The sequence below is a fragment of the Pagrus major genome, chromosome 22 (genome assembly GCF_040436345.1).
Source record: "Pagrus major chromosome 22, Pma_NU_1.0".
Taxonomy (NCBI): Eukaryota; Metazoa; Chordata; class Actinopteri; order Spariformes; family Sparidae; genus Pagrus; species Pagrus major.
The window spans coordinates 22961807-23032371 of NC_133236.1; the positions used below are offsets into that span (position 1 = coordinate 22961807).

Below are 70565 nucleotides of genomic sequence, written 5' to 3' on the forward strand. Positions count from 1 at the left end.
CCGAATCATCACGGCAAGGTATGAATGCTGATTAGGGTATTAGAAGGAGGAGAGCTCGTCTGTAAAAATAAATCAAATGAGCTGTTAGTTAATGTGGGGGCCCCTCTTATACGGAGTGCTGATGTCTGGGACCAGCGGCTACAGAGTCAAAGAAAGTGTTAAATAATCACCTTGTTTTGGGAAAAGTCATTATGTAGCAATGTTGCTTTCAAACATCCTTGTCGTCTTGCAAGAACTGTGTCTTAACCAGCTGGGTTTCACCTCAAAAAACGGTCCTGAAATGGCCACGCTGAGCTTGAATTTATGCGGTGATGTTGTTTCTTAAAAACAAAATGATGCAATGGCCATAATTATCATGATTTCTGAACCCGTGTATGGTTTTCTTATGGTTTATGGCATTTTCCTGCCATCCAAAAGAGATTAAAACAACGTTATTTCCAATGGACTTTGGTACTTTTCATAAAGGAGTGAACATCCCTTCACTGGATCGAGAGACAGTGAAATAAGATATAAATGAGAATGTCATTTGCATGTTGTACCTGTTACATGTTAATATAGTCTGATAAGGATTTAACGGATTTAAAGGTGCACTATGTAGTTTTAGGAAAATTGTAATCAGAAGAGAATGATCGTCATTGACTAATTTTTAAAAAAATAAATAAACAAAGTGATGAACTAATGAACTAAATAAACAAACTCTCTTTGTTTTCATGACTGAATAAACCAAATAAACAAACTGACCTTAAAGGACAACAAAATTGAACAGTGAACAGCAGTGAAATTAAGAAATGAATGTGAAAACAGCTGTCTGGTGTCGAACTCACTGTACACAGTGAGGGTCAAACATCTAAGTGAAGTCACAAAGAAAAAAAAAATCTGAGTGGAGGGAAACTTTAAAGGTGCACTATGTAGTTTTTGTAGAAAAAAGTCAAACTCAGAAAGTTAATATTTACAATATAAATACAAACTCAGAAATAGTTATTTGATATGTTTCCATATAAACAAGCTGTTCTCAGAGGAAAATAAGGTCCCCAGAACACTGTTTGAAGCTAGAAAGGTGGCAGGGTCCGCCACATATAAGTCAAACAGTAAACTATACAGTGCACTTTTAACATTAAGTTGTATTATACATCATATTAATATATAATTCTCAGGCAAGTCCCATTGTCCATTGCACCGTGAAGAATGATGTTTTATTCAGGAATCCAGAGGCAGAAGAAGAAAAACAAGACCACAGAGCAGCAAAACACAACCTGGTCCTCATCCAGCCTCCTCGAAACATCCCGGGATGCTGCTCATATGTTTAAAAGTTTTATATCTTCCTGCGGCACGACCATGAACTCCCTGACAAACTGTTACCGCCATACCTCTCATGTGTCAGCCTCAATCATCCCCTCACAGCAGACGGACAACTGTACATGTACAGTTAGAGGTCAACTGAGGACGCCAGAGAAAAGTGGCTGTATTTGTACATCATGGGATTATATATATATTTTTAAATATGTAAGGACCTGTGGACATGTGCATCTGTTGTCAGCCTGAGCGTCTGACAGCGTAGTGCATTAATAGCTGTGACTGAGGAGAAGGGACACTGCGGCTCGACGTGCGTATTGAGTTTCTCCTCTGCTGCTGTTGACTCATTACACTGGACGCTGCCTCGCAACAGCACAACCAGCTGCTGCTGCTTAGCGCCATCATGTGGTTAAACAGGAAACTGCACGAAACACCAAGTACTTTACATTATTTTCATGTTAATTGTTATTTTGTATCTATTATAAGTAAGAGAAAGGGCTGTTAAAGGGATCATTTGTCCTAAAATTCTCATTTGTTGCCTTTTTGTCTAATCAAAACTTTTGAACCAGATCAAATCTCAAAAATAACTTTTATATATTAATATAGCTGTGCTAATGCAATGCTTATAGAAAAAACAAATATTAAATACACGATAACACTGGAGTAACATTAGAGGTTTAAGACACTTAACAGCAAACATATAAAAGCTAAGATATGTACAGTGACATTGTCAGAGGATTTCCTCGTCCAAATTTACAGACGGACTCTCATTATAAGATGGCTGATTTTGCTAATGAGGTAATAAAGATAAGTAATGTATTAATCTGACAGTATTTGGAGTGGCTGTCACATTATACGAGGGCTCTGATGAACTTGGGCACAGTCACAGGGACAAATATACAGTAATTCGACTCCCGGCCTCATAAAATCACATTCTTCTCTATAAAATGTGTTATTATTATTATTATTGTATTAAAAATGACATATATAGAAAATAAAGATAGAAATATATCATGATAAATATGAGCATCATACCTCACCTCATATTATTGAATAATATTTGAAATAGATACTAATTGAACTATATAGTAATTGCACAGCTGGATAACTGCACAAAGCTGAAACAACAGTTAAGTAATTGCACAGGAAAACATTTTTATATTGCACAAAATGATTGCTCTATCATGTACAGTTAAATTATGGCACTGTTAAGTCAGTAAGTCAATGAACTCACATTATGGTGTCCGGGATGGCTTCACATCTTATTATAACACCATAAAAATTACAGTTTAATGTTTCCTCCTTTATAAATGTCCCTGAATGCTGCAACATGCTGTCATGAAATGTAAAATCTACAGTGTCGTTTCATCTCCGTCAGACTCCCATTAAACTAAATGGAGCCACATTTCAAAAAGGCAGTTTAATTAGTGAGGGTAACACGTATGTTTGCATGTATTCTTGTAAGAAAGGACACGCAAACACAAACGGTGCAGATCAGAGGGGTGATACGGCTTCTACCGTGCCTCTTCAGGTGGACTGCAACCTGACACCTGGCTGTTACCATGGCACTGCTGGAGAAAAAAAGCAAAGGTTGATGGGAGATCTGGAGCGTCAGAGGAGCACACATGCAGTTTGGTTCTTTAGCTCTGATGCTTTGTTTCTCCTTCACGCTCTCTAGGGAACGTTAGCCTCAGGACAGGGTAACAAGACATGGAGGATCTAACCCTTTTCCTCGAGTGTCTCCTCAGCTGAGCGCTGCTGGAGAGAGCAAGACGGCAAGTAAAAGTATCAGGTGTAAAATATTGATGGGGCGACAGGTGTGATCCTAAACGCCCCGGCAGGTCTTTGCCCTTCTGATCGATGCATCGCACAGCGAGGGGCTGCCAGCTCCCCCGCCACAGGCCGAACCACGGACCTCAGCACTGGTGAGTCTCTGGGTGGACGTGCTTCTCTCACTGTTCATTTTTCCCATCACTCCTTACTCATTTTTTAAGAATGTCTAAGAGTAGCTCTCTTCCTGGAACAGGCTGGAAAGGAGCATGAAATAGTGGCATTAGGTTGCATCAGTATACTGTATAATCTACCAATAAACTACTCATGTTGAAGACTTCAGAGGTCTGTAGAGATATAAATGGATAAAGGTGGAGTGTGGTGCTATCTGCAGGCTAGAAACTAGGCCATGAGCACAAGTGTGTCTCCAGTTACCTTGTTATCTCTTCTACAGTGCATGTGTGATCGTCTTTCTTTATCACAGACTTGACTTGTGATGCACTCCTGTCAACTGTAAACCCAACAAAGGTCTGGAAAAATACAGTGAGCAGGAGGTTTTGACAGAAACCAAGGAGACATTTAGATGAGCAGTTTGGTGAAATGAAGCTTTGAACTAAGCCATTTTAATTATATGACAATATATTATATATAATATGTGACGTCTGACAAAACCACATGTAACAATTCCCTCCAGATTCACCGGGCCTCACTCCTCCCGGAGGAGGAGGTGGAGGTGGAGGTGAGCGGGCAGAGGGAGGTCAGGGAGGCCAGCCGGTCGTCCGGGAGCTGTGGTTCATCGCGGTGATGACAGGCATCGCTCTGCTGCTGCTGGCCGTCATCCTAGCTGTCGTGCTTCATAAGGTAAGAGTCAGTTATTCTGTGTTTGACAGTTGTGCAGTATAATGTGACATCGCTTTTGGGACCTGGGCAGAACTGTCAACTTGTATCGACCAGCTCTTCGCGTAAAGAAATTTCAATTAAGTCTGTTCTGTCAATGATCTGCCGCACCAGGCCCTGAACAAACTCCCGTTCACCAGAGAGAGACCCCCGCTGGTGGCCCTGCCCATGCAGAAGAGGAGCCCCATGGCTATTTATCCAGCCAGCAACTCTGTTCTGGTGAGGAGACACAAACTTTATCAATGATGCCTCATCACGTTCAGACATGACATTGATTGTATATTTATTCTTTTATGATTTGTTTAAAATGGTTTTCTATGGGGAATTAGTGAAAATTGATGAAACATAGTGACTTAAAACTGCCATAACTCGTGGAAACTTCCTCTGATTGCAACCAAATCTAGCACAATACCGACTGAGACCACGGTTAAGACGGTCAAATTTTCAGAAATCAGATATCAGAAATTGATCCCTAAGAATGAAATTGGATTTTAGTTCTTACATTCTTTTTGCCACTATTGGACCCGATTGTAAAAAGAAAAACATTGCTTAGTTAGCACAAATCACCGAGAGCTGCAAGAGCTTTCACTAATCACACTGCATTTTCTTCTGGAAATGCACAGTATGCATTTTTCTGTTTTTTATTTCCTATTGTGGGATAATTAAAGTCATCTATATGCAGTCCGAACCGCATAACTGTGGATTTATATATGTGCTTCATTCCTGAGTGCCAATTGGGAGCGCTGAGTGCAGAAAACAATGTTTGCAAGCCCAATCATAATAATTTGTAGAGAAATTATTATGAAGTGAAAAAAATAATAATTTAAAAATCGAGCAAACAAAAAAGGCCTCAAAATACAATTCATGTCCAGGCACAATAATAATGCCATAAATAGCAGTTGGCCGACGCTCATTAAAGGCAGATAAAGTAATAATCAATAAGCCCTCGTGAATACTGTCCAACCTCACCCTCTCTCCTTCCCAGTTTGACACTGTACCCGACACAACAGGCTTCTCCAACAGTGTGACACTGAAGGGCTTCACCATGAAGATGGAGGTAAAAAACCACTGTCTCATTAACACATGCAGAAATTATAGCTGCACATCTGCACGGCGTACACATCCATCTCTCTCCCCTCCCTACAGGAAGTGCTGGAGGCTAAATGTGAGACCGAAGACGAGGTCCCACCTCAGGGCGAGCTGGGCATCCTCAGCGTGAACTCCCTGAGGCGCAGCGTCAGCCAGGTGATGGACGGGAAGTCCCTGACCGGAGAAGACGAAGAAGCGTGGGACCCGAACATTTCAGGCCATGACAGTGGGATGGTGAGAGACCCCAAAAACGTATGCTGAACCTGTTCAGACCACTCTTGCTGTTATCTTCTAGCATCTTAAAACAGATTGTTTTTTTTTGTGTCTAACGTCGAACAGAAGCGTTCCACACATTTTCTACGTGACATTAACACACTTTGACGTTTACGCAGATGCAGAAAGACCGATTCAAACGAGCCCAAACACTTCAAAGTGTCTTGAAATCCGGACTCCTGTAGCCTCCATTTAACAAGCTCTGTTCTTCTCCCGCGCAGTTTATGGACGATGAGGAATTCGTCGACACCATCAAAGGTTTCAGCACCGTGAGGAAGGAGCACACCATGTTCACCGACACCAACCTGTGACCCGAGGATGACCTTTGAACCCCGCAGGACACTGGACCTGGATGTTTTAACATTTTTGACAAGCAAAGCTCGCGTAAAACCAGCTCTGCTCGGTCTTAAATCCTGACCAGTTAAAGCGTGGCTGTGGTTGTAAAGTCTCGTCTTCTTCTTTAACGATGGACAATGAAGGAAGAGGAGTGAAAAACGTGACAAGATCACTGGAATAACCGCAGCAGCGAGGAGAGGAAAAGCGGGAACGTCACAGTCCTGACATCTGACTGGTTTTGAGTGGGAAGGATGAAGGACGAACATTAAAACGTCTCATTATTGAATACAGACTCAGAAAACAAGAAACCAAAGATACTGTATGTTGATCCAGCAGAACAGAGAAATCTATAAGAGCCTTTTTTCTATATTTTTCCCTCTTGAGAAAGTGGTTTTATCTGGTAATTTTGTAAGAGGCATACTTATTTTATAGTCATTTTAATCAGGTCTCCATGACCGGAAACTTTTGGTGGATGCAGCTTGCAAGTGCCATTAAGTTAGTAACCTTTTCTTGTTTTCTATTAATACTTAATACTGTATCTTAAGACATTTTGCCAGAAGCTGAATGATGAAGATCGCAAATGACAGTGAGCAAATGTAGTCAGGTCAGATGATGGTATTCAACCAGATATCTGGATAATCTGTATATATTTGTAGAACTGTTTCATCACTTATTAATTCATTTGTGCTGCAACATATTGGGCTTATAAATGCATTATTACATGTATGACTCATAAAAATTGTGGAATCTGGATTGGTGATGTCCGATTCGGTGACTTAATCGTGTGGGTAAGTAAAATAGTATAAATGGGAACTGGAGCTGGTTGGTTGCTACTTTACTTGCTCATAGTTTCCTTTAATTACAGCAAATGATTCCCACAACCAGCTTCAGGCCTCATCCTCCTCAATGCATACATTTGATCTCAACATTAAAGCAAACAGTCCTGTGAATTATTCAAATATTTGTGAGTAGATATCAGGACAGTTTCTTAACAATGTATAAAAAGGAGATAAATCCACCAAAGCAATTACCTAAATAAAATCTTTTAGGTTCTCTTCAGGTTTGTGTGACTTTGTTGTAAGAGGTTAAAAAGAGGGAGCTTTTAATTGTCTGATTTTCTTTTTTAAGTTAACTATTTTTTAAAGGAAATGAATGTACCTGTGTTAATGTCAAAACCATGTATCTCCAAATTTGGTGATTTTAAATAAACCACGATAATCAGATGTTATTTGAAATGGTCACAATGCTAAAACTTTTTTCTTATGAAAAGTTTTATATTTTGGAGATACACAGGACAGCGACAATGTTTCCTTTTGATGTGCATGGTTAGTTTGAGGGCACAGACAGGATCTAATAAAACTGTTATAAAATAATGACACACACATACTTGTACATCCATACTTGTGAGGACCCTGACATAACGCATTCCCTCGCCATTCCCTTGAAAACAAGTCTTAAACTTCAAACAGTCCTTTGAAGTAGTGAGGACCGCCCCAAATTTCACCACTTTCCAAAATGTCCCCACTTTCTGAGATGTCCTCACTCTGCCGGTTAAAACCTTGGTCCTCACTTTGTAGAAAGTCAGGTACAAACACAAAAACACACAGCGAGCCAAAACCACTTAAAGGTCATCACATATTAATTTATTTGAAATGAGTTGCAATGCAATGTGGGCACAAAACACTTGTACCGTTACAGTCAATAATATGGTTACAAAACGAACATTTACATAATAAATTAATATACTGCAGTACCACAATGAGACCGTAAACATAAAACCCCAAACTGGGGAATTATATTGCATTAAAAACAAAAAGGAGTTGGTTTAATGTACAAAAAATTTCAGGCATTTACAAAGGCAGCCTCTTTTTCTGTTGCTTCTTTTGTCGTACATACTGTATATAAATATAAATCTCTAAATTGTAGTTACACTGATATGTCTGCGGCGATGGCCTGAGACAAGATCCTCGACTAACTTCCGTGCTGGCTGCCATTTCATTATAAGACAAAAAATAGATTGACGCAGTTGTTGTCATTTTTCATTGAAGCTTTTGATTGAGGGATGTTTTCTGAAAATGGCTCAAGTGTTTCACTTCCACAAGCCTTCTCATGTATAACTTTGCCCTTTTTCAACAATATTTTAACAGTTTGAAGTAATAACTTTGCTTTGAGTTTTTCGGCATTCAATTGCAACGTGCACTCGTCCCTTTAGTGTGATATTTCCATAAACGGAACAATTTAATCGTTATTAAAAATGCTTTTTGCAGAAGCAAAGTGCACGTAGCACAAGCTAGGTTGTGAATGTTTTCAGAGCTGGGAGCAGTAGAAACAAGTTACATATAAATAGTTAAATATAGCGATACAAGCTGTTGTCTTCGTTTATAAAAGAATAAATCGATCCCTCAAATTTGAGCAACCATTTGTGCAATCTACCCCGACATTCTTTGAACTTTATCACACCCCCTTTTCATCTTCCCATGCCCTTTCCTTCTGCAACATGCATGAGAAACATGCTAGAAAAAAATTTAACCAGTAAATCCATTTTTTAAGTCTCACCTTCTCTTAACGTACATATTGTCAATTGATTTTTCAAACGAATCAATGTTTGCCGCTAGATGTTACAACTGCGTCTACACTATGAACTGCTACACCAAGCAGATGCTACTGCAGCCGGTGCCATTGAACTGCTGGCTACAACTACTACTATTACTACTAAGCAGAGTCCAGGACTTTTAGCTTTAAAATGTGTTTCAACATATCGTCACATAATCAACATCTGTAATGCTAACCTGACTTGACTTCCTAAACCTACTCATCCAGGTATTCAGAGAAATTTGTGAAAAGATAAAAGTGCAGCAAATTGAAGTCTAGCTGATAAAACGTCGCCAGAAACGTGCAAAGACTCAGGAATGTCAGTACCTTTTTTCAGAACAAGATTTTCAAACTACTAACACTGATGATCGTACCTGAGAGCTAGACTAGACCTGATCTGACAGTGTGTGGTGCACCTGTAGTAGCTGGTGATCTGAACGTCAGTGTACCAACCTGCTGATGACGTGGTGGACATGCAGCGTTAGATTGGTGGCACATGGTTTTTTTTAAAGGGGCGCTCCAGTGATTTAGTATTGCGATAACATAGAGTCGGGAGACTTGCAAGAGACGTGTTAAAAAAAAAAAGAATGGTCAAAACCGATGAGGTGGAGGCTGAGATATTCTGACTTTTAGTCCAAAAACACTGGCTCCTACATTTCCCACAATGCATCGACAGTGTCTCTCAGTTTAACCCATCCCGCCTTGTAAACACGCTTTTGAACTCCTTGAAAGCAACTTGAGTTTATTACACAGGCTTTCTCTTACAAGTTTGTCAAAGCTGAGATGACCCAGGTGACATCACTATGACATCATCAGGGTTACTTTCTTTGACAAAGCTCCTCCAGAGCTGCAGAAGACATTATACAACTGTTTTTAACAGGCCGAGCAGTGCTCCATCTGATCAGTGGAGTGCCCCTTTAATGTTGTTCATATTCTCGTGCTCATGATGACCAATAAGGTAAACGGATGGAACAGGACGCATGACAACAGTTCTTCACGTTGACGTGCTTTTGGCACCACTAGCTTAAGATCCTAAGATTCATCTAACGCTAATCTAGTGAGACGTACTCTTAAGTACATCCGCCACATATTCCACTACCACATGACCAGATCACTGACAGACGAAAGTGCTACCACAGAATTCACACAACAGTTAAAGGGTTAACAGATAGCAGAAATCTAACTACACAGTTATCGAACCTAACCTTAACGACACCATGTAATGACACGACCAGCTTAGTCATTTTCTACTAATGCAAAAATGTCATACAAGGTATTTGCAGACTCGTGTAATGACGACTTGTGGGGAAGTGATTAAGTTGCCGGGGGTGGCGGTCACTACTCGAGGGGCTCAGAGGTCTATGGACAGCATTTACAAAATTATGTTGCAAAATGGTAAAAGTAGCTACTGGCAAAACTGCAATCTCACTAAAAACAACCCTCTTATCCAAAAATATGCTTTACATGTTTTGTTCATCCAGCTTTTACTTTCTCAAGACTTTTTCCCTTTTTCAAAAAGTAAGAAGTTCCCCAAAAAACTGTGCAATTTCTCTTAAATCGTATACAAAATATTTCATTTTCACATTCAACTAACAGCTTATATGTAGCATAAACCTAAAACCAACATGCAAAGACAGGTGTGCCTACTATTTGGGATTTTTAAATTAAAGGGTTTGCTCTTTAAACATTAGCAGAGTTTTCAACCCCAAGACATAAACAACTAATTAACAAATGCCATTATCGTCACGTTTCCACCCAAAGTACCAGGAACTACTTTTAAAGGACCTATGCGTCATTTTTGTGCGTGACTATACAACAACGATGATGCCATTGAAAGTGACAGCAAGGCGTCATTATTTCCATTTCTCTCTCTCGACGCCATGTTGATATAGCGATGCACAATAAACAAAAAACAAACTGGTTTGCGGCTACAGATTTTCAAAAATGTCGGAAATGAAATGTTGTAAGTATTCGACAAACCAGAAATGTCAGGCAGTGCAAGTCCCACCAGCAAAGTCCCTGTACTTTTAGAAAGTGGTAACCCCAAGTAGGGACTTTCTGGGGGGTAAAATAATGTCCCTGGCAATTTAATTTAGTCCATGGAAACACAATGAGTCTCTCCAAATGTTCCTAGTCCCTGGGAAAAGTCCCTGCGGTGGAAACGTGGCTTATGACAAAGGTCTCCACACAGGAAGAAGAGGGTTAATGCTTGATATCACAACCAGCCTGGCTCTTTGAGATTCACAGATTCTGCCAGGATTTGTTTCCCCCTGTCAGGCATGAGCTACACAGATGCAAATGCATTTGAATTCACAAAGCAGACTTCATCCGTGGACAGCCCATGGAATCAAAGTACACCCTTTCACCCTTTCTCCATTACAGAGCCGCTGGCTAATCGGGAAGTGAGGTGTTTAGACTAATACTGATTACTGGCATCCATAGGCAAGTCATCATGCAGTCAGGATAAACAGGGTTGTAGCACTCAGGCATTAAAAGGTTAAAACATTACAAATGAAAAGAACTATACAGACTGAAGAGTTATATCTAGGTTAAAATCTTAGGAGAGATAACAGTGGCGGAGTTTAAAAAATGCCACAAGGAAAAAAAAAAAAGTCTATGTGTTGAAAAATATGGAGGAAGGAAGATTTTGATCTTCTGGATTACCAGAACCTTCTTGTGATGGTGCCATGGGCGGTTCTGGAAACAGGAGGCTCGCCTTTGGCTTTACGTGGGGCAAAGAACTGTGGAGACAAGAGCAGAGCAGAGCAGCTGATGATCAATGCCGCTGTCACGTGAAGGAGAACTGTGAACTATGGAAGAGCGACTACCACAGGGAAGAAAATGTGGGGAGAGAACAGAGAAAAAAAGCAGACACGTGAACAGCTGCTACTACAAGCTCGCAGTACAGAGAGGATCATGTGCATGAGTGTGTTTGTGTGTTTGAGGGGAGGTGTAGTGCAGCCACAAGCACCGCACAGCACGATAGGCACTACAGCGAGAGAGCGAGTGAGGGAAGGCTGCTGCTTTGGGGAGGAAGAAAGTGACACTACGAAGATGTACTGGGAGAGAAAGAGAAAGAGAAAGGGGCGATTGACAGAGCTCAGAAGGCTGAAGGTGGAGAAGAATCTGTGTTAACGTGTCAGTGCCTCACAAACCTCAGTTTCCACTGCTCTCATACCAGAGCTACCCAAAGGACAATGCAGCACAGACGAAAGACAAGGAAGGTACAGGTCAACAGTGAAGGCTGGCAAGAAAAGCATTTATTCATGTTTGTGTTGAGCGCTACTCTTTTTTCTTCTCTACGGTCAGCTTCCCCTTATAAAAATGGAAAAATGAACTTTGCACTTCCTCTTTCAAGCAACAGGGGGCAGGGTGTCTGAATGTCAGGTGGAACGGACACAAACAGCAGTCACCTGGCTGTGACACATGTCTCTAAATACAAGTAACTTTTGGGACACCATATTGTTATTGAAAATGAATATTCCACTAATATTTTACATTTACATGCAGCTGTGTACACTCAGATGGGCGTGCCTCAATATGTTGTTCATCACATTAAAATATGGAGAAGTGAAACAGCTTCTTGTGTCAACAATGTCCAGTTTTCCACCAGTGGCGGACAAAAAAATCCTCCCTCTTTCATTCCTTTCACCATCTTCCTGAAAAAGTTGGCGTTGCGATATTTTTGCGCAACAACCTGTTGGTATATAAATCTTAATGTTTAAAAGTAGGTGTGTTCCTCCTTCTGACCAGAAATGTGGGCTTTATGTTTGGATCTCTACCCCAGCCTTGCAAACTGTTTGTGTGTGTTTACCTTTGAGAATGTAGTCTGTTAACAGGGCAGGCACCTTCTCGCTGTCGTCCCTCATGGCGTGGAGGACTAGCAGGGAGAGAGCAGCACATCACAGTTTGAGAACAGAACGTGCAACGAGGCAAAAAGAAAGAATATTGTTACATAAACCAAAAAGCACTCACTCTTTGTGAGGATCTGGAGGTCTTCGACCGATGGGGTGCCAGACTTCTTTTCATAAGGAATCACTGTGGTCAGGTACTGAAAGACAGAAGACCATGTAAGACACAATGCACGAACAGTGTTACACATGGAGGTGTTTATTATAGCCATATATATTTTTTCATTGGACAGTCTAATCTTAAAACTTAAAGCACTTCAGTGTGCGAGGGTGATAAAATATGATGTTGACATATGAATTTATTATAAGCTAATATTGACTTATGTAACTGGTAGCTGGTTTCGACCTTTCAACCTTTGTTATCACATCGGAATTGTTACTATAAATGCAACTATATAAAAATAAAGTTTACAGAATTCTTTTATATCAACAGAAATGAATGTATGTTGCCATTTTATTTATTTTACCAGCTGTTCATATTAACGTTTGATCATGTTTATCTAATACTTTACTTTCACACTTGGAGACAACAGACAAATATGACAATGAAATGCTTTCATTTCAAATGTTAAGTTTACATGAGACAACAGACACCAGATTATGTTGAAAAATTAAGCATTTTTCAAGAAGTATATTCCTAACCTTGAAAACATACGGGTTAAAACTAAGCACTTTCCAAACTTTCACAAGAGCGTTCTCTTGGTATAAAACAAAGGAATAACAAGATGACATCACAGTAAAAGCTGCAAAAGAAGTGATCAAATAAAATTTAAAAAATGGCAAGTGGAGGACAGAAATTAAGTCATTCAAAAAATGACTTAAGTAAAGAAAAAGAGACCATTTAAATCAAAGAGAAAAATACAAAAATGACCAAACAAATGACACCAAACGCCAGCTAGCTGTTGAGAAAGAAATAAACATGCGGGTGGTAAAAATTTTAAAAAAAAAAAAGAAAGAAGGAAGACAGACAAATATCTGTGAAGAAAAAGGAAGTGAGTTGAAAGAAAGAGCAGGGGCACCTGTTTGTCCCCTCCTGTGGTGCCAAAATGTTGACGGAGGCCATTTTGTATGACATTGGAGAGTCCCTCCAGAGTGAGGAGCTACAAGGAGGAAAAAAGAGGAAGGAGGAAAAAAGACAGCATAGAGAGATGAGGAGGTTTCTACATTAAGAGAAAAGAGGAGAAAGGTTTAGCAGAAAAAACCCTTGATGCTGGCAGAAAAGCAGCTCCCCCGTGCAAACTACCTGTCAAGTCACGCATCATGCATTTCTGATTATATTTCAAACAAGAGCGTGGCTGTGTAAGCGTGCGTCTATCACTGATCCGTCATTATAATCATGCACACAGGGTGCATGTCTTTGTTCTGCTTCCCACACCACATGACTCACAGTGCCTGGTATGTGCGTGCTGTTTGTCCTCTGGCCGTTGGGCCCGGTTGTCGTCGTACTCCTGATTTTCTTCTTCTTCCTCAGCAGCTCGCGGTGCTCCTTCTGTCTGTTCTGCACGTCGATCAACAGCGAGATGAAGCTGTTCTTCACCTGTTGTTTTTAGATGCACAAAAATCCTTAATTTGTGTTGCTTTATAAGGGTGAAACTGCAATTTACTTAATTATTTATATATGCGCTGCTCTTAGAGAAGTCTATTTTATCTACTGCTAAAAATACACCGTGACTGTGAAGAAAATTACACCGTAGAAATAAAGCTGCTCGCGATTCACCGACCTCTGTCTGGCCTATAGAACGCTGTGAGCGCTGCAGTCTGTTCTCACTACACGACAGACGTTCAAAAGGTTGTCTTGGAATAACATTTCTTACATTTAAAAGCTTCTTTACGACTAAGCATCACTGCTGAATCGTCTGACTGATTAATGCTGTTAATAATTTGTTCATTTTACCTCCTTTTCATAGTCCAGTTCATCTCGCAGGGCGAGAGCCTGGATCAGCTCTTCGCTGTAGCGGCGAATGGCCGTCTCCACTTCCTCCAGAGTCTCGGTCAGCTCAGACACAGACAGCTGACGCAGCCCTGAAGATAATGTGTAGAAATATTTAGAAGAAGTAAAGTGACATATAGGATATACATGTACTTGTGTGTAAGGGGTTGTGTGGACATAAGGTGGATTTGATGAGTGTTATACATTAGAGGATAGTCATAAGACAGTTATTCATGTTGATTTTGGGAGTCAAATTATTTGAATGGAACAGAAAAATATTATAATGATGAATATTAGGGTTTGGTTAAAAAACATCATGGTGCATTCAGGTACGCCTGGTAAATGCTGAAATCTACATCGCTTTGTGCAACAAAGTGTGTCGGTGCCAACAGCGACTTCATGGTGCACCTTGTTAACAGATGTGTTTATTCAAATGCCCACAAAGTTTGTTTAAAATGGGAAAGTTTCTATGTTTTTCATTCCTTCCATACATGGGCCTACATCTGTCAGGACTTTCTGGTCCTTTGACTACAGCATTTTTAATAATTAGATGCTAAAATGACACCCCATTAATTCTTTCCATCAGCATATTTTAATCACAGATCTCTTTTATAATTCTTCTGTTCTGTGTATTTTTAGCTCGCTCTCCAACTGTGTTGTTTATTTTTCTTTCTTTTCCTTTTCTGTGAAGCACTTTGTAACCCTTTATAATCATGATTATAATTCTTATTGTATTGTGCATTCACCTAAATGTTAGAATCAGAGTCAATCTTGTGTTATAAAGTGCACACAAGCTCGTCTGTAACGTGCCTTAAACATAAAAGCTGTATACGATTATGATGCAGATTCAGGAGACATTACATTGATCTGCATCCTGAGGTATAAATCCAAGATCAAAAGGTGGAAGTGGTGTAAATACTGTGACAGACATGTGCAGTCCAATATGTAAAACACACTAGGTTCTGCAGATCTATGCAGATCTAAATCTATATCCTTAAAGTGAACTGGCTGCTCAGTCTGCCAGTAGAAATTGTGTCCAATCTAAATATATGCTGTTGATTATATAACATGTAGGAACAACGTAATTGCTGCCTGTTTGCATTTGTCACACATTATATAAGAATGCAGCTGCAGTGCAGTGTGTGTAGCTGCTTCTTCATGTGCCAGACTGTGCGACCTCTCACACTTCATTGACTGATTTAAATAACCATCAAATGTCACCAGAGTGTGAAAACACACTGCTGTCTCACTTGGGGGTGAACACAATAACTTTAAAAGCTTTCTGTTATTCATTGTCTCTTTGTGGATACTCACGGTCCTCGTAGCTGGTGTTGGAACCGGAGCGTTTCAGAGCGTGAAGGTCCTGGGAGAGCATGGACAGGTCAGACTGCGAGGGGCTCTCATCGTCCTCTGGGTCTGGAGACTCCTGCATCATCTCCTCAATCTCCTCGATCACCTGAGCAACATAAACAGACACACACACACGTTCAAACGCTGTTTTCTGTATAAAGAGGAAGGTGGTTTGTCATCCGGCTGCTTTTATTGCAGCTGACACATGGCTATTTACAGCTTCAAACTGTCTTTTTGTGGTGTCTGCTCAGATACTGGCTCCCCTGCCTGACTCCCATGTTAATGGAAAGATCAAAGTCTCTGTTGTCTTGTTTGACAATGAAGCTGTTTTCCCAGGTAGCTATTTTAGCTCTATTTAGATCAGTCTGTTTGTAGTCCACCCCTCTGAAAACTATTTTAGATCATCACAAGATTTAGAAAAACTTCTCAGGGAGAAATATCCTGCCTAGAACCAGACTTTTGAGGCATTATGTGAGATACAGAAAACATTACAGAAACAGGATGGACTTTAGAGCGATTACTTGGCTAAGCTTAAGCTACAAGAAGAGAGAAAAAGAAGCAACATTTTCTTTGGTGCAGCCATGAATTTGCATATTATGTAAGTGTGATGCAGATGTGAAAGGCCCAAAACACAAGACAAACACAGGAAACAGCTTCCAGTAAGATAGCCACCTTCTCTGTGTATACGAGTATGACAGGCTGATACTGATGACACTTTGATTATGTGCATGCAATCGGCAATTGACCAAAATGAGTTAGAAAATATCGGTATATTGTACACTGGCAAACATCCAGTTTGAAAAGTTACCTGTTCAGCCGTGAAGAGCGGCTCGTCGTTGATGCAGGAGTTGATGATGGAGTGCATGTCCATCTGCTCCCTCAGCTCCTCGTCATCCGACAGATCCAGAGACTGGTTGTCCAACTTCTGTCAGGCGGGGGAAGGAGGGGACAGATTTGGGAGAGACGGAGAGACAACTTGGATGAGCCAACAAACAGGTGGTTAAGGAGATTTAGGGCAGCAGAGCAAAGTGCTCACATCGGACTCTTCTCCTGCAAGGTGTCAGTCACTTTGTGCCTGAAATATTACACGAGACAAGTACTGTGTGGGTGTGTGTGGTACCTCAAGCTCAGTGAGGTTGAGGGTGGGCAGGTGTAGGCTCCGAGTGTGCGATGTCTTCCAGTCCACAGCCATCACGTTGCCATAGTTATCAGTCAGAGCGTTCCACACCCTGGAGGAAAGAAATGGAGAATAAGGTGATATCATGAGAATAGTGTTATGATTAAAGAACGGGAGACAAGTGAAGAGTTTTCAACCCACAGTAGATCAGACAAACCCTGTTTCCTTCTTCTTTTTACTGTGACACAGCATGGCCTGGCAGGGTTTCAGTAAGTCCTGCTGTCTAACCACCCGCTCGCCACTTCAGTGTTCCTGCTGCTGCACTCGACGATCTTAACGGCTCTTTAATCGCGCGTCATTTGTCCCCAGTTAACATTCCCTGGTGAGAAACACTGACGTATTTGCTGTAGTTCAGCCTTGGACAGCAAATCTCCGCCAACTTTTTTAGCAGCCCATATGGGATTAATTCAAGAAGTGTGTTGGTAGCTCGTGGGGGCCTTTTCAAAATTTGCTAGAAACAGTGTCATCGTTACACCAACACACTGTTGAATGTTTATATTACTCTGCAGCATGAAGAAGCTGGCAGGGGACATATTCCAGCTGAGCAGATGGCAGCGCCCAGTCTGTTAAACAAACAAGTTTACTGTGTAATCCATGTTGCTTAAAAACTTGCTGGTTACCAGAGTGAGGGGATCGTTGCAAAATATGTGCAGGCAATTACACATCAACAAAAAACACTCGACTTAATTAGGGTTTGTTCGAGACTAAAGCTGCAACAATGAGTTGATCAAAAAAAATCTTAAATCTAAGAATTTGCTGCTTTTCTTTATGATAGTAAGTAAAGCCTTCACCTTGAAACATCACCTTGGGAAATCATGATGAGCATTTCTCATTTATAAACTAAATGATTAACCAATTCTCTAATTTTAAACCTATCTGAGACTTAATTAAAAGGTTAAATGCAGTTGTATAAAAGCTAGGTAAAGCTGCCCCTTCATGTTGTCCCCACTGGAAATGACACTAACAACCGGAGGCAGCATCATGCATGTTTTCAAACACTGACAGAAAATCGAGTCTGTGACGAATCTAAAATTCGAGCACACGTGCCAGTCACTGTGTTTTTATTTCTGGTCCTGACTGCTGCGAGCAGAATGAGGATGGATGCTGTGAACCCATGTGTCACAGTGACTCTGCATCGTCATACCCTCGCTCTCTCTAACACACACTCATGGAGACAAATGTTTATGTAACTCGAATGTTTCCCCCTGAAGTGCCCATGCACAGCTTGGGGAACGGGGGGCTGAGGGGTTGTTCTAAATAGGGCAAAGGCTGGCAGGAAATATCTTTTGGGCCTCCAGCAAAGACACTGTCTCGGACACGTGAGCGCCGGCCAGAACACACCATTAGCTCCGCTTTCACTGAGAGAATTTACATTTTAAACAACGAGGCCAGTCGAGATTTCAAGGGACCAATTGTCTTGTTTCTGTTTCGACACAGTGCCAATTTGTCTGCATTACTTGTCTGAATATATTTATGGGGATGTTGTTTATCTTGCTCGCATAATGCACGACTTGGCAACACGTTCTGTCGTCTCCGTTCTCACTCTCGTCCCAAAACCGCACACATACACACATTTCCTCCTTGTCATCCCTGTTGTTCGTCTCAGCCTCGGTCTTGCTGGAGAACTTGTTAAGCGCCTGGGCACGTCCTGCAAAGTGCAGTCATCCAGAAAAGACTCTTGCTGAGCCTGGCGCTGCTCTTTGGGCTTCACCGGGCTGCTGTCCAATTATTCTGTTCCCTCCATCCTCTGTTTCTTTACCTACAACAACCATAGACGCTTCTTTCCCTGTCTGACTAGCCCTCCTACATCCCCCTAAACATTTAGAGCACCATTAACAGCCAGACGAGCTCTCCACTGCTGTATTTATGACTTTTAGTGTGCATGTGTTTGTGTAGCAAAGTTGCTGTTAAGTTAAAAACAAGTTAAAACCCAATGTTCAAGCTCCAGGGTCTTTTCGAGTCCAGTCACAAGTCCTCAGTTCTCATGTTCAAGTGCCTGCTGATGTCTGTGACGTAACCTATTAAAAATGTATCCAATGTTAATTAGCTTTAATGTCAGTTAGCTAGCATGCTATTAATTCACTCGCTAGTTCAAATAATCGTAAAGCTGAACTGAGTAGACAATTGCCAGAAAAATGAATTAGCAACAATTTTGATGAAGGATTGGTTGGTGAAATGATTTCTCCAGCACTATTACCTGACATGCACCAGTTTAAGAAGTGAAAACTTGCTGCTTTATTTGTCAAACGTGACAATAAACTGTAGGGCTGCAACCAACGATTATTTGCGTTCACATTTATGCAAATAAACTGAATTACTTTTTGGTTTGGGGTGTTGCTTGTACAAAAACAAGCAATTTAAAGCCTTGGGCCCCATTTTTCACAATTTGTTTTGACATTTTAGGAATTTAAGACTTAATCCATCAATCAAGAAAACATTCAGCGGTTTAGCCTGTCAGTGCTGCAACTGATGACTATTTTTTACTGTAGATGAAACTGCTGATTATTGTGTCAAATCAAGTTTTATCCATTAGTCATTTGGTCTATGAATAGTTATAAAATGGACACAGAGTCCAAGATGGTGTCTTTAGATGTCTGGTTTTATCCGGCTGACGGTCCAAACCCCACTGATAATCAGATTAAAGTGATAGAAAGCAAGGAAAAGATGTATACACAGAGAAAAACAGCAAATGATCACATTTGCAAAGCTGAAATCAGAAAGTGTTTTGGCATTTTATCAAGATAAATGAAAATTCTTGCAGATTAATTTTCTGATGATCAACTACGAAGCTGCTCTGTAGCTTATAATAACAAAAATTGAACACATTTTCATTGTCTATGTGCATATACAGTATCGGTCTATATTGTTAACAGCTTACATGATCATGTGATAATATAGGGCAACACTGTCAGGTCCAAGTTTCAAGTAAAGCAACACCTTTGTGTGGACATATGCATGCATGACTCACGACATCCCTTTTGGTAAAGCAGAGGAAGCTTCATGACATTATGTGATTAGATCTAACAGTGTCACACTGTTGCAACGCTACATGCAGAAGAAGATGGTAAGTGGAGGGTGATTAATGCAGCCTACACAGCTCCGTAGTTACAGTGACATCTGTGCCTGGTGTGGGATTGATGTGACTAGCTGCTGGGAAGTAATAGCATGCTGTCATGTGAATGTGTAGCTGTGGCATCTGAGGGTCTATGAGATAAAAACAACACGCTGAGCACCTCCGACTGAGAAAACAAGGGCTCATGTAAAGATGGTAAGAAGAGATGCTGACAGTGTAACCTTTAGTAAAATAAAGATTACATGTATGATATGTGGCATGTTGTGTCTGGTTGCAGTCAAAGGAAACAGCTGGGGTCCTATAAGTCAAGTCAAAAATGTACTGTAGATACAAAATACAGAGCAGGTGTGCAAGGGTCAACAGCCAATCACTTCATCTCATTGACAGTTTGTGGATCAGTGGATTAAAAGCTAAAGTCAACCAATCCAGCATGAATTAAAGTATTGGTAACGTGGCATGACCCCTCCCCTCTGTCCACACACACACACACACACACACATGAATACAGGCGAGTGATGTTGCCTTCAAGGACCAAACATTTGTAACACTGCAACATACTATAGCTGCCTTCTGTAGTTCCGAGTGTCGACTTAAATTCGTGTCAGCCCATTAATGAAACAGGTCTAACACATTTTGTTACAATAAAAAACAGATAAAGTGTTTATCGGAGGCGAACAGGCAGTCATTTGCCGTCTAAACTTTGAACGACACTGATTGCGGCTAAGCTAAAGATTCCCCCACATCAACGTTAGGGGCTAGCATGTCGAGGCTAACGCCGCTAGCTAGCTAAGAGATTAAAAGTTAGCGCTGATAAAACAAACCCGCATTTAAAATTCACACTCACTCGTCGTCTTTCAAGTAACTGTCCTCTGTGATGGGTTTAATGGGGGCTATGTTCTCCGTCGCGGTGTTGTAGTTTCGGAAGCACACTGTCAGCTTCTCGTCGAAGTCGTGGACGAGGTCCTCCATCGATTTGAAGCTGCAGATCTCCCCGGAGAAACTGTTGTCCAGGTCTGAGAAATCGTCTAGGCCCGACGACGAATCGCCCACGTTTGAGTTGAGCTGGTCCAGCTGCTCGGCCGTCGCCGCGGACGGCTTGAATTCGTTAAAGTCCTGCCAGTCCTCGTCGAAGTGGGCTAACGGCGCCGCCATGACTGCCGTGGGAGCTCGGTTGACAGCCAGTCGGACCCCCTCGATGGTGCTCTGTTTTCGGCTTCTGGACACTGAACGAGACGGCGAGGCGGAGAGAGAGAGAGGTCGAGGGAGGGTGGGCGGGGCCACGTGACGTCAGTCCAGACGCCCCTCCCCCTTCAGATGGAGCAAAACAAACCCATGTCAGCTGTGTTTCCATCATGGAGATGATTGTTTATGTGTTGTTTATGTTAGCCTCGTCACTGTCAGCCAGAGGAGCTGGCTGACTGGATATCTGTAAGGTTATTAAGAAAAAGAGCCCATACAGCCTGCATCTCTGCTGCAATAAAGGCTGCTTACATTTCATATTGTAGGTTTCCTTAATTATAGTGTCCTTATAGGGGAAATTCAGACTCAGAATTGTAATATTTATAATATTAATGAGCTACAAACTCAGAAATATTTATTTTTTCCACAAGTGAATAAACAAGCTGTTCTCAGAGGAAATTAAGGTCCCCAGAACACCGTTTGAAGCTTTAAAGGTGGCAGGGTCCGCCACATATAAACAAAGCCAATGAAATTGTGTCATCCTTTAAGGTCAGTTTGTTTGTTTAGTTTATTCAGTCATGAAAATGAAGAGATTTGTTTATTTAGTTTTTTAGGCATAAAAAATCAGTCAATGGAGATTCTTTCTTTTAAATGCAATTTTTAATATTTTTTAATGTTACTTAGATAAAGATAAAGAATAAAAGATAATACCAAAAAACAAAATATATAAAAGATAAAATTATGAATGGCTTCACGTCAACATTGATTATAATGAAAGAAGTGTTCATAAAATAAATTGATTTTAATAAATATAATAAATTGTTGAGAAAACATAATAGAATAAATAATAACCCCTATGTATGTTAACTAGGATTCTATCCCATATTGTTATCTCCAAATTTTATTGAATCCTGTTACTATTCCCTTCATTTTATTCTTATATTTTATTTGCATTCATTTTAATGTTTGTCAAAATGTTTTTTTCTTTTTATGTAGGTTTGGAAATGTACCACCAGGTGGCGCAATGGGTCCTATGTTGCTGATTAATGAAGTCCTACTTTGGTCAAATTGAACATTATGAAATAAAAAATTGTGTAAATGCATACACACAAAACAGTGAAGTAATCCATTAACTGATTTAATCATTATTAAACGTTATTAAATTATGTCTTTTCCCCAAGTTTTAATAACCCCAATGGCCTCTTTTCATCACAAATCATTACCTCAGGTTTTCTGCAAAGCAACCAAGTTAAAAAAAAAAATGTACTGTTGTATTATTATTTCACAATTCCACGAGCACTCACGTGGATCTCCTTCCGAACGTAGCATGTTTTGTAGTGTGTAGAAATGTATGGTCAACAACAAGACTTACTCAAAATAACGTCACTTTATTGGCAATTGTTCTTATTATTCCTAATGGCATTGAAGATAGCCTCTTACCAAATGGTCTGGCTCCAGACATTGCTTTCAAGAAATAAATGACTGAATACAAAGTAGAATTTTGACACAAGTTCAGCCCAGTGTTGTCCACCACTCTACACATGCTTTGCCAAAAGCAGTGCTTCAGGGCCGACCTGGATCCCCTTTCTTTGTTTAACTCCAGGATGAGGGATGAGCTTTTCTGGGCATCTCAAAACTTTATTCATGGGGACTTCACAATCTCTTGCCCCGTCAAACTTCCATGGGCCTTTAGTTTTGTTTGTAGTTTTCAAAACCCTGAATGCTTTATTGAAAATATGCATACATAACACTTTTCCTACACAACAATACAAAACAGTACAATCACTTTTGTAAATAACACATTGAACGCAAAGCCACACATCACCCCTTCCCGCCCTAGCCCAAGGAACTTAAAGATGCTACAGTAAGCCCTTAGTCTTCCCCACCCAGCCCCCTACCCACCACCACCACCATCTCTGAGAGAGAAATAAGACATAGTTAAATCAGAAACAACTCCCTTGGTAAACTCAAGACAAAAGAAGAGTAGACACTAGGTTGCATACAGACATAGCATTTGCCACCAGCAGGTAAATGATGGGCATTACTGAAACTCTTGTTTGGGCTCTTAGTGAGAATGATTTCCCTCAAGTCTTCTGAAATAATGTCGGGTGTGGGAGGGGAGTCCATTCTGCAGTCCGGGAGTCGAGACAGTTTTCCAGAGTGTGAATATTAGACCGTGACGTACGTAAACCTACAGGAAACACCTGTGTGCCTCAAACGATTTTGGCTTCGATAAGGGTCAGATCGATCGACGATGGCACACCAAAAAGAAAAGAGATTTCGTTCAATGACAGACATGCGATAAAGTAGGTTTTCACATGAAGGAAACTCTTTAAAGGCGAGGGGTGGACAGTTCAAAACCTGATTTGATTGTAGGTAACACACTTCCTAAAAACTCCTCCCACTCCAATTGGCATGGGTGTTACTGTGCATATTAGTTTTTTTGTAATCGTAGTGGTAGATAAAATGCAACTGAATAGAAAGAACAAAATATATCAAAAGAAAGATAACAGGGGTTATTGAAGAATACAACAAAAAGGAGGACTCCAAATGTCTGGTTATATTTTAATATGATCATACAAGGGATAGAGGTCAACCAAAAAATGATATAATGTGAACAAAAAATTTTAAGTAACAAAAAAGTTCAATAAAAACAGACAGAAAAGCACTGATTTTAAACACGTTTTACTGTATAGCAGTCTGTAGCAAATAGTCATTACATACCCTGAAAAAGGGAGGAAGAAAGCTTTGAATGGTGCACTGACCACTGAAGCACTCGGCTGGAGAGCAAAAGGGGGGGTTGTTTAATGCTCAACTCTCTTAGCTCCGAGAGCTTTACCCTCGAGACGAGGCTGCTGTGCCTTATATGCACGAGGTTCAGTTTTTATAACGTCTACAAAGATAATCAGTCACTGCTTTTGGGTGCATAGAGGCATAGTGAGGGAGAGTCGACTCCTTTAGCAATCTCCGGTTTAAGTTTTTGAGCCTTTGCCAATACGACCTTTTGAGCCATTGGAAACGGCAAAGCGTGGCGACCATAAGCCTGTGATGACATTATGGATTTATGCCATTTCAGTAGGCGCGAGAGCAGAAAGACCACTCAAAGTGCAGTGGGGGGAGGGGAGCGGGGGGTTGTGTGCAACTGTATGAACAGGAAGGCAGTTTGTGTGTTGAGAGTGGTTCTGGTTATCGGTGCCTCTTCTCTGTAACTACTCTTCCAATAATTACAATCATTAACTTCTCGTATGAAATGACCCTTTGCTAATAACACGACACTTTACAGTTTCTTCAAACTAATCACTCAAATTTGCTCTTTCTAGATATCCCGTCTTTTTTTTTCCTCGCAAAGATGACTCGTTGCCGGTAACTCAGTGCTGTTTGAATGCCACGTGGTTCAGGAGAAACAAATTCAAATGTAAAAATTAAAGCCCCAGATTAAAGAAAAGTTTTTTTTTCTTTTTTTTTTTACAAAATGGCTCTCAAGTATTCTTTGTTCCACAGATAGAGGTCCCTATGGGGCTTTGGATAACTTAGAATTGGTTTAAAATCCTCTTTACAATTTTTACTATGGGATTAGGAGCGTACGGGAGGAGGGAGGGGAGGGGGGGTGGATCTTCTGCTGGTGTGAATTGAGCACACATACAAAAAAAACACGCACCAATTAAACCTGCATCCACAAATGTCAACTCTCACTAATGTGTGCATGCATAATCTCTCTCACTCACTCTCTCAAACACACGCTCGCGCACACACATACACACACACACGCACGCACACACACAGAGGAGGGAAAGCAGTCACCGGTGTGCAATCGAAGTTACACTTTCACATCTGAAAGCATGTCTTCTGAAAAAGATCAAACCGACAACATCTCAGCCACCCGCCCACCCTCACTGTTGATATGTGACCTGTGAATCCCTCTGTCTGTCTCCTCTTAGGCAGATGTAATGTAGTTGTGCGGTAGCTAGCTCAACGGAGGGGGTGGGGGGAGGGAGGGGCTGTCAGTTGGAAACATTACAGCGACTGTCCTTGTTAGAAGTTAAATTAAGGAATAAAAAGTCTGTTTTCCTAATGTCGACAAACAGAAAGTGGAATCTTCACACTAAAGCTTTCCACGGGCACTACTTGAGCTAAGATTCACCTCTTAAATGAGAATTACGCTATGACTATCATAAAAAAATCCCAACATTTAGCATAGCCTTTTTGTTGTGTGTCTCTGTGTGTGTGTTTGTGTGTGTGTGTGTGTGTGTTCTTTGCCAGCTGGTCAGTCAGTGTTTTTCGTGGTGGGTTTCTCGGCCTTTGTCCAACAGATCGAAGAATGCGAAGAATATAGCAAGAGAGTGGGGGGAGAGGAAAAACATACAGAAGAGTTGCTATATCCCCCCTATGCACCATCCTCCCCCAACAACACCCCCACCCGTGTCCATGGAGACATTATACAGGTAATGTGAGAGACAAACAGGCAGACAGGTGTAGTCCAATGAGTAGACGGCTGGTCTGCGTGGCGTTTGTCTCCGAGCTCAAGGTGGAGGCGGGTTTCCTGGGAAACTCTGTGAGGACCTAGCATGGCCGGTGACCATGCAGCAAGATGGGGGGAAGAGGGGTCAGTTGGAGGAGGAGAACAGCCGTTACAGCTCACCAGTGGATGGCGGTTGTATCCCGCTGGCCGTTTGACTGGTTTCCCTCCGGGTCAGGATCAGGTTTTTGGATGAGGACCTGAATTTTTCAGTGTCTGTCATCAACTCCACCATTTTGTCTAGGCCAGTCTCAGGAGACAAATTTTTCTCACGTTTGTTTTCTGTATTTGTCTTGGCGGGTTTTGTTTATTATTCTTGACTTGCTTTAGGTTGCCGTTAGGTTTTTATTCGCCCGTTCAGATTTTTGTTTTATTGTGGGATTCTTGGATTGTTGTTAAAGAGCGATGTCATCTGGTCCGTAAGTGACCATCAACTGTCCATGTTACTGCAGTTCTCTGGGGAGGAAACAAGAAAAGAAATCAGGTAAATACAGAGATGTCACGGCTTGTAATTCAAGAACATTCAACACAGTAATGCAGCAACCATTTTAAAAACTACATTTGAGATAAATATGAGCTGTCAGCTGTTGATTATTACCATTGAGTCCATCCGCCTCTTGCGTGTCGAGGAAGGGTGCAGGACCCCAGACGCGCACTGTGCCGTCATCTGAGGCGGAAGCCATGAGTCCTGGGATGGCCGGGTTCCAGCTCACACAGTTAACGGTGCGTGTGTGGCCTGTTAGCTCAGCAATGGGGAGTTCGCCGCGCCGGTGCCAGATGTACACTTTGTGGTCTGTGGAGAAAAGGCGACAAAGGCGACAAAACAGGCGGAGGTAAAGATATGCAGTACATGGGAGGAAATTAGACAACACTTTGATGATTGTTTTACTTATGTGACTGTACCTTCGCTGCCACTGGCAATGAAGTCTTCGTTGTGTCCTCCAAAGCAGGAGTGGATGGTGTAGAAGCCCTGGGTCACACCTTGGTACTTCCTCACCAGCACCCGGTCTTGGAGGTCCCAGAGGTGTACTCCCTGGAAAAGGTTGTAGAAGAACGGACTGTAACTCCTGAAATGTGCTGCACGGTGTTTCTAAAAGCAGAGTGGCAATCTGCTTTAGAAACAAATATATTGATAATGGTGGAGTTGGTGAAAAAAACTTACCTGAGTTGCTACATTTAACAAAGCTAATCTTCCATTCTTTGAAACAGTAAAAGACATGATGGGATGGTCCTCCTGAACTCTGTAAATGTAAACAAGTGAGGGGCAGTCAGACACCGCACTGATTAATGCAAATACAGTTGATATGGAAATACTGGGTAACTTGTGGACATTGTATACTTACAATTCAACAGAATGCAAAAGTTTGGACGAACCTTGACTCATTTGTTGTGCTACAAAATTATCTATGAAATTACAGATATAGCAGAGAGCTGAGGAAGAGCTCAGTGATTGTTAGTGCTCTTTGTGATATACTGCCATGAAGCTTAACATACCCTATCAACAAAGCTACATACCGCAGAAACAATTACACATTACTGAAGCAATAAAAAGATTTTGAAACTGTTATTTTAAGGTAAAACAGTTAACAATCTTTCTTTTAGATCATTTTGATGTGCAACAATCCTCTGTTAATTAGACATCTGCTGGAAATCGCATGAGGTCATCAAACTCTGATGATTAAGTTGATTCTCCCAAACAAATCCTACAAAGCCAAGAGGAGAGTCAGGGAGATGTCACTCAAGCACCAGTGCTGAGATGGGCTCTAATCAGTTAGATTAAGTGAAACCACCTGTGCTTTAGACACTAACCAGGTGTCCATCTAAATGTAGTGAAAATGTATCAGTATTTTCATAAAATCATCAGAGGAAAATGCAAATGTATGTGCTTTCTGTCCACTGTTAGTACAGTATTAAGTATATAATATCGGGACTTTGTTCATCAAGATCAACAGCAGATGGCGTTATAGCCCCAGTCAGATGCCATTATACCATTGACGGAGATGAAGAGGGAGCAATGAGATGATGTCATTACGAGAGCTCCAGTCAAACCTTGAATGGTAGGAAAAAATTTTAGGAAAAGTGACACAAATATGGGTTTTATGTTACTTTCATGTATTAATCTGAAAATTGCAGTCTTATTTTGGCTGCTGCCATTTTCTGACTCATTAATATTTCCACCCCTGCCAAGCATAGACACTTAATTGCAATACTTCTACTCAGGTTTTGTGCACAAACCTGCATAAAATGGTTCAATGGAAACCCAGCTAATGACTGGGTAGTGGCTTTAATTCTCCAACTCATTAGGCTCTCATTCATGAGCCATATGTGCTGTATTTCCAACTAATAGTTGAACCTTAATCTAGACACAACAACAGTACAGGGACTAGAAGCTGACACGTACATGTTTCTGTCCGTAAGGTCCTCGAAGTTGTACCCCCGGATACGTTGGTGGGTGTCCGAGGCCAGCACTGCTCTGCCATCACCCAGGCACCACAGGCACTGCACCCTCACGCCCTCCCAGGAGTCCAATAGGTTGCCGTCCAGGTCCTGACAACACACACAGCAGACCTCTCATCTCCCATTCCTGACAGGCATGGCAACCTTGTCTAACAAGAGGGTTTATAAGAGGATCTTTCTTTCTGCTCAGGCACGAATGAAGAAGAAGCAGAATTTGAAGTACATGTAAGATCAAACTGCTTTTCTTACTCTCAACATGATATTCTTCGACACCTAACTCTGAGCCTTTTCTGCAGTTTTACAGCTTTTTAAAATATGTCAAATAAATCCATACTGAACATGAACAACAACGCAAAGTTTATGTGTAACATAGATACTAAAAAGTAGATACACGTCTTCACCATCTTTCCGACAAAATGTGATAAAAAGACACATCCTTATGGGTTCACCGAGTTCGTGGCTGGAAAATCAATACGTGGAAAGATCCGATTACCTTGAGGCTGCCTGTTTAATGTCCGCGCAACACTTAACAGCTGCTATACATATACCATGACTCATATACAGCGTCTTCCCTTTTTTTTTTTAAACCCCTCTCCACTGCAAGCCTCCTGCACCTTCAAAGACATTCAGCACTGACCGAAAATAGATGAAGAACACAGAGATGATACATGATTTCTGAGAGGAAAATGGATCTTAAATATTGGAGGCATTTAGTCTTACAAACACATACGGTTAGTTGAAAATAAGGTGGGAAAAATGACTTACACATTGATAAAACTGTCCCCTTTGTCCTCCTGTAACAAAGCGTTTGCCGTCGGGGTTCCAGGCCACACTGGTCAGACTGTCCTCATGGGACTGGGACATTTTGGTCCGCAGCTCCCCCGTCTGGTCACCGAAGGGATTGTCAAAGACAGTAGAAAAACAGAGGAGGAGAGAAAAATAGGGGGGGAAGGGAGACAGCGAGAAGAAACATTAAGTAAGAGTGGGGGGAGGGGTGAGTTGAAAGAAATGAAGAGGTGGGGAAGGGAAGGGATGGGATGGGAAGGGAGGAGAGGTCATTGAGTACACACAGCCTACAGAGTATCTATGGGAGGCTTCGAGCCAGTCCTCTTTTCTGCTTGTTTACTGTAATTTCAATGAGACATCTCAAGGTTTTTGACATCACTCATCTATGCTTTTGTACACATTTTCACAATCTTGTTCTCATTCAAAACGGGGCTGGCACATCATAGATTAAGATGTTTCACCTGTATAGGATCATGTAAAGATAAAAACAAACAGGTTCGTATAAATGTTACCTGAACATTCCAGAGCCACAGTTCAGAGCAGTCGTCAGGTCCACAGGCGATCAGGTAGGTGTCATCGGGACTCCAGGCTAAGTAGGAGACGCCATATGCATGACCCTCCAGGGTTCGCAGCAGCTTCAACTGGTGGCTCTCCTACACAAAGACAGGATAAAGAGGATTATGATAAAATTAATTTAGACACATGAAGGTTTAGGCCTCCGTTGGCAGGTACTAGGATTACAAGGTTTCAGACTGAAGTCAACCAAAGTGCACGTAGGTTGGCAAGAAATTACATGACATTAAAAATTCAGACACATTCCAGAATTCACTTCAAAGGTGTAACTGAGTACGGTGTGTGTGACAAATTCATTTTCCTCATGTCTCAGGGGCACTAGAGTTAAACCAGCCTCTAAAAAGTCTTTCCAACATGAAAGAACCTGGAGGACGAGCCATTTCTATGCATGGACTTTGTCCTGGGGGTCTTATTTAGTAGACATACAAACATGTGAACACGCACCAGTCCTGTTTCCCCTTACAGAGATAGAGAGGACCAACCAAATTTAAATGTTAAAGATGCAATGAAGAGAAGCATATTTATTCTCACGAAAACATCTGAGAGAATGACAACTTCTAACTTGAAACATCTAAAGGCTTAAGAGTGGTAACTTAAAAAAATCTGTACATAATGTTTCATAATCTGAGACAGAAAAGTGCTTTAAAGAACAACATGCATAAAATATGGCCCTAAAGGTTTAGAGCATGGGAAATTCTAAGATGTACGATACATATTTCAGAAAGTAAAGACAAACCTGCCTGCAAATGTAAAAAGCCCAGACCGCTACATTCCTGGAGGGTAATTTAAGCTGTGGAGTAAATCATAAAAAAAGAGGTGGTGTGTGTTTATTCAGGCATTTCTCACACTCACCGGGTCCACTTGCCAAATTATGACAGTAGTGTCTTTGGAGCCGGTGGCTAGTTTGGTGCCGTCGTTCGAGAATTTGCAGAACCACACTTCGTTACAGTGCTCTGTCAGAATCTGCTGGGTGTAACAGGGGAACTGTTTCCTGCAACACAGAAAGAGTAAAGGTTAAAATCTTCATTGTGCAAGTAGGTCTTCCTAGTTTATATAACCAAATATGCAACAGAGGAAAGAGGAAATTATAATTGTTCAGACTTATGGAAACAAAGAGTAGTGCAGCCGTAATAGGACAGTAAGATGCTAGGCAAAACAAGGCTTTCAATGACAACATAACAGATCTATAACAACAGGAGGTCAGCTGAGACATAAACATTAGATGCTGCAGTATGATAATCTAACATTGAGGTCTCATGGGGCAGCACCAACCTGCTGCAGACATGATCGAGGAGGAGAGAGACCGAGTCCAGGCTGCTGTCCAGCTTGGTATTGTGATAGAGGCAGCGGTCTCTCTGCAGCTCCACTGCTTGCCGCAACAGTGTCTGCAGCCGCCGCGGGGGCAGCATCACAGAGGGTGGCAGGTACGCTACAACAGATAAAAGCAGAAAAATTCAAACCCTGTGTATAAGTTATGTGTGTTGCAGCATTGTCGTCATGCAACATGTGTGTCATCTATGCAAGGTCACTGTATGGACATGTCTCCTCACTCTGTAATTTGTCCAGCAGTCGGCAGCGCGAGGCGGTGCCTTTGCCCTCCCACTCTGCCTTTGCTCTCAGATCCTCAGCGTGGCTACACATTAAGTACCTGCAGGAAGACACAAGCACACAGCTCAAGCAATACAACGCACACAGGAAGTGTTAACAAATGCAATGAGATTATCACAATTAAAATACAAGCAAAAATAGTCAAAGAATTCTGAATAGTATATCGGTAATGGCCACTTCACCCACTACAGATTAAATACAAAAGTAAAACAAACATTTAATGAAACTTTAGATGTCTGAAATACAGTATGTAAAGGAACACTGTGGGTTTAATGCAGGCTTCATTTGGGAAATGAAGTGACTGAAATGCGAAGATGGAGCCAAGGATAAATCTAGATAGAGCCGACTGATTGACCTCAGACAGGTGGCAGATCAATAAATTACTCTGCCAATTGAGTGACAGACTATTAAAACAAGCAGATATGCAGACAGTGTTGAGTGATCGATGCACACAAATTGATAAGAGAATGGATCAAAAGAATGTGTTTGTTGATAGCATTGATCAGACCCTGGATTAAATAATCCTATGGCTACTGACGCCCCTATGCTGTATGTCAGAAGAACAAAAGTATACTATAATATGCATATTGGACAACCAAATAACAAAACTACAGATCGTTGAGGAATACTGAACCAAGCCATAGATTCCTAACATGTCGAAAAAACAATTTAAATTAGCGCAATATAGGACAAACTCAGGTGTCAACATTGAAACTCATTTTTAAAGGCAATCAATTATCCTCCATAAGGAATCATGTCATCACATCATCATACTCTATACTGTATTGATTAACAGTAGTGTAACAACACTGAACTCATATAATGGATTTGACTGGTTAAAAACTGTCCTGCAACATGAGAGATATGTTCCATTACAAAGACTAACCAGCCTCCATTAAAGACCGTTTCCATAGTTGGGTCACCACCAGTTGTGGGAGCTGAATGATTAGAGATTACAGAGCTATCTAAGAGGAACATGGGTATAGACAGGGTGAACGTTCCTGCTGTGAGACAGATGGAATATAAAATGTAAACAGTACCCGCTGAGAACGTGAATGCGATCTGTGTTGTATTTCAGTGGCGTCAGCTCTCCCCGGAGCACCTGTAGAGCCTCCAGGACTTTACCGTCCTCCAGATACTCGAGGTACTTCTGCTGCAGGAGCAGGAACTTCATACGCTGAGGAGAAGACAAAAAAAGAGATTTTAGAAAAACTGAAGAGTAAAGTATGACAAAATTTCAATTCAATAATCACTTTGACATTGATAAGAAGGGACTTCATGCACTGATCCAACAACAGCTGGTCTACAGAAGGACATAAAATGTTTTCCCATTTTTTGGGGTCATCTCAAAGATAAATCACCATAGAAACATACTGTTATTTGCCACCAAAATGCAAAATAGTGGGAGCATATTGCAGGCAGCATGTTGTCATTAACATATTTATAGATGTGCCCAAGACATATGGCAACGTCAACATCAATAGCCTGCCTCCTTCAAACAGAAGACCACTGGCTGGTATTTACCAGTGGCTATTGCTGGTTAACATCTGTGATAATAAGAGTCTCTGTCTTATCTCAGGTATGCAGTAGGAGCCGCAGCCCCGCCAACGGCTGCACAGAAATTCAAGAAAACATCCGCCCACAAAAGGTCTACAAATAAAAACACACAGGCATCTCCTAACACCCCAACTAGGCCCAAGATAGAGCCTACCCGAGCTGCAGGAGAAGTCATGTTGACAATGACAACACTAACCTGCTACAACTCAAGACCTAAAATGGCTACCCACATCGAGCATAGAGCTGAAATTCAACGGCTGCAGCCATTATCTCAGCAACCCAACTGGTGATGGCAGTTAGGCAGACTTCTAACACAGAGCAGCAGAGACACACAGGACCACTTCTGAAGCTCATCTTGTCTGCTAATTAGCACGCTAGCTGGGGCTCATTAGCCAGAAGTGAGTCCCATTTCCAAACTAAGAATGTAATGGACCATCATAAAAGTCTTCCCAATATACCATTTCGGCAGTTGGTATACAATACATGCACTTATATTATGTTTTACAAGAAATAATACAAGACATGCAGAGTGAATCGAATCAAACTGACAATTTCTAATTGACAAGAAAGCAAGAAGAATGCTTTTTTCTAAAAATGTTACATTTTTCAGCAGTTCCTGGAACCATCTTTCTACCATTCACTATTAGTAATATTTTTTCTCCAGCTGCACACACCATACTTATAAAGACCAACACTACACTCAATAAACAAGCATGCACACTAAAAATGTAATCACTTTCTTAGTTTGTATGCAGCACATACTCAAGACCCTGTCAGTGTTACTATGCAGCGTGGAACTGGGACACAGCTATGGTCACACTCTTGCTATAAAATCTGAATTAAAGGATTTTTTTAAGTGACATTGACATTTAAGCTTTTAGAAAGTCCAGTAAATATATGATTGTCATTTTTAACACTTAACATAACATAAATCAACATTGGAATTGATTGAAGTACCCCTCCCAATTGTTTTTTTCACATTTTCAATTGTGAGAATGATACAAATTTACGAGATATCTTAACGTGAGATATTCTTTACGAGATATAATGGTGACCTGGTTCTATACTATTTGAAACATTTCTTTTGGGACTTTTTATTGTCTATCCCTTGAAATACCATCAATACGATACATAGGTAACAGGTTAATATCAGCTGGCCAATCAGAAGAGCTCTTGTTGCATGAGAAAGTCAATAAATCAAAAAAACGCCTTTCTTGCATCTATACGTTTTAATCAATCTTAGGACAAACCACCAAAAAAAAAATCTGCCTGTAAAGTCAAACCACATGTTGCTTAAAAACAACAGAATCATGCGCACATATCATAAATCTAATTCACTGCCTGAGGCTCCATCCAGAACATTTTAGCTTTCAGTGTCACACAACAAGAACCTGCGGGCCGCCATTATAACGGTACCATTCGAGAACCTCCAGTTGTGCCTCCTAACTGACTGAACTGTCATTCAGCTTCAGTTCAGGTTTGGGCAAGGGGAGCTTACCACAATAGCATTGGGAGAATGCATCAGTGCTCTCAGCTCATTGAGATCATTCTCAGCCTGGACCAAAACAAAGGGAGGGTGATGGAGGGGAGAGACAGAGAGAGAAATGGTTAGCTCAGCAGTTTCCATGCATACACAGAAAAAAAAAACACTAATCACATGAGCAGTAATATATTGTAGGTCTTGTGGTCAGTGTCTTGTTTAAGATGAGTCAGTTGGGGGCAACATACACATGCTGTCAACATAATTATAAATGACGACTTAATGCCTCCATGTCTCTCATTCAATTCTGGCCTCTTTTACTATTTTGCCAGTATAAAAAAATAGATTTCTGGACACAAATCACAAATCAGTGGCTGGTTTACGATTGGTTTATAGCGCGTACAAAACTACCCAGCACACCCAAAAATGTACCACTATTTGGCTCAAGGCTGTTGTTTATTTTCCATCCTGCGTTTCTGTTATGGGTTCATTATTCCAAAAGATTCACAAGACCGTTTTTAATAAGATGTGTGCTTTTATGGGCCTCGGCTCTAAAATGCTGGAATGAAAGTTATTGTGCAGCGAGAACAGGGTGATCCTGCTGACAGTGTTGATATAAAAGCCAATTACATAAAAACTTCTGAAAATGTGTGCTAATATAAACCTAATGTTTTTAAATTCCACATTATTGGGACTAATGGAGCTCTCGTAATTCTGCAATAACGCTCTGCTGTGCTTTGAGTGCTCTGATAAACCTTAATTTTTTTACTTTTATTATGATGATGTGCACATGATGGAGCATGGGCCTCGTTATTTTGTTATAAAATTACAGAAAATGGTTGGCTAGACTTTTCAGGAGTCATACTAATACCATGAGCAAAAATGAGAAGTTTTATTTGACCGTATTCTCTCACTAAAATGCAACGCCAGTTGACTGCCCAAACATTCTTCTCAAACCACCAACTTAGAGCTTTAAATATTAATAATTATAGGTAGAAATATTGTTTTGACAAATACAATCCATGACATTAAATACATGAACTCTGCGCTTGACAACTATGTGCCCTAAAATGACTAGTTCCTGAGCCAAATAGCACTTTAACAGTACGGTCAAGAAAATACTTCCTTAAGAGTTACTAATTGGCAATTGGTTGAGCTTGTGGAACTATAGCAGACCACTTTAAGCACTTTGCTTATCCTTTCCCAGGCTTCCTTCAACGATTCCTAATAGGAATCATATTTGCTTTTGTCTGTAAGTCATATGAGAGGATCTCAGATATGCGTCAGCTGGTTTCTCGACCAAAGAAGCTCTTCATCTTACAGTAAAATACGGACGACAGATCACTCGGAGGGTCAAATCAAAGTAATTCCAGACCAACCTTGTCCCACTCTCCTTCCATGACATGGTTGCGGAACTTGGTAGCTGAGGGATGTTCCAGTCTGCAGCCTGATTCCTGCATCAGCAGGTCCACTGTCTGACTACAGAGACACAGAGAGAGAGAAAGGAAGACAGGCAGACAAAGTTAGTCCGACATCTAGAAAGCAGAGGGTAACTTTAATTATTTAAAACTTAAGATCAAGTACAAAGAGAATATTTGAGCAAGGATTGTGTAAATGTGAAATCATCATTATGATGTTGAAAAGTTAGCAAATGCATACAAAGTGTCCATTTTAGGCAGACTAATAAACTCTTCCTTGTTATCTAATCACCCATGGCATGTGGTTGTTGTGACTCTGCCGTTTACAAGGTGGGATATCTGCGAGAATAATTTTCGCAGTGGGACAATATCAACCACATTTGCTGACATTAGCACGAAAGCAATTTCAAGACCCACAATGTCTGGAGGACATTCTATCTGCGGCCAGTAGGAGGTTCAATAACATGAACAGTTCACATCATCCTCTCAGCCTGTCAACCATGATGAACCATGGCCATCTGTCCAAACACCACCTCTCTGCTAAACACACTTCACCAACACAAACAGGTCCGCTGAGATGTGTGTGCCTGATAATGAAAGTGGGTTGGGGACGGGGGTGGCTGACACCTCCAGCATGATGACATCATTCTCAGGTATCAATGGAGTGGCGCAGCAGCAGCAGCAGCAGTGTTGAGCCTCTCATCCAGCTGGCCGCTGCTACACTGATTTCTCTTGCATTTCCCCAGCTGAAACGTAAGGGGCTCTGTTTCATACCAGGCAATGCCATGTATCTCCCCCACTCCCCCACCCCACCCACCCTCTCTGTAAACATAGCGATGCTCTGCTGGCTTTTTATAATGCCCTGTAATGGCAGATACACTTTCTCAGCTGGATACCAGAGAGCTGCGGATGTCTGGGCTATCCAGCAGGGGCTACACAGCCACTCTGAAGAAGAAGAAGAAGAGGGCTAGACATAGATTTCTTGAAAACCCCACTATGCTATTATTAGATTCAAACACAGGCTCCCATCTCAAACAGCTGGTAGAAAGCGCATTCTTCAGCCGCCATGAAACCGACAGATTCCGCTCAATTCAGGAGCGACTGTCGCCCACGGTGCCGACTGCTGTCTTTAAATAAATACATGCCCTGACACATGCACGTCCAATCCCTGCCACTGACTGTTGACACATCGCTCTGACACTAAAAGCACTGATCTGTGGGGAAAGTTGTCATGTTTATGTGATAGCTGTATTAAAGTGGAGGGGGGGTTGATTGGATAATTAACAGACTGGCTCGTAATGACAGCTCAAGACGTGCAGAGGGTGCACCCGCAATACTAAAATAACCAGGACAGTCTTCATAACCATGCTAGTTATTATTACAGTATGGCCGACCTATTAATGATCTGCCCACACGCTCTTGTAATTAAAAAAAAACAATCCATGTTATTTTTCCCCGACGGGAGAATGAGAGGAGAAAAAACACCAACCAACCTAAACATTGACAACCCCGCACATTAACATTTCCTCCGCATTTTTTTTTTTTACCCCCGCAAACGCAAAAAATGCGCACTGCAAACTCGATAATCCTGCTCGCACTTAATAAAGAAGCTAAACCCAGTTTCTCCCATCGCATGACATTGATTTCATGCTTGGGAAAACCCACAACAAGACAGCAAGATCTTGTTTTCCTCTTGATTTAAAAAACCTTTACTAGCGTTAGATGATGTAATGCTTCTCCCTCAGCACGGACTCAATAACGTTAATTATCGCATCATGGCGACACTGGCACACACGACAAGCTTCAGCTCAACATCGGCTCGATAAGATGCCGAGTGTTAGGCTGTGTTTTATGTCTGTGTGGAGGGTTTTAATGTCAGCACACAGCACTTCAGCGCAGGCTAAGTGCTGTTAGCTCTCAAGCTAACTGTTATTGTGCAAGATGGACCCCTTCTTTCTACCAACTGCCGAGCTCAGAGGCTAAAACTACCCCATCCCCCCATGTTTGTGTCTGTCAAGCGCACTAATAGCGCTTCAACCAGCTGCTGGTTCGCAGTTTTCGCATGTCAAAAACACCTGTAATGTTATTCACACCTTCACGTCTTGAACGCTAACGTTGGGTGTATTTGTAGTTTGTTTGGGGTTTTTTTTTTCCTCCACTTTCGAGAAACTTACTTCAGCCCTAGTCCGTGGAGATGTTGCCCTATTAATCGTATGACATCTTCCTCCGCCTGCGATAGTCGTTTTTTCTTTTTCAACGAGCCGACCTCCGAGCTCGAAGCCGTAGCCGAAGTCCCCGAACCGGGACCGGTTGAAGAGCCGTTACTGGTACCGACGCTATTCCCGTTGTCAGTGCTGGAGAGGAGCCCATTAGAATGGGTTCCGCCGGCCGAGGATGACTCCCCGTTTTGTGCGCTGTTCAGGCAGGAGAGCTCTGAGGATTCTTGTCCCTGTCCCGCTCCGTTTGCCTGCATGCTGCTGCTGAGGTTGTTGACGATACTTCGGTTAAAGTGGATGGCAGAGGTGGCTTGTGAGTGTGCAGCAAGTCCCAAGACAACTCCGGACAGGCCTGTTACAACTGCTGAAGCCCCGGGCTCTCCTGCTCCCTCCGCCGCCGAGGCTCGGTGCTTCTTCCGCGGGGGCGGCGACGCTCCGCCGGTGTCCGAGTCGGAGGAGGAGGAAGCGGAGGCCAGAGTTTCCTCACCGAGAGCGGCCGTGGTTAGAAGCCGGCGGAGCTCCGGGTGGGAAATGAAGGTTAAGTTTCCAGTTTTGAGGCCTCGTTGTCGGGCTCACAACGGACTGTCACTATGGAAGCGCTGTCAGTTAGCCCGTTATTGTTGTTGTTTCTCTCAAAACAGCTGCAGCTCTAATGGAGTCCTGACGCCTTGACGTAACCGGAAATTCCTACACTACCAGGCTTCCGGGTAGAATTATAATCCATGGGTGGCGCATGAGAACCTAGTTAGCATAATAATTACCTGATAACAATAAAACATCGCATTAAAATTCATTTGAATGTCTCCTGAGACTCACCGTTAATATAGCCGTAAATTCAAATTTGCATTTTGTGTGAATCTCGTACTGACTTTCCGCAGGTTCATTTTCTAACTGAGCGTCTCACACCGTAATGGATTATGTCGACCCAAATTAATTATCTCCTAGAATGAGCCTAAGTAAAATGTAGATGGAAGGTTTTTGATCTCGGCTGTGACACACGATTATGTACACATAAAAATAAAATAAAAGTAGCTAGTCCTGACCAGCCTATATTTAAAGCAGGGCTGTAAAATAAAAATTGGTGAACTGTGAATGTGACTAATCCCTATGTCGTTATTATATTCTTTAAAAATAATAATCACAATATAATATGATCTATGACACTTTCAATGCTTCCTTTTAATCGACTGAGAGCTGTTATAACCATAAAACTAAAAAAAACTAAACTACAAAAAGGTCACACATCTGTCACCGCAATCTATAGAAATGAATTCCAGTCCCTGATTCACAGATTTCAACTTTGATTTATTTTTTTATAGTGGGGCCATGATCCTGTAGACATTCAAAACACAGTCTGGGTCCGTAACTAATTATACCAAGCCCATTTTTCGTTTTTCTTTTTTCTTTTTTAACAAAACCTGACAGGAAAACTAACTAATCTGACAGAGAATGATCTGGTCTTTTTGCTCTCAAATGGGTAAATTAATTAAATAATCAATGAATGAATGAATAAACATTCCAGTGGCCAGAGGAGCATCCATTGTTTTTATGATTAGATCACTGATCAGTTCTAATTACCAATCAGACTAGCTCTGTTGACCTCCCTTTGTGTTGTTTATACTTTAGCATAGTAACTTCAAACATGCTAACATATAGCATTTAACATTTGGCATACATGATTAATCCTTAATTCAACACAAGTGAGGCCGGCATCGTCATGTCAAATACACATTTTCTCTTTCATTGAATTGTGTTTTTATATCTCAAAACTATTAAATTAAAGGTGCAGTATGTAAGAATTGGTCACCTGTTGAATTCATACTCCAAACAAATAGAGGGCAGCATAACACCGGAGTAACCACTAACTGCTGATAACTGTCCCTGCCATAAGCTAGTTAGCTCAGTTAGCCGTGCAGCTAGCACTCCTGTCATAGATACTGTATATACTCTGCCCAGACTGGGAGCCCTGAGCACTGTTGGTGCTGTTTGCCCCACAAGCACAGGAGTTTAAATTTGTCATATTGTACGGTGGCCATGAGGGTCAAAACACAACACTTTGAAAGGTGAAAATGTTTTTGTTTTTTTTCAGAGATTTTTGTGAAATGTGTTTCCGAATTGTCATTGTGTTTTGTGAAATTTTGCGTTTTCTGATATGTTCTTGTGTTTTGACCCTCAGGGCCGCCGTAATATTGCACCTTAAGAGCCCTTACACAGCCATGCTCCACCACCGCAGTTATTTTTACTCATTCTCCCTGATTAGGGTATAGTGAACATATAGCTCTGCTCACCTTCACCCTGAACACAAGTCCAGTCAGTCAGAATAATTAATAACACCTGTGCCCACACAATTGTCCTGTTGCAGGGCTTTTAAACTCACCATTTGGTCATTTATCTAATGAAACCAGACCCCTCATCATGAAAGCTGCATGTGCGTGTTGTGCAGATGTCTTGTTTAGAGTCCAGTTGAAGCACTGCTCTCGAAATTGTGTGAACCAACAAAATTGCATCTCAGAATCCACGAAATAATCTCAAAAACTTAGTGCAAACATGTTTTATTAACACAGTATAAATACAGAGTGATTATGCTACATTATTTTACAAAACCTGAGCTCAAGGTAAGACAAGAAAGAAAAGTAATTGATATGTCTGTTCCTAGCTTGTAATTCTCATAGCACTCTATGAATCAAGTGCAAAGTGATAAGATCTGTAATGCAGGCGCTGAGAACGTCAGCTGTATTTCTGAATTATGTACAACTATACAGAATGGATTTCTGTTCTTAAATTTCAGCACTATTGTATTGTGTTGGTCTACCTCCATGCTTTACATAGCTACAGAGCATATGACAAAGATCTATGCAAATAACCTGTGTATATGAGAGAGACTGGCTGTGTTTTAATGGAGTTTCACCAGGTGAAAACAGTCAAGACAGATCTCCAACTTGGTGTGGAAGGGTTGTGGTCACTGGACCACTTTTGTTACTGGGTTTGTCTTTTCCTTTCATGAAGAAGGTTAGCAGCTCCCCTTTCCCTTTGACAAATATGGGCCCCCTCCTGATAAAGCGGAAGCCGTACTCCTTCAGGATGTCATGGCAGTCCTCCACCAACTGAGGGCAGAGCAGAGCATAGCATTTAAAGGAGACAAAGAAGTAATAACAGGAGATATTCAGGTGTGTTCTTTGTATTTCTGCTACCTGGATGTTTCCCATCACTCCGGTGGACTCCATTCTGCTGGCTACATTCACCGTGTTGCCCCAGATGTCATAGTGAGGTTTACGAGCTCCAATCACTCCAGCCAAAACTCCTCCCTTATTCAGACCTGAAGGGGACCAACATGGAAACATGAACACACACACACACGCTTGCAGATATGCACGTGGACAGGCTCACACACATAAACACACGCACACTGACCGATTCGGAGCATGAAGTTGTTGAAAGACTGTTTGTTGAGGTTGCTGAGGGTGACTTTCATAGCCAAGGCGAAGTCTGCCAGGTCAGCGAGGTGCTGCCAGCGCTCAATCAGTGACTGGTCCTCTGGCTGTGGGACAGAAGTTCAATCTGGTTCAACTTGTACACTTAAAGGGACAGTTCACCCCATAATCAAAAGTACATATTGTTCTTCTTACCTTTAGTGCTATTTATCCATCTAGATAGTTTTGGTGTGGGTGGCCGAGTTTTAGAGATATCGGCTGTAGAGATGTCTGGCCATCTAATATAACTGAACTAGATGGCACTCAGCTTGTGGTGCTCAAAGTGCTTAAATAATACATTAGAAAAACTCAATCGAGATGGATAAATAGCACCACAGGTAAGGCGAAAAATATGTATTTTTGATTTTGGAGTGAACTGTCCCTTTAATTTCGTCAGAAAATGCAGGACCAGTAAAGATGAATGGTACAACAGATTGTTACACTTGTAACAAGGTGTATGTGTAAGATATCAGCTGGTAAATTATCACACCTTCCGGTTAGTGTATTCGTTCGTGTTGCTCTCAGGAGTGAGTCCTGAGGCGGCCATGTAGGTGCTTCCTATTGTCTTGATCTTGGTGATGAAGCGAAACTCCTCCCGGTCTAGTAACTGGAGGAGAAAGCACACATCAGTCAAAGTCAAGGGGAGTCATTTGCATGTAAAACATCTGCAGGTCTGACCATTTAGTTCTCAATATGCACAAAACACTGCTGGGGCTCACGCTGTCAAAGTCTGAGATGATCTCGTTGAGAATCCGGAGACACTCGATGCCTCCGTTGTTGATGCCCTCTTCGGTGTAGAAGTCAGAGAAGTTGGGGATGGAGGCGAACATCACACCTGTTTCACTGTACGACTGGCTGTACAGCTCCTACATGTGACAAGTGACATGATGTTAATTTGCTCTGATTGTAAATTTCAGATTTTTCTTGATAAAGGTTTTCATCATCACTGTTTATTAAAAAAAACACGAGTGGAAAGCATTCAAAGATGTGATTATGAAATTGACCACAAGATGGCAATGACATGCAATGAACTGCATTGTAAAGAGGTGCAGGTGTCACACATTGTGTATTCTTAATAATGCTGTTTGACATCCCTAGCTCATGTTGTTTTATTTTTCTGTACTCACCGCCCCTCATACACCCACACATCTAAACGAAACAGCACACACTCGTGTACCTCATCTCTCTTCTTAGAGCCCAGGAAGTGTTTGGCCACGTGCTCCGGCAGCATGTTGGTGACCAGCGCTTCGTTCCAGCGCCTCATCTCGAACACCCTCTCCTTCTGGTTGTGCACACCGATCTTCCACAGGAAGAGCTTCCTGGACTGACGCTCCAACTACACACACCACAGAAGGATCGAAAGACATGATATATTAAGATTAAGGTAAGTTATTTTCACAGGAAGTTGACTTTCAAGGCTGTAGCAGACAGCCCGTGGGTCAGTGAAGTGTGATACAGTGTGGGAGTACAGGAGAAAGGGACTCACATGGCGGGCAAAGAAGTAGAAGCAAATCATCATGACAATGATCATCATGGTCATGAGGTACTTGGACGGCACTATGGACGTTCTGTTAACACAGAGACAGAGGCAGAATACTGATAAAACTAGATAACTGTTAGATAACAGTAGATAACTCTTCAACACTGTACATAGACATCATAGCGTCAAAACAGCTATTTATTCACATTCTGTTGATAATTTGAGTTAATTATTGTACATTTTTAACTAAAATTCCCACATATTGCTCCTTTAAGTAAACATAAATGCAGGACTTTTAATTAAGAACAAGATTTGAGCACTTCTCTCACATCTGATATTCATTAAAATGACATAAAATACAGTGCTCGTTGATCTGTTCTACCCATTTCTCACCTGTATGAGGCAAAACGTATGTAGTCATACAGGTCATAAATGTCCCTCCAGCTGTAGATGTTGACAGCTCCGGTTGCTGTGACGACCAGCACCATGAGGCCCAGTTTAATCAGGTGGCTGGCCTGCACCAGCATGGCCGTGGCGATGAGCGACATCACAGCCATGAAGCTGTAGTGCTTTGGATTCTCTGCGCAGCCTGCAGGGTCGCCGAGTGACTCCAACACGGGCCCAGCGGTGCTGTTGAAGACTCGAAGGGTCGGCGGGACGCAGCTCAGCTAGAACATCACAGAAAAAGTGCATGAGTCATTTAACAATAAACATTGTGTCATATTGGTTACTATTTAGCTACTATTTAAATTAAATGTGCTGTAAATATATAAATTAAATATATAAATCAATTATGTTGACTTCTTTTTCGTCCATGTGTGACTGTCACCTCCATGTGACAGCTTAGACAGAAAACATGTTCACTTTAGCGTCCTTTGTTTCCTGTCAGAGCACGAAGGCAGCAGTGTGTGCAACAGGCTGCTCCTGTGGGGCCGTGACAAATGAGCCAGCAGGCAGCGAGACAGACGACTAATGGACCCCACTGGGAACATGTAGTCAGACACATAAAAGGCAGTGATAGTTTGATGAGGACAAAGTGGAAACACACACATGGAAAGACGCGCGCACATGCACACACGCTCGGGTTGGTTGATATGAAAATAAACACTGGATGGAGGATCTTGTTTTTCAGTTACTGAAGTAGCCAAAAACACACGTTTCATTTTGTTGTTTTATCAAAAATAATGACAATAACATTAGCGCCTTGCAGTCGTACCATGTCAGCGATCACAGCCATGGTGAGAACAAATATGGCCGCCATGGCCCATGTGTTTCTGGCCCACCGCGTGCGATCGATCCACATTGAGAAAGACACCAACCTCTTGGAGAACATCTGCGACAAACAAACATCAATGGCAGTGTTTTACTTCATGTAATGTTTCTCTGATGTAATAACATTCGATGTTGACTGTTGTGTCAGTTTCAAGTTTTGTAAGTGATCTTCAGCAGAAAAGCTGGCAAAGTTTTCCAATCACAACAACCATGGGTACTAATTTGGTTTTCTCACCCTGGGGAAGATGGCAGCCAGGGAGCACACTGTGAGGATAAGCAACAATAGCTCTCCTATGCCGAGAGTCACATAGTTCACGCCCAACCTGGAACAAGAACATACAATACAACAATACATCTGCAGTCAGTTTCTTGGTCCGCCTTTACCATTTTTAAAGCACACTTTATATATTTATGTAATATATGAATTCACAGATGTCCAAGGAGCATAACACAGTCTGTATGTGTTTTGTTTTCATTTCAAGTGCATATTAAATGCATTTTATAGGATATAGCAAGGGCTGAAAACTGAGGACATGTGGAAGTGCTTAAACCTGCAGTTCCTCAAGTGGCCACTGAGGCACTGTTGACAGCATACAGGTGCAAAACCCACTTGATCTCTAGCTTTAACAGGAGCTTTGGAGGGCTGGGCTGAGAAGGTTTTCAGGCTTGGGGGGAACCGTAGACATCTTTGACACAACGTCAACACTGTTATTTCTTCAAATTCTGTTGTAAATTTTAGTTATTTAATATTTTAAACTAAAATTCGTACATATTGCACCTTAAAATTTCGGTATAATTAAGGACGTGACCGTGTTGAGTGACAGCTAGCTGCTAGCCGTCTGGTAAACTCCACCTCTTTGGCCAATTTAGGATCAGCCAGGAGTTGGTTGAGGTCTATGAGTGAAATCACGGAGAGTGTGTCCATATATTGTACAGTCTACGGGTAACATGTGTGAACTCACAGTGGGTCTATGAACACCTCCATTGCTGTAATGAAGAAGAGCACTATCATACAGCAGCAGAAGGCCGCTCCGCTCCGCTTCTCCTTCTCTGAGGAGTAGTGCTCCTCCAACTTCAAGTCCAGAAAACGCAACGACACGGGGTTGATCTGATGATCCTTCATTCTGTTAGGAACACAGACAGTTAAAAAGTCCATGATTATCATCCTCTGCATTTTTTGTCTCTTTTTCCATTTCACTCGTTTTCTTACATTTGCTTAGTTTCTCTCTCCAGCAGCTCCTGCTGCAGTCGTCTGTTGATCACTTGTTCGTCGACCACCTTCTCCCTCTGAGGTTGTCGGCAAGACAAGAGAGATCAGACAACTGAGATTACTGAGTGACATGTCTGTGCATTTCATGTTTCAGAGGAGTGTGTGTGTGTGTTAGGTTACTCTGAACCCAGGACATCATAATTCACCTCCTGTTTGGACTCAGTGGACGTGGACTGGGGTGAGGCTGCGTTCCCATTGGTTGCCGTGGTGTTGATCAGCTGTTTTGAATTTCTGTTGGGCAACGTGGCTGGTTTCTGAGAGATGAGAGGCAAATAAAAATGTAAACACAACTGTAAGAACTTTTTATGTAATGTACTCTTGATGCGTGATGAATATCGAGTCACTCACAATTCCACTGAGCCCATTCACCACCTGTTGGGGTGCTAGAACCAAGTACGTGTCGATGCCTTTCTCCTGCAGATACTCGCACCTCTCTCCACCCTCGCCGGGCTCCAGCTCAAACTCTCCATGCAGGCTGTCCCTGGTGGTCTGGGAAATGTGCACTCTCCTGTGAAGCACACAGACCTCTTCAAATAAAAAGCACAAAATAATTTGATCGCTCGACCTGAAATGAAAAGAAAAAGTGTTGTTCTCTCACCCAGGAATCCCTCCAGACTCCATCTTATTGGCTACGGTGACGTCTGTGGACCAGACGTCAAACTGCCACCTCTTCTGGCCGAGCACTCCTCCCAACACGGTGCCCGTGTGGACGCCCACGCGCATGTCCACTTCGGTTCTGGTCTTCTCTCGCACGTACCTGTAGTGAGAGAGAAAGCAATGGGTGGTTGGGTGTGTGAGATATCTGTGTATCTTGTGTTTTTTCAATGTGTAGGTAAAATCACTGCTTACGAGATGGCATCCACCATCGCTAGGCCCATCTGTATGGAGCAGGCGGCATGGTCCTCTCTGAAGTCAGGAAGGCCACAGATGCAGTAGTAACAGTCTCCGAGGATCTTAATCCTCAGTTGGTGATATTTCTGCAAGAGGAATTGTGCATATTTACAAGTGTAGCAAAGCAAGACATTGGCGACATCTGGAAAGAAAGACTTTTACATTCCTGCCATCAATATAAGCATTGTTTTGATCAAGTCAAGAGAAACGACCACATGGAGAAAAGATGCACTCACTGCTGCCAGTTTATCAAAGCGTGCAAACAGCTCATTCAGCAGCTTTACGAGCTCCTGGGCGCTACAGGCGGAGGACAGCTGGGTGAAGCCCACTATGTCAGCGAACAGGATACTGGAACAGAAATGAAGAGGATGGAGTATAAAGTTTGAAGGCTGTAAAAACCTTTCAGTCATCATCATGACTGTTTGGAGTTTTTTCATGACCCTGACCTGACGTTTTCATGGCGGTACATGTACATGGTGTTGAACTGCTGCTGCTGGACCTCCTGCTGGTTGGCCGCGTTCTGCATCCCCTGCAGCATCTCATCAGCGATGTGTTTGGGCAGGATGGACAGTAGGAGTTCCTCCTGCGTGGGCAAGGCAGTGTCAGATCACCTTAAAATATCACTTGTTGAATACAAATCATACTGCAATTATTGTAAGATTTTGTCATGACAGACATGAACAAAACAACAATTGTGTGTGTGTGTGTGTGTGTGTGTGTGTGTGTGTGCAGAGCATGACTGAGGCAGTAAATAGATCCCAGCAGCCCTCGAGAGAGCCTGTCAACTGATCAGATGTGTTCTGGTTGGCTTGTTTCAGCTGTCTTCTCGCAAAACCCCTCTGACACATCCCTGTGGGAATTCTACATCTACTTCTTTCCCCTCTATCTGTCTCTGTTTCTCCACCATCAACATCTTTCCCCTCTTTAAACCTTCAGATCTTTGTTTCCTCCATTGTCATAGTCAGAATCGAGACAGTTTAGTATGGAGGACCGAAACTGCCAAAATCAAAATAAAGACAGCAAACAAATGATTCAAGAACACGACATGAAATGCACCAAAACAATACTTAAAATAAATATAGCCATTAATGAATGTATAAAATGGGACATAAGTTGATATTTCTGTTATAATATCCCTCTGTATTTGCTTTTTTTTGTTTGTTTTTTTTACCATTGTACTGATTCCCCTATTTATTTCATGTGTTTTTTAATTGATTAATTAAACTTTTTATTTATGTATTACCTTGCAAAATGCAAAGAGAACAGAATACCCAAATAAATGCAGATCTAAATACGTAAATAAATAAACATAAATAATGGATATATTGCATACATATCATAAATACAACACATACTGTATATAAATGGAAAATTAATGATTAATGATGATTAATACAAAGGTAAATAAATACAGAAGCAAAATTTAACTAAAATATCAATTTATGTCACATTTAAAAAAAAATGTATGCCTACTTTTTCTTCTAATATAACAATAATAATTGTTTTGTTAACATTATCTTTGACTTCTAAAAATTAAACTTATGGATTAACTTCAACGTTTACATACCAGCACTCTTGTAGCATGAGAAGAAATACATGATAGCATGAAATGGCTCTGAGGGGAACAGCCCTAATAGTTGATACATACTATACTATATACTATACATACTACTATCAATTAAGACAAATTTACCTTTAAGCAAACAAACCACAAACAACATTATAGACAATAATCAAAGACATTATTAGAGTAAAAATATCAATTAACTCCCTCCTAACATTCTGGTAAAGCTTCTGTTGGTTGTCAGAGTTGGATCTGTCTGTATTGTGTCTGTTCGGTCCCTGACGTTGGCCCCGCTGGCGAAAACAACAGTCTCTCTAATCAACCTGTTAACCCTGAGCTGAGCAAAACACGCTGTAATGAGGCAGCACAGGGCGCTCAACCTCACAGGTGTGTTTGTGCAGATGTGTGTGTTAGCTGCAAATGAGAAAATGTATGATCTCATTAAGCAACGTGATTCTACCTGTGTGTGTGTTTAACTACCTGCTGGGTGCTCTGCTCCTCCAGTGTGAGTTTGACCTCTAGTGACTGACGGGCCTCCAGAAAAGCTGTCCTGTACTTCCTGTCGGCCATGTAGTACGACATCACACCCACCGCGACGGCACACAGGTACAGCATCAGGTTGGCTAGGAGCTGAAGACAAGGGAGAGAGGATGTGTGTTTAGGTATGTACAGTGTGTGTGGCTGTTTGCTTATGCTGTCACTTTTTAACCATTGTCTCGGTCCAGATGTGGAGACACGTGGAAACATGTGGACACACTGACGCGTCAGACATTTTAGCAACACACTTAGTCAACTGTCTGAGGGAAACAAGACACATTTCTGATAAAGATGGCATATTTATCACCTTTTACCTCATAATTTTGACATTTTATATATCATATTTATGACTTTAATCTTATAATCATGATATATCATGAAAACATTGTTTTCATTGAGCTTAATTTTCATCTTATATTTTTCTTGAACTGGTGTAAATGGGCTTCCATACATTCCCTTCTCCCTTCTTGTCTTGATCCCTGTACTAAAGTAAAATGTGGACACCTCATGCTCTCCACACCTGGTCAACCACCTGTAACACCTTTGACCTCGCAGGTGCTTCATCATTTACCACTTTACTGAGGGTCATTTTTACCTGTCTGACCAGCATGGGCCCCTGCAGGTTATCCTCAAACCTCTGCGCCACAGTCACCCCCAGCACCAGGGTGTGTATCCCACAGGAGAGGGCTGTGAGCAGTATCAGCGGCACCAGGTTCAGAGGGAGCGTCAGGAAGCTGGAGAAACTGAAGAAGGCCTGCCAGCCCGCAGAGTCGCTGGCCTGGGGGAACCGCTCGTAGTTCAGACCCATGTAACACAAAACGTGGATGGCGATCATCAGCCACAGGATGTACGGCACAGCTCCCCGCCACACAGGTGATGCTGGGAGCTTCTGCAGCCAGCAGATCAGGAAGAGCGCGACGTCCGCGGCCAGCCCCACCGCCGCCACCACCACCATGGCCAGCTTGTCCTCAGTGTACACCACCGCGCACATGATGATGATGAAGCTATTGAAAAGAGCGGCGAACATCGCCAACACTAGCAGGTTCTCCTGCCTCTGTCGGCGGAAATAGCTCTGGTAAAGCCTCTCCAGCGACTCGGGCGTGAAGGTGAGGCGGACTGCGCGCGGCAGGCAGCGGCAGCAGCTGGACTGCAGCACAGTCACGTCACGCGTCCGAGCCGCGGCATGGCTGGAGTCAGTGGGAACCTCCACTGAGTACTCCACCGAGTACTCTGCAGACGGCTCCGTGTCTGTTGTGTGGACCCGGTTCAAAGACATGTTGGTTCATGAAGTAATACTGTCGCGCAACATTATTCCTCAAGTGCACAGAATGCCATTTCCATCTTTGTGCTGCTTTTGGAGAGTCAAACTTTTAATTTTGTGCAAAAATCCATCCATCTCAATCAAAAACACTTATATTTCCATATATATAACTCAACATAGGCTGTGTCTACAATGAAACCTTGTTTACCTTTTGATATCATTGCCATATTTCTTCATTTTAAGGTGCCTTTAACTCCCTTAAACTAGATGATCACAGTCTTGGAGCCGCTGCTGCTCTGTCCCCAGGTTGTTTCAGTGGAAAAACGTCTTGCAACCTCTTCTTTCTTGCTGCTGAAGTCCTGCATGCCGCCAACAAAACCCTGAGCCACAGGTGGATATCCATTTGCATGCAACATGTCATCTTTTCAGAGAGGGAGAAAGTATTTTGATGAAAAAATCCATATTCCTCTCAGTTAGCAGAACAGACTCTAATGCTTCTGATGTTGCTTCTCTCTCCTCCCTCCTCCTTCTAAACAGCAGGTCCTCTGTTACTGTTGCTAAGATGACTGCCAGCTTGTGATCATGTCTTGGGAAATGATGGCAGTGATGGTGAGAAGAGGTGGGGAAAAGGGTTCGTTAGAGCTGCTCTGCAAAATGACTAAAAAATGACTTTTCATTTGATCCTCTTGAGTTTTCTCAGAGAATGACAAGTTGATGATATTTAAAGGGGGAAGACATTTTATTCAGAAGAGAAAGAGCTTCATTGTCTGTTTTTTTATGCCTGAACAAATTAAATGAACAAACTCTCTTTGTTTTCATGACTGAATAAACTGAATAAACAAATTGACCTTAAAGGACAACACAATTTCATACTGTTTTACTTTGTTTATATGTGGCGGACCCTGCCACCTTTCTAGCTTCACACAGTTCTGGGGACCTTATTTTCCTCTGAGAACAGCTTGTTTATTCAGTTCTGTTTGTATTATTACCTCATTGATATTGTAAATATTAAAATTCAGAGTTTGGATTTCTTCTTCAAAACTGCATAGTGCACCTTTAACTAAATATACACACAGACACACAGGCTTAGTTAAAAATAATTATCATTTAATTCAACATGGAAGCCACAATAATACATGTTCATGACATGATTGCCAGTTTTGTTCAACAAGGAAATGTGCTTTTTCTGAAAAACAAAACAAAAAACATATTCGTCTAAATTTGAGCTTTAATTGAAACAAAATGATTATTTTTCATGTAGATTTGCAATCATGCAAAAACATCTGCTAACACACACATACATGCACACACCAGATGTAAACTCGATCAGTCTTCGTGTTCTCTTGTCGTCGGTGGTGATTTTCCAATCATGCCACTAAGAGTACTTCCCAGTGCCAACACAATAGCCACAAGTACTCCCACAGTCCCCAGTCTCCCCAGAGCCGCGGTACCCAACGCCGCAGCCCCAAGTGCCCCGGCTCCGATAGGTGCTGCTGCCGCGGTGACCGTCTCCATGCCGATTCCTATAATTAGCTGTGGCCCCGTGAGGAGGCCCCTTTGTAGATTCACCTGAGTGTGGAACGGGCTCTTTGGTGCACCCAGGACAAATGCCCCCACTGCAACAAGGGTGATAGTTATAAGTTCTGATGTGGTTGGCAGAATTGATCTCAGCGCTAAACCTCGCATTGCCAAGATTGCACCAACAACAACTGAAGCTAAAACTGCTAAAGCTGAATTTCTAGACCCGAATGCCTGTTTAGCTGCAACGCTCGCAGCTCCGAGTGACACCCCCGCAGCTGTAGCTGCTCCTAGCGCTCCCCCCATGCTGCTCCGGGCCCCAAGAGAAGTGCTCATGTGCAGAATGGCTCTCAGGGCGACTGATGACATTACAGCAGCTCCCGCGGCGACCTTTCCAGCTAGCTCCGGCCCCAGCCCGACCATGGCCACTGTTCCCAAGCCAGCTCCTAGCAGGCCTGCAGACAGAAACGCCACCCAGACGACCGACTCAAACATCAGAACCACCTCTGCTTCACAGCCGTCTCCTGCCTCACCGGCCCCTAAGCCTACTGAAAATCCCATTATCCCCACAACAACAGAGTAGAAGAATATCCTCTGTAAAAGTCCGCACTCTGTTTTTGGTCTCTGTGCCATCCTCTCTGTCAGAGCCTTTCGAAGGCCACAAAGCAGAGAGATGGTGAAACCAACGACGAAGAGTCCAACTATTGCGCCCATTCTTCCATACAGGACACTGAGGTAGAGAGTGGTGAAGATGATTAACAGAGCCGTGGTCATGTCGTTAATATTAGTGTACGAGTAGACTGCAAGGACCAGAATGGCTTGCGCTGCAAGGCAGATCCACGATGGAAGGATGCCCGCTAACACCCCAGTAGTGACAGCACCCACCACAACAGAGGCTCCCGCTGTGGCCTCCACTAACCACGGCAGCCTCACTCCAACTTTGGTCCACAGCTTCATCGCCATGGCAGCGAGGAGGAAACCGCTTCCCAGAGAAAGGAGCACCGAGGTGAACACGAGGCACGCCGTCACCACCCCGACACCGGTGGAACCGGCTCGGCCAGCGGCCAGAGTCGCAACGCTCAGCAGGACGTCATCCTTGACCAGTGTGGGCTCGATGGCAAATAATGCAGCTTCTCCGAAAGCAAAACCCGCCGCTGCACTTTGTAGGATCGTCCTCACCACACCAGAAACACCTGGGAGGGGGTAAAGACATGATAATGTAAGTCCAGTAGAAATATTTTCTCTCACTGGATGAAAGTAACATTTGAGTTCTGTTCAGTTTTCTCATATTTTGGAGGACCACTGGGCTGAGAAACAGCTATATGATGTCCACTGCAGCTCTGGAGGAAACTTTCTTAAGTTTGAGAAAATACATCTGATGATGTCATCATGGTTATCCTGGCTTGAGCTTGGAAACGACAATATTCTCAAAGTACTTTTGAGGCATTTTATGTCTTTATTTGCAAGTTGACAGTAGAAAGATTAGGGAGAGAGATGGCTCCTCTACTGTGTTACAAACTGTTGCATGGCGTTTGAAGGATATGGGCTTTCCCCAGATGCGTAAGCACCAGAAATGTGACAAGAGATGGTACAGAGGTGCATTATGGGAAATGTAGGACAGTATTTTAGGAGCTTGTTATACAGTATTATTTTATTTATTCAAAGCCGCTACAAGGAACTTTTTTATGTTGATTCTGGCGCCCCCTGTGGACAAAAGCGTAAAATAAAGTAAACTTTGTTTTGTGCCGTACTCCTCAATTAATCCTCAGCACTCAGGCTGATGGCCTCATTCGTTTATGGTGATCATATAGACAATTAGTATCAAATTGAGATTGTTTCATAATCAGTTAAAAGTTCCTTGTAGTATGTTTAACTTTAATACTTGAGGTAGTCTTTTTTTGTTCTTTATTACTATTTTATCAAAAATGTTCACTGTTTTCACTTGAACTATTTTATTTCCTTATGCCTGCACATTTAAAAAAAAATGTTTTAACAAAAGATATGATGTCTTGTTATAGATCAAACTACGCAACAGTATATAAAGTACTTAAAATGAGCTCCATCTCCACCTGCCACATTAAACTGCTACTTATATGTTAAAGTAGTAATAATAATCCAATAACATATGTAGTGTTACAGTGTAAAACTCTGACAGACGTCATCTGCATGTATGTATACATTTATGTCTGGTATTGAAGTATATTTGCAGAATAAATCTTTACTTTTATAAGTTATATTTTAAAAGCAGGTCTTCTACTTGTAATTAAGTACTTTCACCTTGTGGTATTGATACCTCTACTCGAGGAAAGCATCCGAGGATTTCTTCCACCACTTACTGTTTTCCACACTCTCTGAACTGCTGCTGTCGCTTTAAGAGGAAAATGAAACCACTTGAGTCAGTCCATGCTGAAACTCAAAACCAGGAAGTCTGTCTGAACTACGAAAGAACAACAAACATTTCAAACAGACCGTCTCACTGCCTACAGCCGCCTGTCAGTGCAGCTAATACTCTGCAGAAACATTACATATGCTCTGTCTGTGCTCTGGTTACATTCAGGCATCACAACAGCAACTCTGTGACGAGGCTGCAGCTTTTGGATCCTGTTCAGATACAAACTCTGAAATCCTCTGTTCCACACATGAAGGCAGCTGCATGGATTCCTGATATAATGCTGAAAATATTAAGTTTAGCTCTCTGTGCTGTGTGTTTCTGAAGTGATCTTACCCAGGCTTGTTTCTGCCATGGCTCCTTGTGCTTCGAGCTCTAGGCTCCACCTCTTCCTGTGTGATGTCACAGCAGGAAGAAGGAACCAGAAAAAAAACATTCATTTCCTCATCCCTGGCCAGGATAGGGTATAATGAACAGGTTAAAAGCGTCTGCAGCTTGATGTTTTCCAGTCTTAGTGCCCCTCCTGCTGGACTCTGCTGCACTCTGCATCATGTCAGAGCTCCTCTGGGATCAAACAGGAAACACACACATACTATTCAAAGTGAGCTAATACAACACATCTGCCACAGAGTCTACATTCAAGATGATTAGCTTTTCATTCTCATTGTGTCATTTTGTTGATACTGTCGTAGCGATAGAGATGTCAGAGGTCGTCTTAAAGAACTAGTCTTGAGAAAAACGAGAAGCAAAGTGTCATGCAGGAGGATTTCTCACAATCTGGCAACTAAATGTGTTCTTATTAATGCCTTTTAACTGTTTAGTAAATGATTTATAAACCACTACATGCCTTTTAGATATGTACCAGCAGGCCCCTCGGTTCCTCTGCAGCCAGTCTCCTTGTCTCGTAGGATCCTAACAAAAACACAACAACTAATTGTTTGTGTTTTTAATATTTCTATCCCTTATGTTTTATTTCTTTTGTGGCTTTTATCTAATTTTAATTTTGTAATGTTTTTATTTCTTTACTGTTGTTATTGCTTTATTGCTTCATTGTTGCAATTTTCTACTTTAAACTTTTTTATTTACTGCTCTCTGTTCTTGTCTTTGGGCTGCATGCATGAAAACTGCTATAGACTATAAATAAAGTTGAATTGATGTAAAACACCACAGAGCTTTATAAATGGTGCCTTATCAGATAGCGGTCACACAATATCTTTTTTAAGACCATGTGTATGCTACTGCTAGCTCTCTGTCACTTGTTGCAACAGAAAGTTAAAGTAGGGAAAGTGGCGACTCGAGGAAACAAGCTGAGGCGAGTACAACAAATAAATAATGGGACGCGGCCCGTGTCGTCCGTCCAATAGGAGCTTCCGGTTCTCCGGTCAGCTGACTGAGCACCTCTGTCACGTGACTGCCGCCTCTCCTCCATACAAGAGCTGCTCGGCTTGTGGCTCAACAGTCAGTCAGAGGACGAGTCCGTCACGGGGGTTTTATATAAAAGTGAAAATAAGAGCAGAGCTGAGGAGACTCGAGCCTCCTTCCTCTTCCTCGTCGCGGTGAGAAGCGCTCACTGATTTCAAGTAAGTAAGTTTATTTCACCTTGTATATGATGTGGACTATGCTTGTAAACATTGGCTGTCAAACACCCAAAAGAAACTATTTTGAATTCCCTTTTTATTTTTAGGATAATGTTAATTTGTTTTGTCAAATATTCTGCTGTTTGTATTATAAAAGCTACAGTTTAGTAAAAGGTTTTAAGTATTTCATGATGCATTTCTGGTAATGCACGTTTTCTATGTGCCACCATGGTGTAGGAAGTGTCTGCCCTCTGTAATAACAAGTGCTGGGTTTGGATTTAGTCAGCTGACACAATGAAACTAGGATGTCAGAGGTCACCCAGCAGGTTACTGTCACACCCAGTCATGTGAGGCTCATGAGGTGTATGCAGGTGTGAGAGACGCCTGTCAGTAACCGACATCTTCATTCAGCGTACAGGTGTTTTCCTCTGCAGGAATGCATTTGGCGGTGCTCCTGTTGGCCTCTGCGCTCTCTGTGGGCACCCTGGCCCTCGACAACGGAGTGATGAGGACCCCCCCCATGGGCTGGCTGGCGTGGGAGCGTTTCCGCTGTGACATCGACTGCGAGAACGACCCCAAGAACTGCATCAGGCAAGTGTTTTTTAAACTGGCCCTTTATGTGATGTCACAACTGGGAAGAAAACCCTTTTCAGTATCTAACTTTTCCAATTCAGGGTCTGAATCAGGCTTGTTTAATGTAAGATGTGATCGTCAGACATGTTTCACCAGAGTGACTCTTGCAGTGATGAGAGCTAACACCTGAATCTGCAGGTCACCTCACCTTCACAGAGATTCATAGCGAGTTCCAGCTCATTTTTTAGCCGGCTGACAGACACAGTTAGCTACATGCTAGTGAACATAGTGCTAACGAGCCGGGTAGTTCCCTGGTGGAGACCAAAATCAGAGCTAAAAGACAGTGAACATTTGTAATTAAGCAACTGTTGCTCATACGCGTCAGTGCTATTTACAACATGCGGCTACATCGAGCGATTCCAACATTCGCAAAACAAATGAATAATATCTGTAACAGCTAATTAGCTATCATACCTAGTGACGCCTGTAAAGTTATGTACCCATCTAATTAGTTGCTTGTCAAGAAGAGACATGTTAGAGCCCTTTAGTAGCTCCTATCATGTAACTCACGTGCCGCAGCCTGGCTACCACAAGGAAGGATCACAACACGCACACAGGAAGTGAGACTTTATTCACAGGTCGTAAATATGTGTCAGTGTCGCGTTTCAGCCTTTTTTAAAACTGCCCTGCTGTCTATTGGCTCTTCATTGCACCTTCTAATGAGACATTTCTGTCCTTCTTCCAGTGAGAATCTGTTCATCGACATGGCCGACAGGCTCGCAGAGGACGGCTGGAGGGAACTTGGATACGTCTACGTGAACATAGACGACTGCTGGTCCTCCAAGGAGAGAGACGCGAAGGGGCGTCTGCAGGCTGACCCTAAAAGGTAATGGAGCAGTGTAAACTGAACGCTCACATAGACCCACACTAACTCAGAGCTGTCTCTGCCTCCAAGTCAATAAAAATGTTAAACAGCGTGATTGCAGTGTGACCATCATGCAATCATATGACAATCAAAAGACAGGAGTCAGTAACTTTTAGTAGTGTGCTGTGTATGTACAATCAAATGCAGCATCAGCATAAATACGAGCTCCCTGGAAGGTGGAAGTGAACACAGGCTTTTCAGACTCGGACCTTCACTGTTTGAGTGCATACATACTGTGTAAGATTAAAGCTGCTGGGGGTATTTCTTTATATTTCTTCCCTCACTCTTCTTCAGGTTCCCAGGAGGCATCCCTAAACTGTCGCGCTACATGCACGACAGGGGCCTCAAGCTGGGGATCTACGGGGACATGGGCACGTTCACCTGCGGGGGCTACCCCGGCACCCCGCTGGACAAGATCAAGATAGACGCTCAGACCTTCGCGGAGTGGGAGGTGGATATGTTAAAATTTGACGGCTGTTATTCTAATGCCACAGAGCAGGAGCAGGGTAAGAAGAGGAGAAGTGACTTTTACACAGTGGTTATTGAGATGTTGCTGATCTGACTCTTGTTTGACTCTTGTGCCTCTGGTGGACAGGTTACCCTCTCATGTCGAAGGCTTTGAACGCTACGGGCCGACCCATCGGCTACTCCTGCAGCTGGCCCGCCTACCAGGGCGGCCTGCCACCCAAGGTATACTTTATATCATCTACATGAAGCTTTAGGCACGACTTATTTACACATGTAATGTCAATGAAAATGTATTTTTTTGCGTTGGCGTCCACTGTTGAGAGTATTACGTTTAGTTTAATGTGAAACTCATTTCTGTTTTCAGGTTAACTACACTCTGCTGGGCCAGATCTGCAACCTGTGGCGCAACTACGGCGACATCCAGGACTCTTGGGACAGTGTCCTGAACGTTATTGACTGGTTCTTTGGGAACCAGGATGTCCTGACACCTGCAGCTGGGCCTGGAAAGTGGAACGACCCTGATATGGTCCGTGTAACTGACGCTGTGTATTTTTTTGCATATAAAACTTTTGCATATGGCTGAAGAGTGACGGACTCAGGAGGTTTGAGTACTACAGCACCGTACAGGGCACTTTATGATGTCTTATCTACTGTACGGGCATCCAAGAGGGCACTTTTGTGTTTTTATGATTGGACCTGTTTACTGACAGATAAGCAAGCAGTTATCAAGTTATAAAATGTAATATAGTTTAGGGATGAAAATGTAATTCAGACATTCATAGGCTAGTTTGAGGACCCTCGAGTCATACAAGAACTCACTTTGATTGCCTAAATACAGAAAAAACAGACGTTCCTTTCTTGAAATTAAAGTCTCATTTCGTCTTCCTTGATCGTGTGACTTTTAACCTCCACAGCTGGTCATCGGTGACTTTGGCCTCAGCATGGACCAGTCTCGTTCTCAGATGGCTCTGTGGGCGATAATGGCCGCTCCTTTATTCATGTCCAACGACCTGCGCACCATCAGCAGCGGGGCTCGCGTCATCCTGCAGAACAAGATGGCCATCAGCATCAACCAGGACCCCATGGGCATCCAGGGAAGACGCATCGTAAAGGTGAAACACTTGCAGCTCCTTGAAAAATGCTCAACATGAACTTTTTGATTATTTTTTTTTATTATATGCGTCATTCACATCTTCCTTGCGCGTCCCTCTCAGGAGAAAAGTGGCATTGAAGTGTTCTGGCGCCCCCTGTCGAACAACGCCAGTGCTCTGGTGTTCTTCAGTCGGCGCAGTGACATGCCCTATCGCTACCAGACCAACCTCGGCAAACTCAACTACACCTTCGGCAGCTACAAGGTATGCCTTTTAAAAGTCTTCTAGATTCAGGGAGATCATGTGTCATGTCTGGTCGATCCTGTCTCGACGATATGGACAGAATAAATTCAGCCCTGTACGCTAATTGCACATCTGGCTCACATTATACTGTACTGCCTTTGGCCTTCTGTTGATAATTTCACTGCACTGAACATGAAGGAATACACACAAACCCGATAGGCCCACGCCTTCTTTCAAACAGTATAAAGCTTGTTTTAGGTAAGTGGGGTTTCTTCAGTCCTTCCCTGGTCATCTTGCTGTAAATACTATTTTGATTATCCATATTATGACCGTCTGCCTAAAAATAGTAGCAGACTTGATCGTGTTCAGATCGGGTTACACCACTCTGTCGTCACTGCAGCCACAGAAGGACCGCAACACGAGCTGCAGTTTCAATTCATGGCGGGAAGTTAACCTCTCAAAAGCACGTGATACTGGCGAGGTCGAGATAATGCTGCACTCTTGGCTTGGTTATAATTTTACATGGAGAACTCTCCATCTCCATCAACATGTAGATCTTAAATAAATGGTATTATTCTTTTTAATCATTACCTTCATGTCATTTTTTATTAAAGTCACATAATTTCATATGCTTCAGGCTGTGACTCATCTTCAGTCTGCCTTTGCCTTTCCTTTTATCACTTCTTATCTATAAATGTTCTGTTTCCACCGCTGTCTCTGACAACCCTGCCGTTAAATATTTACATGGTGCCAATATCACTCTTGCTGACTTACTTAAAGGTGTTATTGATAACATTCAGCCACTAAACTAGGCATCCCATCTCCCCCTTCTATTGCATTCAAGTTACAACACCACTGTTAGGTTGCAAATGTTAGCCAACGTTGCAAAAGCTAACTGGCAAATGTAGCTAACGTTAACTGTTAGCAACGGCGTCATTCTATTGGCTGATAAACTCATAAAACATTCATTTTGGACCTGACAAACATTATAAAAAATGTAAATTCACAATCCTAAATTGTTTTTAAGGAAAATAGATTACTTTTACTTTGAATCTGCACCTTTCTACAACCTCCATAGATGTATTATTACTAAAAATTGATTTGTTTACATAAACATGTCATCAATACGAACTTTAACGACTTGATTACAGCGACATACCCGATCATTACATCACATCTCATGTTGTATCATGTAACTACAGTATGATTCAAAAACTACGTAACCTGGGAACCTGTGCTGACGTACATGATACCTGCTGCATGATAAATGCATGAACATGGCATGAGAATCCTCACTTCTTCTTCTTCTTCTTCTTCACTCTCCCTCAGATCTATGACGTCTTCACTGACAGGACCATGACGCTGAAGGACTCCACTGACTTCGTGGTGTCGGTGAACCCCACCGGTGTGGTCATGTGGTACGTCTCTGCGCCCGCCAAACTGAACCTGCGTCAGTTCTATAGAGGCTTTGAGTTCCAGCGATCTGCCCACGAGGACGATGAAAACGCCGTTCCTCGTGTCTTCCTCTGACCGCCCACCGATTGAACTCCGATTCGGCCTCGGTGAAGTGGCTCGTCACGAAGCGATAACGTACAAGACGATCGGATGCTCGAAGGATTTTACTTCACCATGAAGTGCCGATGAATAGTTCTGATGTGTGTTTTCTTAAAAGAAGCTCAGGGACAGACGTTTATCACTAATTTTAGATTCTCTCAAATTCTGCACTTGTAGCATCAATATTAATCAAGTGAACGGGTTCAGAACAGAAAAGCAGTGATTTGGGACTCAACATCAGCTCTACAGCTCAGTTTTCACTTCTCTTATTGAAATATTTCTTTTAAGGAAGCAGGACAGTCTGAAGCTGTTCCAAGGAAGGATGATAATGCTGACAACGCTGCCATGCTAGTTTTTTTTCTGAATGATGTATATATTCAAAGTGTGCTTTCAGTAAAGGATAATTGTTATGAATGTGTGTAATTAAAAGCCGGGAGGAGGGGCTAACTTTGAATGTTGTGTTTACAAACTGCGACTGACGAATCCTTGTTTTTATAAGAAATGATTCAGTGAAACGTGTTTTTTTTTGTGTCCGCACTGAAATAAATAATTTCAGGTTCACTTTTCAATCTAAAAACAAATGTTTGTGTTTCATTTTGATCAAATTAATTATAAATAATACAACTTTTTTCATATAGCACCTTTAAAACAGAGTTTACATAGTGCTTTCACAGACGAGCATAAGCCAGAAATTCAGGAAGACAATATTACAGAACAAACACTGGACAGTCGAGCGAAACAAGGAGTCTGAGGAGAAGTTAAAACGAGGAAGCGAAACATAAAATGTCAATATGAGTAATTACAAGGAATTGAATTGATAAAACGGGCAAAATCGCAGAAAAAATGCAGCTAAAGAGATAAATAAAAGAACAAAACCAGTAAAGGACGGTAAGAAAAGACATCACATGAGAGGAATTAGAAACAAATAGATTAAATCAGTAAAAGGAATAAAAAGAAAGACGAAAAATCTAATTAACAAGTCTGGAGAAGTGGGTTTTTACTTATCTCCTCAGATAGGTTGTTACCTGACGGCATAAGCACAGTGGCCCTTAGTTTGAGCCTTGACAGAAATAAATAACTGTACGTGGAGCAGCACTGAGACGCTACAGGAACGTGTCTGCGTTCAGACAAATGCACTCTGGCCGTAACTCAAAAGCGTGGCGACAGGGGCCCAGACACACTGAAGCATCCTGAGTCTACTTCAGAGACAGTCGAGGCTCATGCGGTTCACACAAACAGGAAAACAGTTCACTCTTCAGTTCACTGGAACGTACCCGACATGGTTTCAGTTCAGCTTATATGAGCTTTTCAGTTTCATGCATTTCTTAAATTGTACTACGCTGTTATTCACTCACAGCTCTCACTTCCTAACTGCCAAGGAAGTCTCAGCTTAGGGTGGTGTTGAGTTTTTTGGACACATAATAACCGGTTACCAAATGTACAGTACTACTATCCTTGCTAACTGCTACTTTACTTTGAAGGTTTAAGTAAAATGCACTGAACACTTCACTGTTAATCATCAATACCTTTTGGGTTTCCTGTAGATTAACGGAGATGACAATGAAAACTGCTTTATTTTGCCATTTGAGGAGGGTATACATAATGTTTTTGTACACAGAGTGGGTATGACACCGAACCACTTAGCCGACATGATCCACAGGCACACATCCGCACTGAGCCAGTAGAGGTCAGCGCTGCTCTTCGGGCTGTACCGACGTGGCACCAGCCGCTCCACCAGCCACATCCACTGCCAACACATGCACCTGCTGAGGAGCACAAGGACAGTCAGCCCATTCGGCTCAGTCCTTTATCTCTCTGTTGTGATTCACTCTCTTCTGGCTTCTCCCATTTTCTCCCATGCACGACAATAAGATTATCTTTTTATACCCTTTAATTTCGTCCTTCACTCCTCTCATCTCCCCTCCATTATCCATCATCAGGTAAATCTTCATTGTATTCATTCTGCCTCCTCATCCTCCCTCCTCCTCCTCCTCCTCCTCCTCGTCTCATTCTTCTAAATCTTGTGCTGCGTAGTATCACCTCTGACCTTGGCCTCAAAGCCCCGTGTTTGCACACAGTCTCAAGATACTGGAGTAGTCACATGGGTGTGTGCATTGGCATGCTACTGCATGTGCGTATGTATGACTGGGTAAACTTGCCTTGCTTATACACACACGTATATACACACACACACACATCCCTTCTAGGTCATTTCAGGACAGATATGTGCGTGCGTGTGTGTGTCAGTGTGTGTGAGAAAGCGGATCTTTGCCTTCCTTTCTTTCCTTTTCAGTCGTCTCAGATATCCTTTGGCTGGCCCGGACAAGACACATCTCTCACTGTCAAGGTCCTCGCCGATCGGGAACATGACGTGGGAGAGAAAAGTGAAGGGAGTTATGAAAGAGAGGACGGTGCAAGCGAGATTCGAGCAAAGGAGGAGGAGGCGGTGGCGCTGTTAGAAGTCTATTAGAAGCTCCAAATGAGCAAAGCAAAGGGGGAGTGCGAGAGATGAGAGACAGTGAGAGAATGAGTGAGGGAGGGGGGCTGAGACGAGGAGCGAGAGCGTTCCTGCCGATGCTCACGTAGGCCCACAGCTGCAGAGGCGCAGTTGCCACGCTCGTCTTTGTGCCCCCCCTCCTCCAACCAACACCAGCAACTCTGATTCAAATCAGGGGCTGATCCCCCCCCTCCTTCCGCCAACACACGCGTTTGTTGTCACGCTGCTAGTCACACTCTCTGCCTCGCGCCTCTCCAATCAAACCCAGATGTACAGGGGGGGGTGAACAGTCATGACCGGATGCGCACAGGACTTTGCATATAGGTCAGGATGTATGCATGGTCTCAAAGGGGGCCCCCACACACTCAAACCCCTCCTGTGGTGCTGCCACAGATATAGAGAAGTAATTGAGCTGCGTCTCCTCTGTGTCTGCCCTGGTGTGTAACATTTGCATTCCTAGTTTGTTACTGCACCGTCTGAGAAACTGCAGTTTGCTCGGAAAATGTCTTACGACGCAGAAAACGTTTGAGCCTCGACATCTGTGAAAATGTTAGCAGCACAGTTTGCTTGCGTGCACGGAGGCGACAGACACTGGCACCGTGCCATTCAGCTCATCCTGCTGACATCATCGCTCCCTCCGGTGCTCCCTGTGCCGGCTGTCTGCTGGTTGCGGACTCGTGATATCACCATACCCAGGTCCGATCCGAGGCACAAAAGGTATTGTGCACGGTTATCCAATCCCACCGTAATGCTATCTTCCTGTCTGAACCACAAAGCCGTTCAGGGCCTTCAATTAAATACCATTATCCTTAATATCCTCCCATGATTCACCAAGATTAGCCAAATCGTGTAACAGATACTTAAGGTGGAAAACCCCCTCTTTTGAACCACTGACAGAGCCTTTGCGTGAGCTTATGCAATGCACTCTGTGTTAATACAATCTGAAGACTAGGAAAAATGCTTCAAGGTGTGTTCTTGTCTCTTGACCTTTCTTGTCTATTTGACTTAATGAGCCAGTTTAAAAAAAATTATATATAATCAAATATATTTATAACGTGATTTGAAGGAGCTTAAAACCACATCATACCATGTGAATCCCTCAGAGGCTGCAGAGACGACAGTTACTGCTACTCCGCTAAGCTAGGCTATTTTAGCATCTACAGCATCTACATTTTAGCAGGATCAGTTTATCTGATGTTTTTCCTACATCAGGATAAGATGCCTTATTTGTGTGGGATAAAAAACACAAATATTAAGTTTTTGCTAAAATGTCTTTAGCTACGACTGTCCAACTAGCTAGCATAGCAGTCACTGCAGTTTGGTTTTTACTACCTCTGTTTTCTAGTGCGTGCACATTTTAAATGCTGTTTTCCCCCCTACCAAATTACACGTTTGCATAGCATTTTAACTCTTATGTGTCTATGTGTTTTCATTTTGTTGGTTTCTTTTATGAACCATCTTTTAGTATTTTGAAAAGCACTATGTAAGTTAAATGTTTTATTATTATTACTATTATTAAAGGTTGTTTTTTTCCCTCATTAGTCATAAAAACTTTTATGTGGTAAAACATAGGGCTGCTTAATATGGGGCCCTATGTGGGTAGGGCTAGCGTTAGCTTAACCATATTAAATCACTTTTCTAAGCTAATTTATCTAGTCTTACTGTTTTTTTCCCTACATTATGATTAGATATTTGTGTGTGATTAAACAAAATAAAATTAATAAGATGTTGAACATCAAAATAGATTTTTCAATGGTGAAGTTTGATTTGTACTTCTATTTTGTTTTCTAGTGCTTGCAAATTTTATATGTTGTTTTTTTCCCCACCATAATAATTTTTATAGGGGTGCTTATATGTAGATAGACAAAACGTTAGCTCAACCACAGCACATGAAGTCTAGGCTAGTTACAACTTAGCACGACTAATTTATCGGCTGTTACTGTTTTTTTCCCTCCATTATGTTTAGATGTTACTGCCTTATTTGTGTGGGCGGAAAACGCAATTAATGAGATCCAAATAGAAGATGCCATTGTAACCTTTATATGGTAAAACATAGGGCAGCATGATATAGTAAAAAAAAATCATATTGAGATTTTAACAGATATAAGCCTACGATAGCGATATCATGAAGGTATCAGGTAATTTGTGCATTCCTTGTTCTGTAGACTAAAATAAAAACGCATAGAAAAAGAGATTTTTGTCTTGTCGTGTCATCATAGGCTGAATTATAGAAGGTAAAGGTCTGTTGTGTTACAATTAAAAATATTTATTCCTATCTCATAATATATCAGACTTTGATCCTTTGTCTGCCTGCTCATCCCGTGTCCAAGGCCATTTGTTTATTTAAAAAGATCTAGGCGATTTAATTGTTCTATATTTGTGCATTTTGTTGAAAGTAACTAAAAAGTAGGTTAATAAGTAATATATCACTTTATGCACTGTATGACACCTAAGATGACACCCGTCCTCCGGCCCCAGTGGCTCACATTACACACTTTTCTATTAACTTGGACTGTGGACCCATAAAGCAAAGGGCAGAGTGCTGCTCGTCGCAGGATCGCTGTGTGATCATTAAATTGATTTGGGTTCAGACACCTGGTGGTGGAGGTTGTTCTGTCCTGTTCTGCCCTATAAGCTGTTACAGCAGAGGATGTCCTGCTGGCTGTAAGGAGACGCTGTTATTTCAGCTGGAGCGAGGATGTGCGCGTATATCTGCCGTTGCATCAGCGAGACATGTATAGTCAGGGGACGTGGAAATATGTGTGCACGATGGCAAAAATGTGTAATGTCTCGGTATCACTGATGAAATCTTCCGTGATGTCAGTGCAGAATCTTTTTCTGAACCGGCAGTAACCGCCAAACGGCACATGAAACACTTCTGTGGTCGTGATTTTTATGAATGAATGTCTGGATTTGTCCACCAGTGGCTGCTGTTGACTCAGTAACACAGACACCCCGGGTTACTGTTTCCTGTACGAGGCAGGCTGCACGTTGCCGAGGCGTTGGGTTCACATGGCATCTGGCCAGGCTGTCAGCTGCCTGCTTACTGGCAGCTTGTGTGGGTCAAAGTCAGAGGCTGCAGCCAGTACTGCTCTCTCTTTCTCTGCTCACACACACTCAGACAGACACTGTGACCACACACACACACACTGTCATGGTCTCATTCTGTGCCTTTAACGTTGCACATTCACACTCACAACCTGGTTATTTGCTCTCTCTTCTCTGCGTTTCACTTTCTCCTTCTCCTGTGCAGACAAATCCTCTAAATCCTCGATCCCAAGGCGTACTGCGACCACATTTTTCCTCCCTTTGCCGACATACTGTACATCTGTGGGAGAGCGTGTGTGTGTGTGGTCACCCCATTCCCTCACTGTATTCCTCTGTTCCGACGTATTCTCTGCCTGAGGTTTCCGTGTCAGATCCCGAAGCCTAATCTGGGCAACAGAACAAAACCCCATCTTCTCTTTCACTGGCTGGAGCAGAGCACAGCCAACACAGCAGCAGGATTTGGCCCATACTGCCTGCAAGGAGAATGGTTGGAAAGGACTGGAAAGAGCAGGTGGAGTTCTTTGGCAAGTGCGTTTTTGCCGGTATGCCTGTGTGTGTGTACGTGTGTGTATCACAAGGGTCACACTAATAGAAACTTGACAGATTTCCAGCAGATATCTGATATGCGTTCACACGGCAACGATTTAGTAACGTTACGCCGTTTGAGCCGCCGATTATATGCGTCTATTTTTGGGTAAAGGCTCATAACAAAACAACAACATGATGCCGTAGAAACAATGACTGACGAGATTAGTCGGCAAAAGGTTTCACGTATAAAAATAGAGACGTGATCGGTCAACAATGCTTCTCCTAACCTTCAGTCCAGTCATGTCAGTCATGGTTTTCTTGGCTATTTTTGTTTGCTGCTATCAGCATTTAGACTTTATTCATCGTCTCTTCGCTCGCATCGTCTCCGTTCAGCGAGATCGCTCTCCCCTGGCTGTGTGTCAATCTGTCACTTGTTCGTATCCTTGTGATTAACTGTGTCCATTTAAAGGGTGAAGTGTTCCCAGGGGTCAAAGCTTGTTAATGACAATTTAATTTGCACCAGTGAAACCACCATTGTTTGAGTTCTGCTCCTTTTAGCAGATGCTAAAACACAAGTCCTGCTAAACCACAGGAGACCATTAGCATATAGCATGCTAATATTTTACACCGACAGTCGTGGTTCCCAGACCACGAACACTGACAACTTTGGTAATCCTCGACGTTTTTGGGACAAAATACCAACAAAATGTATTCCCATCATCCTCTGATGCAAATGTTAGCATGCTAACACTGGGAGATGGTGATATCTGGATACAGCGTTGGAGATAAGCCAACAAAGCTCAACTTGCCAAGTGTAAAAATATTGGGATCTTCTGGGCTCAAAGAGCGTCCGCACTTGAGACCGAGCCAGCTAACTTCAGGTTTAGCGCCCGGCTAACTTGAGTAGGGATTTAATTATTAAATCGTGAGGCTCTTCTAGACTTTCCAAATTTTATTGGACTGAAAGGCTTTGACTAGTGTGAGCGGTCCACATTGTGCTCAAGCATGGTACCCTTTCTTGGCCCTGGCACGGTTGGAAGAGCTGTGCTTTGGAACGGTACGGTTGCTCATGGACGAGCACAAGCACGGGTGTGCAATGTGGACATGAAGTATAATCATGCATATAGCGCCGCCTTGTATAATCAAGAAATCCAGGAACGTGCGAGGGCCGTCTATGACCACAATGACACAAAACAAGCCAGAAAATCGTCAGTACAGTCACGTCATGTCATGTACATGAGGTAACCGCGCCCAGGTCCGGTTGCGGCCAGCGCAATGTGAGTGCAGGCCAGTGGGGGACTGGAGAGGAGGGACAATCGTGCTTCGGCACGGTACGGAGCGACTGGGCCAAGTGTGATTGTGCCATGAAACACCAGAGAAAGAGAACCGAAAGGCAAACTCATCTACTGGCAGTGGGAAAGGGGTCAACCGCCTATTTTTTAGCAGGTTTACCCGCAATTAAAAAACCTGCACATACATGCTAATTGGGTGTATGTGTTTATGTTAATATGTTTATAGCCTAAATCACTGTACGCGCTGTCTGTGTAGCATGAAGAAGCTACCGTAAACTTTGAATTTTGGTATAAAAATGTTATTCGTCTTGTTTAGTCACTCATCACAGTATCTGCATTGACTATAAGGTGACTGCAGTGAAAAAGTTCCATTCAGATTATATTTCTGCTTGAAAAAAAAAAGGTAGCGAATGTTTTATTATAATTGACTAAAATGTGTTTTGTTCCACCGTCTCTGTTTAATGAACTTCTGTGGATATCTACAAAAACCTTCAACATCCTGTTTTTCTGTCTACCAGTCAGCCTCCCTCTGTCTCGCTCTCTTTCCACCTCTCTCGTCGACCTACTTCTCCTGAGGTGATTGTGCCCCCCCTCCCACCCCCAAGGTTCTTAAATCCATGTCATTTGGCTCGCTGTTGGCTGGAAAAGATCAAACAGCACATGTAGGGCTGACCTTCAGCCCAGCGTCCCCGCCGCCTGCTGCTTATATCTCAGCAGGCATAGTGCGTCTAAACATTAACTCTGGGGACTGGGCACAGTTTAGTCTAATGGACCTGGTCTGAACGTGTGTGTGTTGTGTGTGTGTGTATTACTTATTCGCCTGTTGTGTAAGCCTATATGAAAAGATGTATTTAAAGAGAGATGTCTTGAAGTTTTAGTGTTCGGAGAGTGAAGAGACGGAGGTTGAAAGAAGAAGATGTTGCTGCCTGAAATCTACAATCTGTGACATAATCACTCACTTGCACTGTTGATGAGAAACAGAGTTCAGGGTGCAGGAAGCACCTGCTGTACTGGCACAGCCCGACCAGAGTCCTTCTGGCACTTCTGGGGCTGACGTGCACCTGCACCAGGGAGCCCCACCTGTGCTGCGGAGCTCACATCCACACTGGGACCTTCGCCGACACCTGCAGCACAGGGCCTTTCTCAGCAGACAAGCGCGGTTCACAGTCTTGGGGCTGACATGTGAGCAGCTGTTCTTTCACTCCATTATGAGCACAGTCGAGGCTTTGTGCATGGCGAAGAAAAGATCTGCTTGTCAAAACTGTGACGCAAAAAGTCCCCGCTCTGTGGCACAGTGGGGTTTTTTGGGTCAAGTCGCAGTTACATGTGATTGTTGTCACGTACGGCGTTGTAAATGACTCACGGTTACACTATATCAGACAGGTACGCAGTCAGATTTGCTTTATCTCGCTGCCTTTCATTCTTGTTTTATTGACGGCTGCTTGCCAGAAGAATCGGAAGCACAGGGATGAGTCATTTGTAATATTGTAACACTTAATCAAGGCAGTTGCACTCTGGAACGCCAATTCAGTGATATCCTGCAACCCTCAGATTAAATCAACAATAATAGGCCATGTTATGTAAGAGATACAAGTACATTAAGTTTCTTAGGGTTACTGTGACACCAAAACTTTTATTTAAATAATGTATATTTTGTGTGTTTTGGGTCACAATAAGGGTTACGATAAAAGTTTTTTGAATAATGTATATTTTGTGTTTTTTGGGTCAGAGTTAGGGTTATCATAAAACTATTTTTAATAAGTATATTTTGTTTGTTTATCATACAAATTCATCTGGGAGTATGCATTTATATGACCTTCAAGTTCATTTGTATTTGCCCCATGACCACTGGGGGGCGGTAGGGTATTGCCTGACCCGTGACGGGGCATCTGATCCCCAATAACTCAGGTGCTTTCCCCTCAGAACCCGCACTGCCACACGTCCGCTGGCTAAAAGCCCTGAGCCTTCATGAATGAATGGCATCTGGAGTCACGTCTCTTTTAGCTGACCTTGTCGCCAATGCGCTGCACTCATGATTCACACTGGAAACCCAATCCACTACGCAGCTATAACGCTGTTTTTGTGATCGTTTCGTCTTCTTTTCTCTCTGCCACGCTGTTGCAAAAGCTGCGGGGGGACAAACGTGTACGGCGGCGTGTGAAATGATTGTTTCCTGGAAAGTCAACACTCTCCTGTAATCTGGCCTTTTCTGGTCAGAGGGTACATTAGGTCAAACACACAAAGGGGGAACCAGCGGCAGAGGAAAATGAAAGGTAGAGATTTAGAGAACTAGAGGACAGCATGTGTGGATCACAGTCTTCATCTGAGGAGTTCATAAATCACCTGCGGTTGACCCTCTGACCCTGTTGCAACACACGGACACCTTCCACGTCCACTGGTTGCTGCTCAGTCCGAACATTTTTTCCTCAAAGGAAATCTCCGATAAGCCCTAATCTCTCACCTTGATATTGTATGCCACCCAGCAGCCCATTCTCACCCCCTCTGGCACTTTGAAGTCCTGAAAAGCAGCCTTTGTTTATTTCAGAGCGGGGCGGGAAGAGAAAAAAATCTGCTGATCTGCCACTCATGTGAACGATATGGAAATTTGGGACATGGGAATTTGAGTTTGCGAATGCCACAAAAAAAAAAGAAAAAGAATAAAAGCTCGAAAATGTTCCGACTATCTCGAATGTTTCTTGCGGTGACATGAATGGAAATATTGTTGTGGGAGGATTTATTGTGGTTGTGTGTGGGAATTTCAAAACCGGGGTCGCTGAGAGAAAAAGAAAAATATGATGGATTCATTTTTATCTGATGCTGGGTTTCCTGCTGTTACGGTCTGCTTGCTTGTGTATACACAAATACACACATACACAACAGATGTTAAACTAGCTCTAAGCTAACTCTGGTTACAATGCATCCAATGGCAACATTCAGGGTTTGATATTGTACACGGTCCCTGTACACGTGCACGTATACTTACAGCATGTGCACGGTCAGGTGTTTAACAGCCAGTAGCTGGATGGAACAGGAGCTTTGTTTTCAACACCCATGGAAAATATGGCCACATAAAGTCACAAGACTACCTTTGTAATTAGCCAGTGTCAAATATTTGACTTTGTCATCACAACCACCTGTCTCTCTCGCAGTCTGTCACATACACACACACATAAACACACAATCCTGTTTTTGTCACATAAGAGGACACTGCATCACTTACACCTTTTTTCCCCCAGGGGTTTTGGTTTATTGCCAACTTTGTAATATTATTGTAAAAATTCAAACACATCAGATTTTGTCAGGGAGAAGATGATAAAGTCTTGGATTCATTTCCATCGCTGTTCCTGGAATTGACACAGTTTACCAACTTTTATCAAGCTGGAGACGGGTATTTAACGTCTGACATTAAGCAGCCGTGGTAAAAATGTTTTTACCTCTAAATTACTAACAAAGACGACCGTTATGAAACAAGTTTAAGATGCAACGATAAAGGCTGTCAAAGGTAGATTATAGAAGACATCGCCACATTTTATGTCTTGTAGCTATTTGACATGTTCCCAATTTAAAGGAGACACATTAAATTCATTCAATGCACAATATAAATAAAGTCTTTATGACCTAAAAAAGATTTTTAGT

At 42.4% G+C, this 70565-nt stretch overlaps 5 protein-coding genes across 9 annotated transcripts; 1 reads left to right on the plus strand and 4 right to left on the minus strand.

Moving 5' to 3' along the window:
- Positions 1-9813: 9813 nt before the first annotated feature.
- On the minus strand, positions 9814-20910 carry fez2b (fasciculation and elongation protein zeta 2b). The gene is made up of 9 exons (XM_073492643.1): positions 20536-20910; positions 16562-16670; positions 16250-16366; positions 15406-15547; positions 14056-14183; positions 13549-13698; positions 12226-12301; positions 12065-12130; positions 9814-10991 (listed from the first exon to the last, which is right to left on the minus strand). Exons 1-9 carry the CDS (start codon positions 20841-20843, stop codon positions 10975-10977), a joined length of 1113 nt encoding a protein of 370 aa, XP_073348744.1. The 5' UTR covers positions 20844-20910; the 3' UTR covers positions 9814-10974.
- A 2511-nt stretch (positions 20911-23421) lies between these two features.
- On the minus strand, positions 23422-38175 carry LOC141017680 (WD repeat-containing protein 26). 2 transcript variants are annotated; one of them, XM_073492411.1, is made up of 14 exons: positions 37440-38175; positions 35227-35326; positions 33866-33922; positions 31851-31987; positions 30753-30850; positions 30475-30631; positions 30055-30193; positions 29142-29282; positions 28609-28728; positions 27788-27933; positions 26549-26627; positions 26290-26419; positions 25985-26179; positions 23422-25842 (listed from the first exon to the last, which is right to left on the minus strand). In XM_073492411.1, the coding sequence occupies exons 1-14, from the start codon at positions 37736-37738 to the stop codon at positions 25817-25819; spliced, it is 1824 nt and encodes a 607-aa protein (XP_073348512.1). In that variant the 5' UTR covers positions 37739-38175; the 3' UTR covers positions 23422-25816. The 2 variants fall into 2 exon arrangements, with proteins under 2 accessions (XP_073348512.1, XP_073348513.1); XM_073492412.1 differs by lacking the exons at positions 23422-25842; positions 25985-26179; positions 26290-26419; positions 26549-26627 and adding an exon at positions 27275-27435 and having other exon boundaries at positions 37440-37830.
- Positions 38176-40353: 2178 nt separating this feature from the next.
- LOC141017893 (adenylate cyclase type 3-like) lies at positions 40354-49241 on the minus strand. Of its 2 annotated transcripts, none has more exons than XM_073492687.1 (20): positions 48561-49241; positions 47909-48058; positions 46311-46447; positions 46101-46212; positions 45823-45950; positions 45572-45730; positions 45326-45481; positions 45120-45234; positions 44914-44990; positions 44666-44827; positions 43939-44026; positions 43648-43764; positions 42825-43099; positions 42438-42519; positions 42129-42287; positions 41671-41817; positions 41442-41558; positions 40893-41019; positions 40673-40797; positions 40354-40585 (listed from the first exon to the last, which is right to left on the minus strand). In XM_073492687.1, exons 1-20 carry the CDS (start codon positions 49239-49241, stop codon positions 40403-40405), a joined length of 3297 nt encoding a protein of 1098 aa, XP_073348788.1. In that variant the 3' UTR covers positions 40354-40402. The 2 variants fall into 2 exon arrangements, with proteins under 2 accessions (XP_073348788.1, XP_073348789.1); XM_073492688.1 differs by having other exon boundaries at positions 45120-45227; positions 45322-45481.
- A 1071-nt stretch (positions 49242-50312) lies between these two features.
- On the minus strand, positions 50313-53524 carry LOC141017894 (uncharacterized). 2 transcript variants are annotated; one of them, XM_073492689.1, is made up of 2 exons: positions 53470-53524; positions 50313-51937 (listed from the first exon to the last, which is right to left on the minus strand). In XM_073492689.1, exons 1-2 carry the CDS (start codon positions 53486-53488, stop codon positions 50553-50555), a joined length of 1404 nt encoding a protein of 467 aa, XP_073348790.1. In that variant the 5' UTR covers positions 53489-53524; the 3' UTR covers positions 50313-50552. The 2 variants fall into 2 exon arrangements, with proteins under 2 accessions (XP_073348790.1, XP_073348792.1); XM_073492691.1 differs by lacking the exon at positions 53470-53524 and adding an exon at positions 53081-53355.
- A 1036-nt stretch (positions 53525-54560) lies between these two features.
- On the plus strand, positions 54561-59974 carry LOC141018458 (alpha-N-acetylgalactosaminidase-like). 2 transcript variants are annotated; one of them, XM_073493442.1, is made up of 9 exons: positions 54561-54713; positions 55145-55301; positions 56029-56169; positions 56503-56714; positions 56804-56898; positions 57041-57202; positions 57591-57788; positions 57891-58031; positions 59340-59974. In XM_073493442.1, exons 2-9 carry the CDS (start codon positions 55147-55149, stop codon positions 59538-59540), a joined length of 1305 nt encoding a protein of 434 aa, XP_073349543.1. In that variant the 5' UTR covers positions 54561-54713; positions 55145-55146; the 3' UTR covers positions 59541-59974. The 2 variants fall into 2 exon arrangements, with proteins under 2 accessions (XP_073349543.1, XP_073349542.1); XM_073493441.1 differs by having other exon boundaries at positions 54591-54713; positions 55122-55301.
- Positions 59975-70565: the final 10591 nt, after the last annotated feature.

Bases quoted from the DNA above. Each gene is read 5' to 3' on its own strand.
- fez2b (XM_073492643.1), bottom strand. From the start codon at position 20,843: ATGGCGGCGCCGTTAGCCCACTTCGACGAGGACTGGCAGGACTTTAAC. The intron at 15,548-16,249 runs GTAACTTTTCAA...TATGTTGCTCAG, and splicing joins CGCTCTTCACGGCTGAACAG to GTGATCGAGGAGATTGAGGA. The intron at 14,184-15,405 runs GTGAGTATCCAC...CATTATCTTCAG, and splicing joins CAACACCAGCTACGAGGACC to GGCTGCGTCAGCTGTCTGTG.
- LOC141017680 (XM_073492411.1), bottom strand. From the start codon at position 37,738: ATGCAGGCAAACGGAGCGGGACAGGGACAAGAATCCTCAGAGCTCTCC. The intron at 30,851-31,850 runs GTACTGTTTACA...GTCTTCCTGCAG, and splicing joins CGCATTCACGTTCTCAGCGG to GTACTTAATGTGTAGCCACG. The intron at 28,729-29,141 runs GTAACATTTATA...TTCGGTGACCAG, and splicing joins TGTGGCTCTGGAATGTTCAG to ACGGGGGAGCTGCGGACCAA.
- LOC141017893 (XM_073492687.1), bottom strand. From the start codon at position 49,241: ATGTCTTTGAACCGGGTCCACACAACAGACACGGAGCCGTCTGCAGAG. The intron at 45,482-45,571 runs GTGAGAGAACAA...TGTGCTTCACAG, and splicing joins GAGTCTGGAGGGATTCCTGG to GAGAGTGCACATTTCCCAGA. The intron at 40,586-40,672 runs GTAGCAGAAATA...CTCTGCCCTCAG, and splicing joins GAGTGATGGGAAACATCCAG to TTGGTGGAGGACTGCCATGA.
- LOC141018458 (XM_073493442.1), top strand. From the start codon at position 55,147: ATGCATTTGGCGGTGCTCCTGTTGGCCTCTGCGCTCTCTGTGGGCACC. The intron at 56,715-56,803 runs GTAAGAAGAGGA...TCTGGTGGACAG, and splicing joins TGCCACAGAGCAGGAGCAGG to GTTACCCTCTCATGTCGAAG. The intron at 58,032-59,339 runs GTATGCCTTTTA...ACTCTCCCTCAG, and splicing joins ACACCTTCGGCAGCTACAAG to ATCTATGACGTCTTCACTGA.